The sequence below is a fragment of the Triticum urartu genome, chromosome 7A (genome assembly GCF_056163025.1).
Source record: "Triticum urartu cultivar PI428250 chromosome 7A, HENAU_Tu73, whole genome shotgun sequence".
Classification (NCBI taxonomy): domain Eukaryota; kingdom Viridiplantae; phylum Streptophyta; class Magnoliopsida; order Poales; family Poaceae; genus Triticum; species Triticum urartu.
The window spans coordinates 588429656-588501744 of NC_141879.1; the positions used below are offsets into that span (position 1 = coordinate 588429656).

General features: G+C 44.6%; 1 protein-coding gene and 2 pseudogenes across 1 annotated transcript; 1 reads left to right on the plus strand and 2 right to left on the minus strand.

Moving 5' to 3' along the window:
• Positions 1–12110: 12110 nt before the first annotated feature.
• Positions 12111–53765, minus strand: LOC147960574 (putative F-box protein At2g33190; annotated as a pseudogene).
• A 427-nt stretch (positions 53766–54192) lies between these two features.
• LOC125523272 (uncharacterized) lies at positions 54193–58257 on the plus strand. The gene is made up of 3 exons (XM_087536603.1): positions 54193–55991; positions 56134–56374; positions 57899–58257. The coding sequence occupies exons 1-3, from the start codon at positions 54969–54971 to the stop codon at positions 58177–58179; spliced, it is 1545 nt and encodes a 514-aa protein (XP_087392729.1). The 5' UTR covers positions 54193–54968; the 3' UTR covers positions 58180–58257.
• Positions 58258–60948: 2691 nt separating this feature from the next.
• Positions 60949–62580, minus strand: LOC147960575 (protein FAR1-RELATED SEQUENCE 5-like; annotated as a pseudogene).
• Between the last annotated feature and the right edge of the window lie 9509 nt (positions 62581–72089).

Below are 72089 nucleotides of genomic sequence, written 5' to 3' on the forward strand. Positions count from 1 at the left end.
TAACGAATCTTGCTATGTTTACATGGTTGCCATTGTATTTTATGATCCCATTAGGCTTATGGTCAGTAAGGGACTTTTGTTATATGCTTTGAGTAGATTCATTCCATGCCTTGTATTTCTAATCTGATCCTTAGCATGTTGTTATCTTGCTCTAAACATTGCTTCCTGATGTTAAATCCTGTCATGTTGTTATCTTCACTAAGTCTGTGAACCTGATATCTTTTGCACTTTTGCCATGCTTGTTTGAACCTGCTATTGTGTGATTTAGCCGTAGCTCAGTGTTCATCTTTTGTCAAGCATCTTGAGTATATCACTGCCATGTGCTTTGTTGCTATGTTGGAGTGCAGTAGCTTAGTTTCTTGTTGCATTCTAGATGGCATCGTGTTGTTAATCGCGGTTTTGTGCCATTATTGTTTTGCTTGCCATTTGCAAACCGTGCATCCAATTACGGTGATCCTTATATCGATTTCGACCGAAATCAACTCATCTTTCCAGCGGCACTCTTGGTTTGCCAAGTTGAGTCATGGTTCAATCTTTTTCTTCCGGAGCATGCATATGCATTGCATATCACATCCCGCATATCATGCCATGTTTTGCATCATGTTGCTTGCGCATTGCACCGTGGTTGATTGTGGTTTCCTTTGCTTGTGTTCTTGTCTTGGGTAGAGCCGGGAGACGAGTTCGTGTTCGAGGTACCCATTGAGTACGCTTACGAGGATCAAGCTTTCGTCTTCTCGGAGAACTTTGTAGGCAGGATGACCATACCCTCAAAATCACTTCTATCTTTGCATGCTAGTTTCTCGCTCTTTTGCTATGCCTATGTTGCTATACCTACCACTTGATTTATCATGCCTCCCATATTGCCATGTCAAGCCTCTAACCCACCTTGTCCTAGCAAACCATTGTTTGGCTATGTTACCGTTTTGCTCAGCCCCTCTTATAGCGTTGTTAGTTGCAGGTGAAGATTGGAGTTTGTTCCATGTTGGAACATGATTATTGTTGGGATATCACAATATCTCTTATTTAATTTAATGCATCTATATACTTAGTAAAGGGTGGAAGGCTCGGCCTTATGCCTGGTGTTTTGTTCCACTCTTGCCGCCCTAGTTTCCGTCATACCGGTGTTATGTTCCTTGATTTTGTGTTCCTTACGCGGTTGGGTTATAATGGGAACCCCTTGACAGTTCGCCTTGAATAAAACTCCTCCAGCAAGGCCCAACCTTGGTTTTACCATTTGCACTAACAACCTATCACCTTCCCATGGGTTCTGCAGACTCAAGGGTCATCTTTATTTTAACACCCCCCCCCCCGGGCTAGTGCTCCTCTGAGTGTTGGTCCAAACCGAGCTGCCTGCGGGGCCACCTCGGGGAAACTTGAGGGTTGGTTTTACTCGTAGCTAGTCTCATCCGGTGTTGCCCTGAGAAAGAGATATGTGCAGCTCCTATCAGGATGTCGGCGCATTGGGCGGCTTTGCTAGTCTTGTTTGACCATTGTCAAAATGTCTTGTAACCGGGATTCCGAGTCTGATCGGGTCTTCCTGGGAGAAGGGATATCCTTCGTTGACCGTGAGAGCTTGTGATGGGATAAGTTGGGACACCCCTGCAGGGTTTTGAACTTTCAAAAGTCGTGCCCGCGGTTATGGGCAGATGGGAATTTGTTAATGTCCGGTTGTAGAGAACTTCACACTTAACTTAATTAAAATGCATCAACCGTGTGTGTAACCATGATGGTCTCTTCTCGGCGGGGTCCGGGAAGTGAACATGGTGTTGGAGTTATGCTTTAACGTAAGTAGTTTCAGGATCACTTCTTGATCACTTCTAGTTCATGACCGTGCCTTGCCTTTCTCTTCTCGCTCTCATTTGCGTATATTAGCCACCATATATGCTAGTGCTTGCTGCAGCTCGACCTCACATACCTTTTCCTACCCATAAGCTTAAATAGTCTTGATCGCGAGGGTGTGAGATTGCTGAGTCCTCGTGACTCACCGATTACTTCCAAAACCAGTTGCAGGTGACGCAACCGAGCTCAAGGAGGAGCTCGATGAAGATCTCGATCTCTGTGTTGTTTCATCTCAGTTGATCAGTAGTGGAGCCCAGTCGGGGCGATCGGGGATCTGTTGCATTAGGGGTGGTCTTCTTTTATTTTTGTTTCGTAGTCGGACATTGTTTGTATCTGGATGATGTAATGCTATATTCATGTATTGTGTGAAGTGGCAATTGTAAGCCAACTCTGTACCTCTTTCTTATTCAGTACATGGGATGTGTAAAGATTACCCCTCTTGCGACATGCCTACAATGTGGTTATGCCTCTAAGTCGTGCTCCAACACGTGGGAGATATAGCCGCATCGTGGGTGTTACAAGTTGGTAATCAGAGCCTTCCCCGACTTAGGAGCCCCCTGCTTGATCGAATCGTTGGTGTTGTTGAGTCTAGAAAAATGTTTTGAGTCTTTTAGGATTATATATATATATATATATATATATCGGAGAGTAGGATTCTTTTTACTACTCAGTCCCTTTGTCGCTCTGGTGAGGCATCCTGACGTAGAGTTTTGACTCTCTCTTCTCAAATTTAACTAAAAAATTTAGGATCAAGCGGGTATCTTGGAATCGTTCCGATGGTTTTGTGACAAGAACATTGTTCTTGGTGCCTCCTGACATTTAGGGGTTGTGGCAGTGTCCCAGGGAGTTGAGCTCTGAGGTGTTGTCGTCGCAATTTTATCGTTGCACTTCTGGAATACCTGAGTTTCGTCGGCATCGAAAATCTCTTTTATGCAGCTGTTGGTGAGATAACCTCGACGCCACCCAGTACTGGGGCGGGAGTTCGGGAGTATTACCATAACTCGTATAACGGATGCTTTTCGAAGGTTGAGGTAAATGATTTCCGAAGGTTTCTTGGTTATGTGTTGAAGGATGGATACAGCTGGATGTAGGATTTGTTAGTTTTGGGTGAGATTTTATGCTTCCCCTGTATCCCCAACACCTGATTGCATAACCAGAAAGTTTTGGGAGTTTATAAGTGGGAATTCAAGTAGCTCCTAGGATAACTTTCCGACAGATGTATGATATGAAATTGGGGTTCGACGTCTAGTGGTCCGCCTATCCACGGTTGGTTTTATAGTGGTCTTGTTGTGCCTTAAAGAGTCCTTGGCTATGCTGACTCGGGGACGCTTCGAATGTCATGTGCACTGCCTTGTACATGATGGTGTTGTACGATCGAGCCCGTGTGGGCCCCACCACGAAAACTTGGACGAAATCTGTATCATATGTTTGTTCCGGCTTATTCTGCAAGCCAATCCTTGTTTTTGTTTTGAGTTGTGGTATTCGAGTTGCTTCAGTCAAATGTTGATTTCATACCTTTCCTAAGCGGTGTTCTCGTGTTCCTATGTGAATACTAATCCTTCTCGATCACCCAGTTTGTCATGTCAATTCTTGTCAACCGATGTGCTTCTCTTCTAGTGGATCCGATCATTCCTATATTCGTGAGATCAATTCTCAGTTCTTTGCAACGGTGTTTGATTCATCCATCCCAAGTTGCCTTTGTCTTTTCCCGCCCTCCCACCCTTTTTCCCCAAGGACTCAGATCTCTTAATCTAGTAACCATCTTATTGATGCAAAGTCTCTCCATTCTTTTCCGTCAATGTTCTTATCCGGTGATTCTCATGAAGATGTTATACAAGTTATCATTCTTCGTTCTCTTTTCTTATCCGGTGGATCCAAATTCAAGCGTTATTGATCATATCCTTTTCCTCGTTTGAAATACCTTATCATGCCGGTGCCCCTCATATTCATTCATTTCTCGCAATTCAATTATTCTGGAGTGCTCAAGATATCTCGAAGATTCGTGTTTCCACTCGGCATTCATTCAATATCTTTCGAGGATGTTCTCTCATTCAAGCCATTTAATTTAACCGGTGCAAGCTCTCTTTTCAAGCAATCGTTCAACGGTGTTTCTTTGAGTGGTCCCTAACCCACAGGTCTTTTTCCAGGATCTTACCTGACTCTTCTAATTTTACCGGAGTTATTTCTCAAATCTTTCAAAGTTTGACGTAAGAATGAATTATCATCAGTCTTATGTATTTTCTCCATGATCTGTCAAATTCTTTTCACCGTTGGCTCAACCTTTCTATTCGTCATCCCGGAGTATCTCAACAATTTGGTGGTGTTTCTCGTCGTCATTCTCTGCTTTTGAAGACCAAAGAAGTGTTTCCTCTAAATCTTGGTCCATTCTCTTGAAGATTCATGGCTCTAGCTTTGTGTTATCCTCTCATAATTGTTTTCGATTGTGAGAATTCTTTTCACCTTTCCGAAGCAATTCATGAGTCTTTTCAGTTCAATTGCCCGATGGCCATCATTTTGGGTTATTCATTCTCAGCCTTCAGCTCTCGTTCTCCAAATCTGACCGGTGCTTCGCTAAAGTATTCTCCTATCAGTTCTTGATCTCTTCGTTCTCTTGTATCTAAACTCTCTCATGCATTTTCGTGCATTTGCTAATTCTTACCGGTGATTCATCCCTTTACTTCATTCATTTATAATTCTTATGGTGGTTCGTTCAAGAGTTATTCTCCTTCGTTGTCATACAGATTCATTCGTTCTTCATCCAACCGGTGGATCATCGAAGACCGTCTCAAGTTGCGCTATATCTATCTTAATCCTTTCTACGAGAATAAGTAGTATGCAAAATCCGTTGGTTGTCATCAATCTAAATTGGTGAAGGATGAGCATAACATAATTCTTATTCTTGATTCACCCAAAGGATTAATTCTTTATTCCGGAGGCTCATCAAATTCTTGATTTTCTTTTGTTCATCTTTTCTTTCTCGGAGTTCCAAGCTCTAATTATCATGGAGATCCATCTAAATCATTACAAGGTTTCACCCTGTGTTTTCAACTTCACTTTCCTTTCATTTGATCATTCTTTGTTACCGGAGTTCTTCATGGAGACACTACATGTTGTTTCATAAAGGATTTAATTCCTTCTCGAAGTGTTCATCAAGATTCTTTTCAGAGGAGCTCAAGCATTCTTCATCTTGCAATCCGGAGTGCAATTCTTTCTACCGTATCATTGGAGGTGGTATTATGTCATTCTTGATAATTTGAGTTCATATTTCATGATTCACATGTTGTTAAGAATGAGGTATTTTAAATCCATCAACCTCTTCGTTGGAGTTATCTTGTGTCATGTTTCACCTAAAGCTTTCCCTAAGGATTTTTGCTATTTATGGTGCTCATAAATGACCCAAGTTCTTCATCTATCCCCTCAGTGAAATAAGTTTCTCGTCTTCTTGCTCATATCAATCCAATCTATTGTTTCCATTAGTGGCAGAATTTCACCTCACAATTTCGAAATGTTCTCCATAAGCCCACTACAACCTTGTTCTTTTCGTTGTTGGTTTTCCAACAACTCCGCTCGAACTTTCCCCTAAAGATGATTTTCAAGATCATTTGAGGTTGAAGATATTGTTTTCTCCTTCGTCCATTTCATTCCATTCTTTCATTTGTTCCGGAGGCTTTGTGATATTGCTCTTTTCAATCATCATCTCGAATTATGAGGATCATGTTCTTTCCTTGCTTATCCTTTTATCCGGAGTGTTGTGCCCTCTGCTCAAGTTCTTTTCGCCTTTTCAAGTCTTGCTTCTCTTTTCAGTCGGAGTGCTTCCCAAATTATATCATTCTTATTCCTTCTCTATCTTGTTTTAACCGGAGTGGTTCCAATATCTATCTTGGCTTTTAACCTCAAAGTTTCTCGTAATGTCCCTTGTTCCTCTTTTCTAACGGAGTCTTTTCAACTTCATTCATCTTCGTTGTATTCCTTTCTCGAGATGGTTTAACCTTTCAAGGTTCTTTGGTTTCACTCATTTGTCAAAGAAGCAACTTAGTTTTACCTCTCATCTTCCTCTTCCTTTTCCCTCTGGTGCCATTCTAGATCTCGAGACGAGATTCTCTCGTAGTGGTGGAGTGTTGTAACGCCCTGAGACCGTTGCGCCAGGTGTCTTCCAGTTATTCGCTGTTGTTGCCTTGTCATTTTTTTGCGTGTCATGCTTTTCATATCATGTCATCATGTGCATCGCATTTGCATACATGCTCGTCTCATGCATCCGAGCATTTTTCCCAGTTGTCCGTTTTGCATTCCAGCGCTCCTACGTCCTCCGGCGTTCCCTTTTGCCTCTTTTCGTGTGCGGGTGTTAAACGTTCTTAGATTGGACTGAGATTTGCCAAGCGGCCTTGGTATACTACCGGTAGACCGCCTATCAAGTTTCCTGCCATTTAGACTTCGTTTGATACTCTAACGGTTAACCGAGGAACCGTATAGGCCTTGTGTGTGTTGCAGGCCAACACCCTTCCAAAGTGGCCCAAAACCCACCTAAACCCCCTCCATCCTCTCGGTCGTTCGATCACGATCGCGTGGCCAAAAACCGCACCTCATTTGGACTCTCCTAGCTCCCTCTACCTATAAATATGTGTCTCCCTCCGAAATTCTCGCGCAGATAAACCCTAACCTTCGTCCACCTCGCGCCGCCAGACAAATTTGTCCACGCCAGACATGTCCGCCCTCCACATTACTCCGGCCAATCCCGTCGTGCCACCTCAGCAGGACCGCCGGTCCTGGCCAATGGCATCGCGCCACCTGTCCCCGTCGCCCTTCTCTCTCCTCCCCACCGCGCCACGGCCCACAGAGCCCACGGCCGGCCCGCGTCAGGCCGCGCCGGGCCCGCTTGCACCCCGCCGTCCGACCGTGCAGTGCGCACTCGCGCACCGCGTGCCGACCGGCTCCCTGTCGCGGCTCGCCGCCGTTTCCCGTCGCCAGCCACCGTCGTTGGCTGCGCGCCGCCGCCGCACGCGCCAACCACCGACGTTGACTGCTCGCCCACCGAGCGCCGCGCCGCCACCCGCCATCTTCCCGCCGGCCATCGCCGCCACTCACCACGGGCTCGCCGGAGATGGCCCGCCTCTCCGGAGTCCACCTAGCCACCAGAGCCGCTGGATCCTCGCCGGAGTTCGAGTCCGGCCAGATCTGGACCGGGTTGGATCAGATCCACCACCTCACCGATCCAAACGGCCTCCCTCGTCTCGGATCTCCTCATCCCGCTCTGTCTCATCCCGCGTTGACTTTTTGGAGGTCTATTTTTCTCTAGGTCTCCAGATCTGCATATTTTCGAGCCCTGTTCATTGCATCATAACTCTGCCATCGTAGCTCCATTTCATGCGTGTGGCATATCAAATTGTTCGTCTCGATGTCCTCTTCATTTCATTCCATTGCACCATGCCTGTTTCAGTCCATATTGATGCCCTAAATGCTGTTGCAAGAGTGCTATAAAATGTTAGGTTCTGATTCTTATCAGATCCTGGACATTTGTCATTTTTGCCATTATTAATGTGTGCATCCTATGAACTTGAGCCCTACATGTGTTTTGATGTATGCCATGCCATCTTTATAGGGGTGTATGCCATGTATTTTTGTGATCAATGTGGTGACTAGCACAAGCATGCAAAGTAGCTCTCGTGATGTTGCTGATTTCAGGGACTTTGTCGATGTCAAAACTGGCGGATCTCGGGTAGGGGGTCCCGAACTGGGCGTCTAAGGAGGATGGTAATAGGAGGCAGGGGACACAATGTTTTACCCAGGTTCGGGCCCTCTTGATGGAGGTAAAACCCCACGTCCTGCTTGATTATTCTTGGTAATATGAGTAGTACAAGAGTTGACCTACCACGAGATTGGAGAGGCTAAACCCTAAAAGCTAGCCTATGGTATGATTGTCTGTTGTCCTACGGACTAAAACCCTCCGGTTTATATAGACACCAGAGGGGGCTAGGGTTACACAAGGTCGGTTACAAAGGAGGAGATATACATATTCGTATTGCCTAGCTTGCCTTCCACACCAAGTAGAGTCCCATCCGGACACGGGACGAAGTCTTCAATCTTGTATCTTCATAGTCCAACAGTCCGGCCAAAGGATATAGTCCGGCTGTCCGGAGACCCCCTAATCTAGGACTCCCTCAGTAGCCCCTGAACCAGGCTTCAATGACGATGAGTCTGGCGCGCGGTGTTGTCTTTGGCATTGCAAGGTGGGTTCCTCCTCCGAATACACCACAAAAGAGTTTGAATACAAGGATAGTGTCCGACCCTACAAAATAAGTTCCACATACCACCATAGAGAGAGTAATATTTCCACAAATCCAATCTGCTGACACGTTTTGGCAGCATGACATCATGCCATGGCCCGGTAATTATTCGAACCGTTTTTCCTTAACCAGCCCCGCACATAACGTGAGGCAGTTTCTTGACACGTCTTGTCAAAGCAGACACTGTGTTCCCCTTATTACGGGATTCTCATCAATACGGACGTGGGTAACCCAACCGCGCCATCAATTACGGCGCTTGGGGGATAAGCGAGTTTTACCAGGCAAGTGGGGGCGTATAGTTTAGCCCGCCCTTATAAAGGGATAAGACCTCACCTTTTTCTACCCACGCTTTCTTCCTCCTTGCTCATCCATTCTCGCGCACTCGAGCTCCAGCGCCCAAGTCCGCATCCTCCTCCTCAACTCTCTCCAAAACATGTCCAGAGCGGGAGGCAAGTGGATGGACGGAGGAGCACATCAAAAAGTTGCGCGGAGCCGGATACTTAGCCGCGGACATCGCGCACCGGCTGCCAGCCGCGGGGCAGGTCATCCCTACCCCAGAACCTCACGAGAGGGTGGTCTTCCTCCCCCACTTTGTCCGTGGACTAGGGTTTCCCCTCCATCCATTTTTCCGCGGCCTCGTGTTCTATTATGGGCTGGACTTTCATGATCTGGCCCCGAACTTCATCCTCAACATCTCGGCGTTCATCGTCGTGTGCAAGGCCTTCCTCCGCATCCGGTGTCAGGACCCCAATTCCAAGTCACATCGATCTAGCCGGTAACACCTCATATCACTTTGCGGCCTCACGCACGGTATTCCCACGGGTGTCGCCTTACCATGGCTCGGGACCGTTTGCGCCTTTTGGCTCACGTATATGACAGTGTCGCTAGCATCCATATGACAGAGAACCCGGGCCGACATAACTAGTCATGAAACCAAAGTGGCACTAACTTACGGGGACGGGCATACATGAATCAACATCGAGCATGTCGGTCAGCGGCGTGCGAATCCGGGCTGTAGCACTGGGCTAACAGGACTCCGGTGAACCGGGCTATAGCAGGCTAGGCAGGACTCCGGATGTCACCGCGTGACATTTCCCCGAAGGGACAGACATAGGAACAAAGTGAATCACATGCCGGACAGTCAAGTATTCCGGAGCAGTAGTGTTGGGCTAGCAGGACTCCGGTGAACCGAGCTGTAGCGGACTACTATGGCTCATGGAAGCACAAGACTACATTTCCCCATAAGAGAGGCTACTAAGGATAAACAACTAGGTTGTCGGATCCCACACATACCAAGCATTTCAATCATACACACAATATGCTCAATATGTGCAATACAACATGGCATCACAACAAGACTCTATGACTCGGAGTATTTATTCATTAGGCTCCGAGGAGCCAAGAATTACAAACATGGGTCTCATGACCCAACATTCAGAGCATACAAGCAACAAGCACATGCGGAAGCTTAACTTGTCTGAGTACAGACAACTACAAATGAAGAAGGCTCAGAAGCCTGACTATCTACAAGACCCTCCCAAGGGTACAAGATCGTAGCTGAGGTATCAAGCTAAACGTCGAAGTCCACACGGAACTACTAGCGAGACTGACGTCTCTGCAAAACATAAAATAGGCAAACGTGAGTACAAATGTACCCAGCAAGACTTACATCAGAACTATCTACATATGCATCAATATCAACAAAGGGGTGGTGGAGTTTAACTGCAGCAAGCCAGCTTTGACTTAGTGGCTAACCTGAACTACGACTGCAAGTAACTCTTTTGAGGTGGCGCACACGAGTCCACATATTCACCATATCAATACTCCACTATGGATCCGCTCCCATCTCCCTACGAGAAGGCCATCCATAGCACTCACGCTTATCTTTCGCATTTTAGAGTATCCACTTTCACTTGTCTATGAACTATGCAAGGGGTCCAAGTTTCCATATCTGAGGAATCCGACTATTCGAATAGATAATGATAACCCTGCAGGGGTGTACTTCTTCACACACGCTCTCGCCACTTACCACCATGTACACAACGTGTATCTCGGCAACCTTCAAGCGGAAGCCTGGCGAGGGAGTCGGCCATGACCTGACTAACCAACAAGTCTCTAGTACAGGTTTATCGCCTATTCGGGTTCCATCCGCAAGGAGATCCGGCCGGGGTGTCGCTCACAGCCCCAAACGATGTGTGCAGGGTTCCCAAGCCCACCATCCGGGTGCCACTTGGTACACCGTGCCACTGTGCCTAGTCTGTCCCAAGCCCACCTGTACCGGGTGCCACTTGATAGACTACTAACACTACCTACAAACACCAGAAACTAGTTGCAACTCCTCGACAGAGATCGAGTTGATTAATAAGTCAAGAGGTGCACTTAAGCATTCCAATGCGTGGTAGTAGCTGTTCATGGATCACAAACACAGAACTCGGTTCCTAAGGACGGCTACAACGAGACAACCCACCATGTACTCCTACATGGCCTCTCATCGCTACCTTTACCAAATCGTGTTCACACACTTAGCTCACACGCAGTAGGACATGTTCAACACCATTCCAATTCATCCCCGATGAATCGGACCTGACTCAACTCTAAGCAGTAGCAGGCATGGAAAACAAGAATGAATGAGTAGGCACATCAGGGCTCAAACAACTCCTACCCATGCTAGTGGGTTTCATCTAATTACTATGGCAATGACAGGTCATGCAGAGGAGAGGGGGTTCAGCTACCGCAGCATGTAACAGTTGAAACGTTGTTGTCCTAATGCAGTAAAAGAGAGCAGGAGCGAGAGAGTGGTATTATATCAGGATGAACAAGGGGGTTTTGCTTGCCTGACACTTCTGAAGAGGAACACACTTCATCGGTGTCATCGTTCTCGTCGCCGGAACATACGTCTACCGAGGGGGAACAAACACCGGCAAACAAGAGGGAACACAATCAATGCGATGCAACAATATGATGCATGATCATGACATGGCAATATGCTGTGATTTGGGCTAATGCAACATAAAGTCATCTTAATTGAAGTGGAATTCAAACTATATCAAATTCCAACTCCAAATCTATTATGAAAATTTGCCCTAATCATGTTTCATCCTAAACAGTGAGGTTAACTTGCTCAAACATGCATGAAAATGGTACAGATGGATTCCTTGAATTTTTCTGATAATTTTTCATATATAAATTATTTCATTTGGAGTTATAGATAATTTTCTATGATTTTTAGAAGTTTTGGGCATTTTCTGGAATTTCCTGAATAAACTTAAATCCAGAAAATGATTTATAGCGTCAGCATGATGACTGCACGACGTCAGCAGGTCAACAACACCAATCCAGGTCAAACCTGACGGCTGGGACCCACACGTCAGTGTCTCAGGGCTGCTTTGGGTGGATGACAGGTGGGCCCGGTCAGCGCTGACTAGGCCATGGTCAGCGCTGACACGTGGGGTCCACGGCATTAGCACTAATCTAACAGAAAAATTAGACTAACCTAATTAGGCTCAGGGGCCCACATGGCAGTGGCTCAAGGGGGTTTTTAGAGTGGTCATTAGCAGCTAATGAGACTGCCACGGCAGCATCGCCGGAGCTCAACGCCGACGACCTGGGAACGTGGCGGTGATGATCGGAACGGCGGCTCTGGCGACCAAATCGATGGCCGAGCCCATCTACGAGGAGGTGGGGCTCGTGCGCATCCAACGGTGGCAGGGGGAGGGCGTGAGGTAGCCGGAGTTGACGACGGCGAGCACTTGGGCGGTGGCCGGAGATCGAGCGTCGGCGGAAACGACGCTACAGCGAACGGCAGGAGCAGTGGGTGGGAGTTTTGGGCTTTTGGCATCGCGCTGAGCATGGTGGTATGCTTAGACGCGACGTGTGTGAGCTCTAGCCATGGCGGCGACATGGCCGGCGGCGACGGGTTCTCGGGATCGACAGAGGCGACGGCTACGCGGCGAGATCGAGCTCGGGGAGAGAGAGGGGAGGCGTAGGAGCTCACAGTGGAGAGGAAGAGGTGGTCAGCGAGCTCGGAGGCGACCGGAGTTCAACAAATCGGGCGACGGCGACCGGCGGGTCCGAGGTAGAAGACGAGCTCGAAGGCGTCTCTTCAAGGTGTCCGGGCTCGTGGGACTGGGCGTAGAGGTGCGCCGCGGCGAGGCGGTGCTCGTGGGCTAGCTGGCTTGGCGTGGGCAGGTCGGTGGCCACAACGAACGGCGACGGTGGCGACGGCTCCGTTCGGTGGTGCTGCGGGAGAGAGCAGAGGAGGGGAGGGGCGACCAGAGGGGAGGGGAGTGGACGAGGGGGGTCGGGGGGTGCCTGGCAATGCCAGGGCGATGGGGAGACAGGCAGGGAGGCAGGAAGTGGCCGGCGCGTGCCGGCGCGCGGCGAGCACACGCCCTCCTGCCTACTGGCAGGAGGTTGAAGACGGTGGGGGCGCCTGCTGGGCTGGGCCGCAGCTGGGCCGCCAGGTAGGTTAGGTAGGTGGCCTAGTGGCCTTTCGTTTTTCTTTTGTTTCTGTTTTTCTAATTTTGCAATTTGTTTTTGATTTAGCAAAAACACCAAATCATTTCTATAAATCCTGAAATTAATTATGGGCAATAACTGAACTTTCTCAGAGGCCCTTAGCTATTTCCAGAATTTCTGGAGCATTTAATAATATTTATAGCAATTAAATGCCCCAATTCAAATACTTTATGAATTAGTTCAATTATCGAGAATGGCCTAAAAATATTTGCATCATTTTTGGCAGAGGTTTTCACCTTTAACAAAAATAATGAACATTTTCAAAGGCATTTTGGAATCATTGAAGATTATTTTAGGTTGAACCTATTTGACTTGATCTGGTGCTAGGGTTTCAACAATCACCCATTTCAACTTTCGGAATATAGACATGATGCACACATGAAGCTAGCCTAGAGCATTACCAGAAGCTAGGGATGTGACAGCTCACCCCTACTAAACAAGAATCTTGTCCCGAGATTCAAGCGTAGGGTAAGATGATGGGGGAACGCAACTAACGCAATCCTCACGATCCAGGTTGCACTTCAAATGAATGTTGATTCAATCACCATCTTTGTCTCAATGTCTTGCCCCGAGAACTCCAACTAACATGACAATGAGAGGAGAAGGAAAACTCGAGAGGGATCGATCTTATCGAAGGTCGAACAACTCAGGATCAACTCACGGAGTGAGACATTGAAACATCTCTCGAGCTGAGACACAAAACATACATTAGGAGGGATGGAGTGGAACAGAGAACGAGGATTCAAGTTGATAAGCACAATTCCATGCTGAATAAGATGGTGCATGGCTTCAAAGTAGCAAGGAGTTAATTTCCATGACTCCATAACGGGGAACCTTAGGGAAGGTGGCTCGTAGAATTATTCCCTTAAGTGGCAAAGAATTACTTTTGACACATAGATCATTGAAACTCTTTATAGCAGCCTAAGGCAATCACAATCGATCATTTGAAGAAGTTCGAAAGGATGGCATACTCAGACTAGAATGGATGATGTGGACTACCTTGTTGAAGACAACGCAATGGATGATTTTGCTCATCATCGAAAAATGGATGGAACCCATGGTAGGACAACTTCTGAAGATGATCCTGAATAAGAATTACTAAGAAGGCAGCCCATAGTAAAATGGCACAAAGACGGGTGCAAGCTGGGAACAAAATGCAAATGCTGGGAATGTTCCAACCATCATATCTGCCTGAGATTCAGATCTGGTTGGCAACGGGATATTTCAGACGTCATTTCTAGAAAAGAAAGTTTGCAACACAAACCGACGAGATGACGTTGCGAGATTCTCGGGAAATGAACTATGATGGCAAGCTCCAAAACATGAGCTGGTTCTTCTACAACATGTGAACACGTTGTCCCAGACAAGTATGACCACATAGTAGTCTTATAATAAAACACTACCGAGTCCTGGTGGGGAACCATCATTGAGGATATCGAAATCTTGTGCATGACCTAGGATAGCACAACAACTCCTTTTCCTGGAACAGGTCAATCAGTGGCTTAGTGTGCTATGGAATTCATATGGAATGGAGATGATCAGTCTATTCAGACCATGGAATACTTCGCACGTGCATGACTGACTTGGGATGATTCCAGAGGAAGCAAAACTAACTTTCTCAAACTCACGGCGGCAACTTGCACCAAATGCACGTGAATCAGAGGAAGTCACTTCTTTCATCCAACATATGCTTCATGAGCTAGCATGAAGAGATGCTTTCAAAAGTTTCCAACACTCGCTTAATGTTCGACAAAATCATGGAGAGGACATGGATGTTGTTGATGGGCTCTACAACAATTCACCTAGGTTTCCATATAAATGGAATTCCATAATTAAGTGAACACGGTGATAGCATTGGTCAGACTCAAAGAATATAATTATGTATGCTCGAGGAATCAACCACGAGTAAGACAACATTACGAATATCGTTGGTTCTGATTTGATTTGACGATAGCCCACACTCAAATCAAAGTTTGGGTAAGACAATAGCACCAACAATTGATCACGAGAATCAATTGATGAAGATATCATCTTTCTTCAACACACACGCACACCAAATATATCCCTTAGAGATGAACTAAGTCAGACAAAGCTTTATCTTCCAACTCTCCAAGTTGTTGTTTAGCTTATCCAACTAGCTCAGGGGGTATCCAACACAGATTCTTGGAGAAGGGGTGGTTTGCAAGAAACCAACTTAATCACGAGCTCAACATAACAGTCAGGGGACAACCTGGTGATACTTCTGAGAAGATAATCAGAAAATCATGAACCACCGATATGTTATTAAACTCGAGAACAATCTTGCTTTTCAGGGCAAGACAATATGATCAAATAAGCGAGGGGTTGGCACAACCCCAACTCATTGATCGAAGTGTGCACCAGAAGTATTGACTAGGTAGCACGATCAATCTTAGGATAATGATTCAATAACCAACACGCTAAGAATGAGAATACTGTCCATTTACTGCAAAGCAACGAGTTGCTCGGAGTATTTATTTCACACATCACAATTCACTTGTCGGCATTCCGGTTACAACAACATGGGGACCAAGGAATGAATAATGATGGCAAGAAGTATCACTGTATCAAGAGTTCATAGGATGGTGTGCAATTTCCATGACATTCTTGATATAAAGATGGTAATACTCCAAGGTAGAATAGAATCAAAGGCTAGATTGGCATTTGATTTGCGGATTACAACCGCTTTGACCCAATCCTGGATATGGAAGAGGTACTGGAGTTTGTTTCTCCTGGTCATTCTGGAATAGAATGGCTTGACGAACCACAAGAGTAATAGGCATCGATAACACGAGTGCACGACTACTCCTAACTATCAATTGATAGATGAAGGTCGGAATATAACTGAAGGGGGACAACTCAAAGGAACATATAACTTTCTGAGTTGTGGATGCATAGAGTAGTATGTCGAACGAGTTCAACATATTTCTTCCGGATAACCCATGCAGAAAGGTAGAACTAGCAGAATCACAATTATGAATGGAGAACTCCACAGGAGTACTCTAATGGTGATCTTTTGGTTCAAAGAACTTCTGCCTTAATGGTTCATGGTATTTGGAAGAAGGAAATACCATGGACCTCGAGGACTAATGCAAAGGTTACTAATATCCTAAAGGAACTAGCAACACTATCGACATGAGGTAAGTAGGGTGAATCTCGGGTTCAAAACCCAAGAGTAGAATGCCTACTACTAAATGGCATCAAGGGATGCTTTCGAGAATGGTGGCCAGAATCATCACACCTGGACACAAAACATGGCTATATTACTAGGTGACTCCCTAAAACACCTAGGGTCACAATAATAGCTCCAATATATATACCAAGGCAATGGATTACCTCAACTTACCGACTAGTGTGGTTAATCTGGCTCAAAGGAACACCGGGAACAGGAAGGAAGGATTTGCAAATGCATCAGACTATTTAGAGACCTGGGATGACTCGGACAGCATAACGGCTGTAATTGCTCAAAAAGATTTGAGACAACCTGCAAAAATGGTGGCATAACCACTCAACATCACAATATCAAGGTTCTGAGGCCAGCTATGAACATATGGAAGTAGTAGGAACTGAACTGATGCTTAAAATCAACAATCCTAGGCAACTACGGTTTAGTAACACATCATCCTGAGAGATAGAAGAGAAGCCTAGTTCTTAACCCCGTAGAAAAGATAAGATGACTCAGATCAGAAGGTCATGAGGATAAGGAGTAAAAAGAGCCTTACGTTCCCTTCCACAATCAATTCCCTTACATAACTAAAGCATTTCTAGACTCAACTTCGACCGGTTGTCTTGGTAATCCTACAGGCAGTCAGCCTCTGATACCAAAGCTGTCAGGACCCCTGAGTCCAAGTCACATTGATCTAGCTAGTAACACCTCATATCACTTTGCGGCCTCACGCACGGTATTCCCACGGGTGTCGCCTTACCATGGCCCGGGACCATTTGCGCCTTTTGTCTCACGTATATGACAGAGTCGCTAGCATCCATATGACAGAGAACCCGGGCCGACATAACTAGTCGTGAAACCAAAGTGGCACTAACTTACGGGGACAGGCATACATGAATCAACATCGAGCATGTCGGTCAGCAGCGTGCGAATCCGGGCTGTAGCACTGGGCTAACAGGACTCCGGTGAACCGGGCTGTAGCAGGCTAGGCAGGACTCCGGATGTCACCGCGTGACATTTCCCCAAAGGGACAGACACAGGAACGAAGTGAATCACATGCCGGCCAGTCAAGTGTTCAGGAGCAGTAGTGTTGGGCTAGCAGGACTCCGGTGAACCGGGCTATAGCGGACTACTATGGATCATGGAAGCACAAGACTACATTTCCCCATAAGAGAGGCTACTAAGGATAAACAACTAGGTTGTCGGATCCCACACATACCAAGCATTTCAATCATACACACAATATGCTCAATATGTGCAATACAACATGGCATCACAACAAGACTCTACGACTCGTATTTATTCATTAGGCTCCGAGGAGCCAAGAATTACAAACATGGGTCTCATGACCCAACATTCAGAGCATACAAGCAACAAGCACATGCAGAAGCTTAACTTGTCTGAGTACAGACAACTACAAATGAAGAAGGCTCAGAAGCCTGACTATCTACATGACCCTCCCAAGGGTACAAGATCGTAGCTGAGGTATCAAGCTAAACGTCGAAGTCCACACGGAACTACTAGCGAGACTGACGTCTCTGCAAAACATAAAATAGGCAAACGTGAGTACAAATGTACCCAGCAAGACTTACATAAGAACTATCTACATATGCATCGATATCAACAAAGGGGTGGTGGAGTTTAACTGCAGCAAGCCAGCTTTGACTTAGTGGCTAACTTGAACTACGACTGCAAGTAACTCTTTTGAGGTGGCGCACACGAGTCCACATATTCACCATATTAATACTCCACTAAGGATCCGCTCCCGTCTCCATATGAGAAGGCCATCCATAGCACTCACGCTTATCTTGCGCATTTTAGAGTATCCACTTTCACTTGTCTATGAACTATGCAAGGGGTCCAAGTTTCCATATCCGAGGAATCCGGCTATTCGAATAGATAATGATAACCCTGCAGGGGTGTACTTCTTCACACACGCTCTCGCCACTTACCACCATGTACACAACGTGTATCTCCGCAACCTTCAAGCGAAAGCCTGGCGAGGGAGTCGGCCACGACCTGACTAACCAACAAGTCTCTAGTCCAGGTTTATCGCCTATTCGGGTTCCATCCGCAAGGAGATCCGGCCGGGGTGTCACTCACGGCCCCAAATGATGTGTGCAGGGTTCCCAAGCCCACCATCCGGGTGCCACTTGGTACACCGTGCCACTGTGCCTAGTCTGTCCCAAGCCCACCTGTACCGGGTGCCACTTGGTAGACTACTAACACTACCTACAAACACCAGAACCTAGTTGCAACTCCTGGACAGAGATCAAGTTGATTAATAAGTCGAGAGGGGCACTTAAGCATTCCAATGTGTGGTAGTAGCTGTTCATGGATCACAAACACAGAACTTAGTTCCTAAGGACGGCTACAACGAGACAACCCACCATGTACTCCTACATGGCCTCTCACCGCTACCTTTACCAAATCGTGTTCACACACTTAGCTCACACACAGTAGGACATGTTCAACACCATTCCAATTCATCCCCGATGAATCAGACCTGACTCAACTCTAAGCAGTAGCAGGCATGACAAACAAGCATGAATGAGTAGGCACATCAGGGCTCAAACAACTCCTACTCATGCTAGTGGGTTTCATCTAATTACTGTGGCAATGACAGGTCATGCAGAGGAGAGGGGGTTCAGCTACCGCAGCATGTAACAGTTGAAATGTTGTTCTCCTAATGCAGTAAAAGAGAGCAGGAGCGAGAGAGTGGGATTATGTCGGGATGAACAAGGGGGTTTTGCTTGCCTGACACTTCTGAAGAGGAACACACTTCATCGGTGTCATCGTTCTCGTCGCCGGAACATACGTCTACCGAGGGGGAACAAACACCGGCAAACAAGAGGGAACACAATCAATGCGATGCAACAATATGATGCATGATCATGACATGGCAATATGCTGTGATTTGGGCTAATGCAACATAAAGTCATCTTAATTGAAGTGGAATTCAAACTATATCAAATTCCAACTCCAAATCTATTATGAAAATTTGCCCTAATCATGTTTCATCCTAAACAGTGAGGTTAACTTGCTCAAACATGCATGAAAATGGTACAGATGGATTCCTTGAATTTTTCTGATAATTTTTCATATATAAATTATTTCATTTGGAGTTATAGATAATTTTCTATGATTTTTAGAAGTTTTGGGCATTTTCTGGAATTTCCTGAATAAACTTAAATCCAGAAAATGATTTATAGCGTCAGCATGATGACTGCACGACGTCAGTAGGTCAACAACGCCAGTCCAGGTCAAACCTGACGGCTGGGACCCACACGTCAGTGTCTCAGGGCTGCTTTGGGTGGATGACGGGTGGGCCTGGTCAACGCTGACTAGGCCATGGTCAGAGCTGACACGTGGGGTCCATGGCATTAGCACTAATCTAACAGAAAAATTAGACTAACCTAATTAGGCTCAGGGGCCCACATGGCAGTGGCTCAAGGGGGTGTTTAGAGTGGTCATTAGCAGCTAATGAGACTGCTGCGGCCGCATCGCCGGAGCTCAACGCCGATGACCTGGGAACGCGGCGGTGATGATTGGAACGGCGGCTCCAGCGACCAAATCGATGGCCGAGCCCATCTATGAGGAGGTGGGGCTCATGCGCATCCAACGGTGGCAGGGGGAGGGTGCGAGGTAGCCGGAGTTGATGACGGCGAGCACTTGGGCGGTGGCCGGAGATCGGGCGTCGGCGGAAATGACGCTACAGCGAACGGCAGGAGCAGTGGGTGCGGGTTTTGGGCTTTTGGCATCGCGTTGAGCATGGTGGTATGCACAGACGTGACGTGCGTGAGCTCTAGCCACGGCGGCGATACGGCCGGCGGCGACGGGTTCTCGGGATCGACAGAGGCGACGGCTACGCGGCGAGATCGAGCTCGGGGGGAGAGAGAGGGGAGGCGTAGGAGCCCACAGTGGAGAGGAAGAGGTGGTCAGCGAGCTCGGAGGCGACCGGAGTTCAACGAATCGGGCGACGGCGACCGGCGGGTCCGAGGTAGAAGACGAGCTCGAAGGCGTCTCTTCAAGGCGTCCGGGCTCGTGGGACTGGGCGTAGAGGTGCGCCGCAGCGAGGCGGTGCTCGTGGGCTAGCTGGCTTGGCGTGGGGAGGTCGGTGGCCACGACGAACAGCGACGGTGGCGACGGCTCCGTTCGGTGGTGCTGCGGGAGAGAGCAGAGGAGGGCGAGGGGCGACCAGAGGGGAGGGGAGTGGACGAGGGGAGTCGGGGGGTGCCTGGCAACGCCAGGGCGATGGGGAGACAGGCAGGGAGGCAGGAGGTGGCCGGCGCGTGCCGGCGCGCGGCGAGCACACGCCCTCCTGCCTACTGGCAGGAGGTTGAAGACGGTGGGGGCGCCTGCTGGGCTGGGCCAACAGTGCTGGGCCGCAGCTGGGCCGCCAGGTAGGTTAGGTAGGTGGCCTAGTGGCCTTTCGTTTTTCTTTTGTTTCTGTTTTTCTAATTTTGCAATTTGTTTTTGATTTAGCAAAAACACCAAATCATTTCTATAAATCCTGAAATTAATTATGGGCAATAACTGAACTTTCTCAGAGGCCCTTAGCTATTTCCAGAATTTCTGGAGCATTTAATAATATTTATAGCAATTAAATGCCCCAATTCAAATACTTTATGAATTAGTTCAATTATTGAGAATGGCCTAAAAATATTTGCATCATTTTTGGCAGAGGTTTTCACCTTTAACAAAAATAATGAACATTTTCAAAGGGATTTTGGAATCATTGAAGATTATTTTAGGTTGAACCTATTTGCATTGATCTTGTGCTAGGGTTTCAACAATCCCCCATTTCAACTTTCGGAATATAGACATGATGCACACATGAAGCTAGCCTAGAGCATTACCAGAAGCTAGGGATGTGACATCTGGCCCCACTTCGGCCTGTGGCTAAAGACCTTCAATATCAAGCCGAAGGTGGTGGGCAGCCAACAAGCGGAATGCGGCGGAGCCATTGTGGGCAAAATGCCCAACGTTGCATGGCTCGAGGGCTCCTTCGTGGAGACCGTAAAGGGGTGGCAATCGGGGTGGTTCTACATCACCGAGCCGCGCGACACCAACTGGGTGGCGGCCCCCGACTTTCGATCCGGAATCCCAACGCATCTCACTTCCTGGAAGGAGAAGGGCCTGTCCTGGGGTTCATCGGTGGAGCTGGACGGACACCAGAAGTGTATTCGGAACATGACAAGCAAGAAACTTAAGCTTGTCAACATAGTCCAGGTCATGCTCTTTCGCCGGATCCTCCCGTGTCAACAACGGGATTTCAACTTATGCGAGTTCGACCCGGCCCGGCACCAGACTCTAAGTGAGCTCTTCGACACGATGCACAAAGACGTCTGGAGGGTGTTGTTCAAGGGCGCTGAGGTCCCTCCCTTCCTCGCCGAGGACCGCGGGCTAAGCGCGAAGCGCCCTGCAAATCCGGTAAGTTCTGTACATCTGGTAGGATATTTATTTCCCATAGCTTAACCACATGCGGGGTCTGAGCTCCCATGCCTTTGATAGGACTGGGTGGAGGCATCGGAGCAGATTGACTGTCCGGCCCCTCTGCCCGAAGACACTGTGAACGCTCTCCTGACGGAGATGCTGACTCCGGCTCCTTATAAGGTGCCGGAGAAGACCAAGAAGAAGGCCAAGGGAACCCGAAAGAGTTCCCGGCGCCGGGTGGTATCGGACTCATCGTCCGATAACTCCGCGACGCACTCCTCCATGAAGACGAGGAGGAAGATGAAGATGCTCCCCCTCCAGCCGGGGGAGACAAGAAAAGGAAGGTCTCCCCAACCGGGGAGGCCGAAGGGTCCAAGAAAGGAAGGACTCTCCTTCCGGACTGCTCAACCACCGTCGCCGAAGGCGAAGACGAGTGGCTACTCAGGGCCAAGCCCCTAGCAAAGTCTTAAGTATTCAGATTCTAGAGTAACTCATAGCATACCTTTGTCGCACCGCTTCTCCTGACGCCGAATATGATTATGCAGACCGCCCCAAGCCCGTATCGACGTATCCTCATCGGACGGCTCCTTGGATTTATCGGATATGGATAGCGATCCACTTCCGACCGCCTCCTCCCCTTGCCCTACGGACAATGCCGAGCTATTGTCTCAAGGGGCACCGAGCCGGGGGGAGACAGTCCCGGAGGCGCCTCAAGGCGACCTTCCGGACTCCAGGAGCAAAGGGAGCAAGGCTCCCGGGGGCTCCAAGTTCGGCTCTCAGCCGAACATCGCGCCGGAACCTCCAATGGTTCCGGACTCGGGTAGGCGGCTCCCTTCCGACAGGGGTAAGACGCCCGTGCCGGTGACCTCTGTCCATCCAGAGGCACCGGACAACCTGCTAGGAGCGCTTCACGACGCTTCCATCGACGAATAGCACCGCACTATTATGAGTGCGGTGATCAAGAAGGTTCAGTCCGCCAAGAGCGGACTGACTGAAGCCTATGCTAGCCTTTTAACAGGTTTTGAGGTAAGTATTTAAAATATAGGAAAAATATTACCGCATAGACAGTAGCCCCTGATGCTCTGTTTGGTGTTCTCAAAGAAAAGCCGAATAGAGGATCAAATAATATCCGCAGGAGTCTAATATAAGTATGTCTATATGCGTATGCAGGCTTCACTGCTAACCTCTGCCGCACTGACTGCGGAGGTCGCCGCACTGAAGCAGGACCTTGTGGGGTCCGAGAAAGAGCTCGGCCTTGCAAAGAGGCAACTCGAGGAGAACAGAGGTAAGTAATACCTTGTCTATAGATATATATATACAAAAAAAATATGCGATTGCAAAATGACAGGATCATCATGAATTTGCCAGGGGCCACGACCGAAGTGGCGACCCTAAAGCAAGCGTTGTCCGAGGCCGAAGACAAAGCGGCCAAGGAGCGCACCGAGCGGGAAAAGCACGAGGCACGGGTGGGCGAGGTGCAGCAAGAGCTCCAAGCTCTCGTGATGAAGACGAGGCATTGGAACTTGACTCGAAGACACGAGAGTCTGAGCTTGTCACGGCCCTTGAGAGCGCAAAGAATGCCAAGGCTTAAGCCCAAAAGGCCCTCCAGGAGATTGAGGTGATGAGGAAGATAGCGGCAGGTAAGGCATTCAATATGCAAAGCAAGCATGTGAAAGTAAATTACTTGTTACTTACCCGAATCCGGAGCTCTCCAGGAGCATTCGCAGATTTGCCCCACAGCGTCTCGGATGCCGCAAAGTTTTACCAGGCCGAGGAGGGAAGCTCGACGGAGAAGCTTTTCTGGTCTTAGTATACTGGGACCAAACACCCGATGCCTATGAGAGACCAGCTGAAGCAACTGGTTGAGCTGCACAAGGCGGACGAACAGGCCATGAGGGGCCTTATAGTCCGGATGTGGCCTAGCGACGCCCTTCCCAACAGCTACTTCGGCCTAGTGAGGCGGCTTGTGGATGCCTGCCCATGGCTGGAAGTCATCAAGCGGTCCGTCTGCATCGAAGGTGCACGCCGGGCTTTTGCCCGTGCGAAGGTGCACTGGGCCAAGATGGACGCCAAGAAGCTGGTGAAGGAGGGGCCGCCACAGGGCAAGGAGCATCGCCACCCCAAGATGTATTATGAGGATGTCCTGAAGGGTGCCCGTCTTGTAGCGGACGAGTGTGTGAAAGATGTAATATTTGAATGAACTTGCTCGTGTGATCCTGTGTTATGAAAACTTGTTCATATGCGCTATGCAACACTTGTTTGAATTTAAAATATTACCTTCTGTTCGGCTATTTATCAAATCTGAGAGATGGCTAGTCGTCGGCTTCTGCCCCCATGCCATGAGTGCTGGGGTGTTTGGGGTAAACCTGAGCACTCTTGTTCCCATTTTTGGGTCCTTCGAGGGAGGTGCTCAGCACAACGAACAAGGCAATCAGACTATAATGCTTTATCACTCTCACTTAGCCATAGAATTCTATAATTTTAAATTTTGGTGAAGCCCCTAGTATTCGGAAGGCCGAATTCGGGGCACTATACACACCTTAAGCTGGACAAAGCCGACTCCTCGCTCTAAGCGGCATAAGTCTTTAGGGACTCGAAACCTCTCGAACAGCAACCAGTCTCTTGCCTTATCATGACAGTCAGTTTTAGCTTTCTCTACTGAGGTGCTTAGCCCAGCAGAACCGGGGCACAATCGTAGTAGTTCTCCCAATGCTACCTTAGCCGATATAGCGGAACGTAAGGTACCAAAACATGGGAGCCAGGCAAACCCAACTATTGACCCAAAACATTATGGGGTATGCTTAAGCCCCTAGAGTACTGGTCATACCAGAGTGTACGGGTGCTGGATGTTATGAACATATACATATATATAAAAAGAAGAATAGAGAATGCAATAATAGTCTAGTGCTATGCATTGTTTATTCAAAAAGGTGCGTTAAAGCAGAATGATACAGGTAGCGTGATAAGCAAAAGGTAGGACTATTTGACATGTCCCCTCCAAGGGCAAGCGGAGGAATGGTATTAAAGCAAGTATTTCACTCGTAATCATAATCCACCTGGGAGTTCTGTGGTGCGACGTAGCTTTCTGCCTCCTTGGTTGCTGCATCATGTGTTCGGCCATCATACTGCCGGACAGGGTTTCCAGAGATTAAAGTCCTAAAAGAGAGAAAAATAATAAAGCGGGAAGCCCCTAGTGCGGTTAAGCCGCGTCTTGGGGCGTCCCGTAGTCGTGCCCCCCTCCCCACCTATGCCCATGGTATTTTCAATGCGTAATTATGTACGCATGGCACGGATTTCGCTGTTTGGCTGGTACTGGAGTGGGGGCGATTGCTATGCGAGCTCGGAATGTGCCACGCAGTCTTGTTGCCGATTACTCCGGGCGCGCTTGAAGGTGTCCGGGTCTTGAATCGTCGAACTGGTGGAGTGCCTTAAGAGGCTGCTTTGCGCTTCTGCTGTGAGGGCCACAGTGTGCTCCTCCGTACGGAGAGAGCGCTCTGTGTTTCCATTAACTGCGATGACCCCCCGAGGTCCTGGCATCTTGAGCTTAAGGTATGCATAATACGGTACCGCATTGAATCTCGCAAATGCGGTTCGCCTGAGCAGTGCATGATAGCCACTACGGAACGGGACTATATCACAGATTAACTCCTCGCTTCGGAAGTTATCCGGGGATCCGAAGACCACTTCCAGTGTGACTGAGCCTGTGCAATGGGCCTCTACACCTGGTATGACGCCTTTTAAGGTCATTTTTGTGGGTTTGATCCTTGAGGGGTCTATACCCATTTTGCGCACTGTGTCCTGATAAAGCAGGTTCAGGCTACTGCCGCCATCCATAAGGACTCAAGTGAGGTGAAAGCCGTCAATGATTGGGTCTAGGACCAGTGCGGTGAATCCGCCATGACGGATACTAGTGGGGTGGTCCCTGCGATCGAAGGTGATCGGACAAGAGGACCATGGGTTGAACTTTGGGGCGACTAGCTCCAATGCATATACGTCCCTTAGCGCACGCTTCCGCTCCCTCTTAGAGATGTGGGTTGCGTATATCATGTTCACCGTCCGCACTTGTGGGGGGAACCTCTTCTGTCCTCCGGTGTTCGGCTGCCGGGGCTCCTCCTCGTCATCGCTATGTGACCCCTTATCTTTGTTTTCGGCATTTAACTTGCCGGCCTGCTTGAACACCCAACAATCCCTGTTGGTGTGGTTGGCTGGCTTGTCGGGCGTGCTGTGTATTTGACACGAGCGGTTGAGTATACGGTCCAAACTGGACGGGTCCGGAGTGCTTCTTTTGAATGGCTTTTTCCGCTAACCGTGTTTAGAGCCTTTGAATCCGGCATTGACTGTCGTATCCTCGGTATTGTCGCTGTTAATGAGGCGCTTGTATTTGTTACGACGTGACCTGCCATTGCCATCCTTGGTATCCGAAGTATCATGGTTCTTTGATATGTTATTGCTACGAGCCAGCCAGCTATCTTCTGCCGCACAAAAGCGGGTCATGAGTGTTGTGAGGGCTGCCATAGATTTCGGCTTTTCCTGGCCAAGGTGCCGGGTGAGCCACTCATCGCAGATATTGTGCTTAAAAGCTACTAGGGCCTCTACATCTGAACAGTCGACGATTTGATTTTTCTTTGTTAGGAATCATGTCCAGAATTTCCTGGCCGATTCCTCTGGCTGCTGAATTATGTGGCTCAAGTCATCGGCGTCTTGTGGTCGCACATAAGTGCCCTGGAAGTTGTCGAGGAATGCGGCTTCCAGATCTTCCCAACAGCCAATGGACTCTGCTGGCAAGCTGTTGAGCCAATGCCGAGCTAGTCCTTTGAGCTTGAGTGGGAGGTATTTGATGGCGTGTAGATCATCACCGCGGGCCATGTGGATGTGCAGGAGGAAATCCTCGATCCATACCGCAGGATTTGTCGTGCCGTCGTATGATTCTATATTTACGGGTTTGAAACCCTCTGGGATTTGATGATCCATTACTTCGTCTGTGAAGCATAGGGGCTGTGCGGCGCCTCTGTACTGGGCTATATCGCGACGCAGCTCAAATGAGTCTTGCCCGCTGTGTTCGGCCCGGCCGGACTTACTTTTACTGTATCCGGCGTGACGATTATCGTCTCGCATAGTGGCGCGCCCTCATGATCCGTAGATTGATCTTTCATGTTTTGCTTTGTCCTCCAATATGTCTTGCAGGTCTGGCGTATTTCCCCATGCCTTGACATTTTTATTTGAGTGGCGTCGGAGTGTGGGCTGAGCTTTTGGCTGAAATGCCTCTCTGTCGCGGCCACGAGGTGGCCGGTCAGCCGCATCATATGCCGAAGATGTAGGTTTGAGTGCTTCCTCCTCCAGTCTGGGTAGCAACCTACGCTTTGGGTAACTCTTGGAGGGGCATTCGAGTTTATATTCCTCGGCCGCAAGGACTTTAGTCCATCTATCAGCTAGCAAATATTGATCAGCTTGAAGCTGCTGTTGCTTTTTCTTAAGGCTATTTGCCGTGGCTATAAGTCGGTGCTTGAAGCGCTCTTGTTCGACGGGATCCTCAGGCACGACGAATTCATCATCATTGAGGCTTGCCTCGTCTTGGAAGGGAGGCATGTAATTATCATCCTCCGCCTCTCCATCTGCCGCTCTATCGGGAGGGCTGGCTTCTCCATCCTCCTGCCCTAAATCTTGCTGGAGGGGATTTTTGTCGTATTCGGCACTGTCCGGAGTGGTATTATCTCCTGTGCCGGTGTCACCGCTTTTGCTTTGGCGAGACTTAGAGCGGCGCCGCTGACGTCGGCGCTTGGGTTGCTTCTTGGAGGGGTCATCCTCCGCTGTCTCGTCACCATTGCCTTCTTTGGGTGTGTCCACCATGAATATATCATATGATGAGGTGGCAGTCTAGTGCCCTATGGGCAGTGGTTCCTCTTCATCTCCCGCATCGTCGTCCATACCGTCGATGTCCTAGGAGTCGAAATCGAGCATGTCGATTAAGTCGTCGACAGTGGCAACTAAGTGGGTGGTGGGTGGGCAGCGAATTTCTTCGTCATCCGCATCCCAATCCTGCCGGACATAGTTCGGCCAGGACTCTCCTGACAAGGAGAGATACCTTAATGAGTTCAGTATGTCGCCGAAGGGCGAGTGCTGAAAGATATCCGCGGAGGTAAAATCCATGATCGGCGCCCAGTCGGATTCGATAGGCACAGGCGCAAGCGGTTCGGAGTCCGTGGCCGGGGAAGGATCCGGCAGTGTGGCATCACGGCTCTCATGAAGGGTAAGGTCGATATCCGGCTCGATCGCCGCTGAGGATGTGGCCTCCGTGGCGGGGTCTATCCACCCGTCCATGGATGGCGCAACTGGTTTCGAATTGAGGGTCGGAGCGGTTGCCGGTGCGATCTCCTGGACACTGTCTGATGGCAGAGCTAAATCATGCTCATCGTGACCGCGTGGCGCACTAAGCAGGGGCTCGAATCCGTCGAAGATCAAGTCTCCGCGGATATAGGCCGTGTAGTTTAAGCTTCCAAACCTGACCTGATGGCCAGGGGCGTAACTCTCGATCTGCTCCAGATGGCCAAGCGAGTTGGCCCGCAGTGCGAAGCCGCCGAATACAAAGATATGTCCGGGGAGAAAAGTCTCACCCTGGACTGCATCACTATCGATGATCGAAGGAGCCATCAAGCCTAATGGTGACGACACAGAGGAACTCTCAATGAAAGCACCAATGTCAGTGTCAAAACCGGTGGATCTCAGGTAGGGGGTCCCGAACTGTGTGTCTAAGGCGGATGGTAATAGGAGGCAGGGGACACGATGTTTTACCCAGGTTCGGGCCCTCTTGATGGAGGTAAAAACCTATGTCCTGCTTGATTATTCTTGGTAATATGAGTAGTACAAGAGTTGATCTACCACGAGATCGGAGAGGCTAAACCCTAAAAGCTAGCCTATGGTATGATTGTCTGTTGTCCTACGGACTAAAACCCTCCGGTTTATATAGACACCGGAGGGGGCTAGGGTTACACAAGGTCGGTTACAAAGGAGGAGATATACATATTCGTATTGCCTAGCTTGCCTTCCACGCCAAGTAGAGTCCCATCCGGACACGGGACGAAGTCTTCAATCTTGTATCTTCATAGTCCAACGGTCCGGCCAAAGGATATAGTCCGGCTGTCCGGAGACCCCCTAATCCAGGACTCCCTCGGACTTAGAATTTCACTAAGTCTTTTTCCTGTTGTTACTTTATGCCATGTATTCATGTTGCTACAGAGTGATCCATGCCTCTTTTGAGCATGTTCAGTAAGGATGATTTTGAGATATTGTTATGCTCTATCCATACATGTCTTTGTTTGCAATTATGGAGTACCCTAGCATGACTCAATCTTCCTCTACTTTTGCTATAAAATGTTCCTGGCAGATTGTTTACATGTTATTCAATTTTGGCGAGGTTGTTGTAGATGATCCATGCATGCTATGAGAGTGTTCTTGCCATGTTTAGCTTATTGATCATGTCTTCTTGCTGGGTGTATGCTTAGTTTGTCATGCCATGCCTTGTGGTGAGTGCATCGAGCTCACAAACATGCCTACGTAACTCTGTTTTTGCCATGTCCAGTTTTCTGCTAAGTCTGAATCTGTTAACGAATCTTGCTATGTTTACATGGTTGCCATTGTATTTTCTGATCCCTTTTGGCTTATGGTCAGTAAGGGACTTTTGTTATATGCTTTGAGTAGATTCATGCCATGCCTTGTATTGCTATGATCTGATCCTGTAGCATGTTGTTATCTTGCTCTAAACATTGCTTCCTGATGTTAAATCATGTCATGTTGTTATTTTCACTAAGTCTGTTAACCTGATATCTTTTGCACTTTTGTCATGCTTGTTTGAACCTGCTATTGTGTGATTTAGCTGTAGCTCAGTGTTCATCTTTTGTCAAGCATCTTGATTATATCACTACCATGTGATTTGTTGCTATGTTGGAGTGCAGTAGCTTAGTTTATTGTTGCATTCTAGATGGCATCATGTTAATCGTAGTTTTGTGCCATTATTGTTTTGCTTGCCATTTGCAAACCGTGCATCCGATTCCGGTGATCCTTATATCGATTTCGACCGAAATCAACTCATCTTTCCAGCGACACTCTTGGTTTGCCAAGTTGAGGCCTGGTTCAATCTTTTCCTTCCGGAGCACGCATATGCATTGCATATCACATCTCGCATATCATGCCATGTTTTGCATCATGTTTCTTGCGCATTGCACCGTGGTTGATTGTGGTTTCCTTTGCTTGTGTTCTTGTCTTGGGTAGAGCCGGGAGACGAGTTCGTGTTCGAGGTACCCGTTGAGTACGCTTACGAGGATCAAGCTTTCGTCTTCTCGGAGAACTTTGCAGGCAAGATGACCATACCCTCGAAATCACTTCTATCTTTGCTTGCTAGTTTCTCGCTCTTTTGCTATGCCTATGATGCGATACCTACCACTTGCTTTATCATGCCTCCCATATTGCCATGTCAAGCCTCTAACCCACCTTGTCCTAGCAAACCATTGTTTGGCTATGTTACCACTTTGCTCAGCCCCTCTTATAGCGTTGTTAGTTGCAGGTGAAGATTGGAGTTTGTTCCATGTTGGAACATGATTATTGTTGGGATATCACAATATCTCTTATTTAATTTAATGCATCTATATACTTGGTAAAGGGTGGAAGGCTCGGCCTTATGCCTGGTGTTTTGTTCCACTCTTGCCGCCCTAGTTTCCGTCATACCGGTGTCATGTTCCTTGATTTTGCGTTCCTTACGCGGTTGGGTTATAATGGGAACCCCTTGATAGTTTGCCTTGAGTAAAACTCCTCCAGCAAGGCCCAACCTTGGTTTTACCATTTGCACTAACAACCTATCACCTTCCCTTGGGTTCTGCAGACTGAAGGGTCATCTTTATTTTAACCCCCCCCCCCCGGGCCAGTGCTCCTCTGAGTGTTGGTCCGAACCAAGCTGCCTGCGGGGCCACCTCGGGGAAACTTGAGGGTTGGTTTTACTCGTAGCTAGTCTCATCCGGTGTTGCCCTGAGAAAGAGATATGTGCAGCTCCTATCGGGATGTCGGCGCATCGCGCGGCTTTGCTGGTCTTGTTTTACCATTGTCTAAATGTCCGAAGATTATGAAAATTTTCACGAAATTCCTCCCTTCAAAGTCAAGGCTAACCCAAGCATCCTGATAAACAATGAATATTATCCATGGTTACGGTGCAATAAGCAAAGCACACAAGCGAAGAAAAAGTGAAGACTTTCTGTCCACAACTATTATGATGATACCATGCCAACTTTCAACCTTTTCCTAGTTCATTTGAAATGCATGTTGTAACAGACGAGTTTCTGCCATTTTGTACACGAAGTGCATCTAGTTTTTGTCGTAACCCTCTCAACTTTTTAGCACATGCTATGTGGGTGAAATGATGATACCATGCCAAATTTCAACCTTTTCGGAGTTCATTTGTAGTGCTTTTCATTTTCAGGGTCATATAGCTCAAAAAAATCAGTAAATGCATGAAAAATAACGAATGAAGTCGGAAAGGGTTGAAAATTGATGATGTGGATTTTAATGGTGCATTTTGAACACACAAAAAGCCTGGAGTTCAAATAAGTTCAAAAAATGAAATCCCTTTGTAACAGACGAGTTTCCGTATGAAACCCTGATACTTAGAAAGAGATTGTCCGTTTTGTACACAAAGTGCATCCAATTTTTGTCGTAACCCTCTCAACTTTTTTGCACATACTATGTGGGTGAAATGATGATACCATGCCAACTTTCAACCTTTTCAGAGTTCATTTGTAGTGATTTTCATTTTCAGGGTCATATAGCTCAAAAAATCAATAAATGCATGAAAAATAACAAATGAAGTCAGAAAGGGTTGAAAATTGATGATGTGGCTTTGAATGGTGCATTTTCAATTTTTGGGTCATTTAGCTCAAATAATGAACGAATATAAAAAAGAATGATCTGGAAAACTGTTATGAAACTCTAATAGAAAAATAATAAGCAAAAAGAATTTTCATAAAACTTTTATAAACCTCTAGTATTATTGAAACTAAAATTATATAAAATTTATGCAACTAAAATTATCAAATTATTTTCTATTCAAAACATTATAAGCAAAAAGAATTTTCATAAAATAAATAAAAAATAAAATAAATAAGTAGAAACAAAATAAACTTTAACAAATAAGTAGAAACAAAATAAACTTTAACAAATAAGTAGAAACAAAATAAAACAAAATAAACTTTAATAAAATAAATAAAAATAGAACAAAAAGAATCATGGAAAAAAGGAAAAATAAAACAAAATTATCAAAGTATTTTCTGTTCAAAATCATTAAAAGCAAAAAGAATTTTCATAAAGAACTTTTTTTGTTAGAAACTTTAATAGCAAAATTACATAATAAGTAAGTAATTAGAAACAAAATAAAATAAATAAAGCAAAAAAGAAAAGAAATAAACTGGGGGAAAAGCAACCTACTGGGCCACCACGGCCTGAATACGACTAGAAACCTACCCATGGGCCAGGATTCAGGCCCGTAGAAGGCCCAATATATATAGTGTGTTTAGGCCCGAAAGCCTGCATTTGAGAGAAGCTCGAGAGGGCAGCTGGAGTGGGTCTTATAAACCACTCTCGCGCTCCCTCAGCTAGCGAGGTCGAACTAAACTTTCGTGCCGCGATGCGAGCAGCACAAGGCCTTTAGTCCCGGTTGGTGCCGCCAACCGGGACTAAAGGTGTCCATTGGTACCGGTTCATGGTACCAATCGGAACCAATGCCCATCCTTTAGTCCCGGTTGGTGCCACCAGCCGGGACCAAAGGCCTCTGGGCGGGAAGCAGAGGCCTTTGGTCCCGGCTGGTGGCACCAACCGGGACTAAAGGGGGCATTGGTCCCGGTTGGTGGCACGAACTGGGACCAATGCTCTGTCTATATAATCAACACTTGTGAAAAATTCCGTTCGGTTCTTTGATCCCGCCCCTCTGCCTCGTCGTCGCCGTCGTCGCCGCGCGCCATCCCGCGCCCCTCCGACATCGTCCCGCGTCGCGCCGACATCGTCGCCGCCCCGTGCCACCCCTGCCCCAACGTGGCCGCCCTCTGCCCCGACCTCGGCGTCGCCGCCCTCTGCCGTGCCTCATCGTTGCCGCCCAGTGAGCCCCCTCCCTTTCCCTGCACCGCCGCCCCTACCTGCTCTGCTTTGCCGCGCGCCGCCGCCGCCGCCCCGGCCTGCTCTCGATCTGGTTTTTGTAGATGTATATATATGGATGTATATATGGATGTATGGATGTATGTATATATGGATGTTGTATGTATATGTATATATGTGCAGATGTATGTATGGTCCATGGATGTGTATGCATTGATGTATGATTTTTTTGTTCATAGATTTTTTTGTCGATTTATGTATATATATGTTCACATATATATGTGCATATTTAGAAAAAAAATTGTGTTGCAAAAGTTACATTTAAGGTTAGTTGATTTAGTGCATTTTTGGTTATTAGTTCTACTGTTAGTGCATTTTAGGATAGTAGATTCTAGGTTAGTGGATCGGAGAGGAAAAAGTAAAATAATGAAAAGGAAGAAAAGAGGAAGAAAGAAGAAGGAAGAAGAAGAAAAGGAAGGAGAGGAAAAAGGAAAATAAGAAGAGGAAGAAGGAGAAGAAGAAGGAGAATAAGAGAGAGGAAGAAGTGGAGAAATAAATAAGAAGAGGAAAAAAGAAGAAAAAAATGAGGAGAAGAAGAAAGGAATAGAGGACAAGACTCTATTCCTTTCTTCTTCTCCTCTTTTTTTTCTTCGATCTTCTCCTCTATTCCTTTCTTCTTCTCCTCTTTTTTTTCTTCTTCTTCCTCTTCTTATTTTTTATCGGGTATGTCGTTGTCGATATACCTCCTCCCTGATAACTTCGACATGAGAGGGGGGGTCGATAAATAATATAACTAGCTAGTTAAACTAGTTTATTTTTAGTAAGTACTACTTTATTTTATTTATAGTAAGTGCTTAGTAGTTGAACTAGTTGATTTAATAAAACTACTTTATTTACTATAGAAGTAGTTTATTTTTAGTAAGTACTACTTTATTTTATTTATAGTAAGTGTTTATTAGTTGAACTAGTTGATTTAATAAAACTACTTTATTTTACTATATATAGAAGTAGTTTATTTTTAGTAAGTACTACTTTATTTTATTTATAGTAAGTGCTTAATTAGTAGTTGAACTAGTTGATTTAATAAAACTACTTTATTTTACTATCGAAGTAGTTTATTTTTAGCAAGAAAATTAAAAGAACTAGTTTATTTTTTTAGTTCAAGCAATTATTCCCGCATCGACGTCGGCGGTGCCTATCCCGCATCCTCGTCATCGACTCGGTGGAGGAGGCCGGCTTGATCAGAGGGGCCATGTCCGGGACTGGGCTCCGCCGAGCTGGTATTGGGAGGTGCTACCTTCCGGGGGGAACCAGATCCTCTAACATTAAGAAGGAAAGTTACAGAAGCTACAATCCTCTAACTTTCCTTCTTGCAATCCATATGATTAAGGGTAAAATGATTTAAATTAATATGCAAATTACAGATTTAATATTTACATTCATAATCATTACATACAGACAATTTGATGGTGAAATAAAATCAATTATAGATTATTTATATCTACAGTAAATATCAATAGTAAATAATCCGTTAAACATATCTAACATTCCTTCTTCATTTTACACTATGATTACACTGTAGCACCGTGACTTTACTTCTCTAAGTTAGAGGATCCGCCTCCCGTCCGGGGGGCGTAGGTTGGTCAGGAGCCAGCCCGTCGTTGACTCGATCCTCGTTTGGTGGCGGTCGCGTGGGCCAGTGACGGTGCCTAGGCTTTCGGACACCGCGGAGGTGGTATGTCACTGTTGGGGAACTTAGTAATTTCAAAAAATTTCCTACGCACACGCAAGATCATGGTGATGCATAGCAACGAGAGGGGAGAGTGTGATCTACGTACCCTTGTAAACCGACAGCGGAAGTGTTAGCACAACGTGGTTGATGTAGTCGTACGTCTTCACGGCCCGACCGATCAAGCACCGAAACTACGGCACCTCCGAGTTTTAGCACACGTTCAGCTCGATGACGATCCCCGGACTCCGATCCAGCAAAGCATCGGGGAAGAGTTCCATCAGCACGACGGCGTGGTGACGATCTTGATGTTCTACCGTCGCAGGGCTTCGCCTAAGCACCGCTACAATATTATCGAGGATTATGGTGGAAGGGGGCACCGCACACGGCTAAGAAAACGATCACGTGGATCAACTTGTGTGTCTAGGGGTGCCCCCTACCCCCGTATATAAAGGAGCAAGGGGAGGAGGCCGGCCGTCCCTATAGGCGCGCCAAGGAGGAGTCCTCCTAGTAGGAGTAGGACTCCTACTAGGAGGGGGGAGGAAGTGGGGAGGGAGAAGGAAAGGGGGGCGCCCCCCCCTCTCCTAGTCCAATTCGGACCAGGGGGAGGAGGCGCACGGCCCACCCTCGCTGCCCCTCTCTCTTTCCACTAAGGCCCATATGGCCCATTACTTCTTCCGGTAGGGTTCCAGTAACCCTCCGGCTCTCCGGTTTTCTCCGAAATCACCCGGAACACTTCCGGTGTCCGAATATAGCCGCCCAATATATCAATCTTTATGTCTCGACCATTTCAAGACTCCTCGTTATGTCCGTGATCACATCCGGGACTCCGAACTGACTTCGGTACATCAAAACTCATAAACTCATAATATAACTGTCATCGAAACCTTAAGCGTGCGGACCCTACAGGTTTGAGAACAATGTAGACATGACCGAGACTCGTCTCCGGTCAATAACCAATAGCGGAACCTGGATGCTCATATTTGCTCCTACATATTCTACGAAGATCTTTATCGATCAGACCGCATAACAACATATGTTGTTCCCTTTGTCATCGGTATGTTACTTGCCCGAGATTCGATCGTCGGTATCTCAATACCTAGTTCAATCTCGTTACCGGCAAGTCTCTTTACTCGTTTCGTAATACATCATCTCGCAACTAACTCATTAGTTGCAATGCTTGCAAGGCTTATGTGATGTGCATTACTGAGAGGGCCCAGAGATACCTCTCCGACAATCAGAGTGACAAATCCTAATCTTGAAATACGCCAACCCAACATGTACCTTTGGAGACACCTGTAGAGCTCCTTTATAATCACCCTGTTACGTTGTGACGTTTGGTAGCACACAAAGTGTTCCTCCGGCAAACGGGAGTTGCATAATCTCATAGTCATAGGAACATGTATAAGTCATGAAGAAAGCAATAGCAACACACTAAACGATCGGGTGCTAAGCTAATGGCATGGGTCATGTCAATCACATCATTCTCCTAATAATGTGATCTCGTTAATCAAATGACAACACATGTCTATGGTTAGGAAACATAACCATCTTTGATTAACGAGCTAGTCAAGTAGAGGCATACTAGTGACGTTTAGTTTGTCTATGTATTCACACAAGTATTATGTTTTCGGATAATACAATTCTAGCAAGAATAATAAACATTTATCATGATATAAGGAAATAAAATAATAACATTATTATTGCCTCTAGGGCATATTTCCTTCAGTCTCCCACTTGCACTAGAGTCAATAATCTAGATTACACAGTAATGATTCTAACACCCATGGAGCTTTGGTGCTGATCATGTTTTGCTCGTGGAAGAGGCGGGTATGCAACATTCAGATCCGTATGTATCTTGCAAATCTCTATGTCTCCCACCTGGACTAGATCCCGGATGGAATTGAAGCGTCTCTTGATGTGCTTGGTTCTCTTGTGAAATCTGGATTCCTTTGCCAAGGCAATTGCACCAGTATTGTCACAAAAGATTTTCATTGGACCCGATGCACTAGGTATGACACCTAGATCGGATATGAACTCCTTCATCCAGACTCCTTCGTTTGCTGCTTCCGAAGCAGCTATGTACTCCGCTTCACATGTAGATCCCGCCACAAGAGTTTGTTTAGAACTGCACCAACTGACAGCTCCACCATTTAATGTAAAGACGTATCCGGTTTGCGATTTAGAATCGTCCGGATCAGTGTCAAAGCTTTCATCAACGTAACCATTTACGATGAGCTCTTTGTCACCTCCATATATGAGAAACATATCCTTAGTCCTTTTCAGGTATTTCAGGATGTTCTTGACCGCTGTCCAGTGATCCATTCCTGGATTACTTTGGTACCTCCCTGCTAGACTTATAGCAAGACACACATCAGGTCTGGTACACAGCATTGCATACATGATAGAGCCTATGGCTGAAGCATAGGGAACATTTTTCATTTTCTCTCTATCTTCTGCATTAGTCGGGCATTGAGTCTTACTCAATTTCACACCTTGTAACACAGGCAAGAATCCTTTCTTTGCTTGATCCATTTTGAACTTTTTCAAAACTTTGTCAAGGTATGTGCTTTGTGAAAGTCCAATTAAGCGTCTTGATCTGTCTCTATAGATCTTAATGCCCAATATGTAAGCAGCTTCACCGAGGTATTTCATTGAAAAACTCTTATTCAAGTATCCCTTTATGCTATCCAGAAATTCGATATCATTTCCGATTAGTAATATGTCATCTACATATAATATCAGAAATGCTACAGAGCTCCCACTCACTTTCTTGTAAATACAGGCTTCTCCAAAAGTCTGTACAAAACCAAATGCTTTGATCACACTATCAAAGCGTTTATTCCAACTCCGAGAGGCTTGCACCAGTCCATAAATGGATCGCTGGAGCTTGCACACTTTGTTAGCTCCTTTTGGATCGACAAAACCTTCCGGCTGCATCATATACAACTCTTCTTCTAGAAATCCACTCAGGAATGCAGTTTTGACATCCATCTGCCAAATTTCATAATCATAAAATGCGGCAATTGCTAACATGATTCGGACAGACTTAAGCATCGCTACGGGTGAGAAGGTCTCATCGTAGTCAATCCCTTGAACTTGTCGAAAACCTTTTGCGACAAGTCGAGCTTTGTAGACAGTAACATTACCGTCAGCGTCAGTCTTCTTCTTAAAGATCCATTTATTCTCAATTGCTTGCCGATCATTGGGCAAGTCAACCAAAGTCCATACTTTGTTCTCATACATGGATCCCATCTCAGATTTCATGGCTTCAAGCCATTTTGCGGAATTTGGGCTCACCATCGCTTCTCCATAGTTCATAGGTTCATCATGATCTAGTAGCATGACTTCCAGAACAGGATTACCATACCACTCTGGTGCGGATCTTACTCTGGTTGATCTACGAGGTTCAGTAGTATCTTGTTCTGAAGTTTCATGATCATCATCATTAGCTTCCTCACTAATTGGTGTAGGTGTCACAGAAACTGGTTTCTGTGATGTACTACTTTCCAATAAGGGAGCAGGTACAGTTACCTCATCAAGTTCTACTTTCCTCCCATTCACTTCTTTCGAGAGAAACTCCTTCTCTAGAAAGTTTCTGAATTTAGCAACAAAAGTTTTGCCTTCGGATCTGTGATAGAAGGTGTATCCAATAGTTTCCTTTGGATATCCTATGAAGACACATTTCTCCGATTTGGGTTCGAGCTTATCAGGTTGAAGCTTTTTCACATAAGCATCGCAACCCCAAACTTTCAGAAACGACAACTTTGGTTTCTTGCCAAACCACAGTTCATAAGGCGTCATCTCAACGGATTTTGATGGTGCCCTATTTAACGTGAATGCGGCTGTCTCTAGAGCATAACCCCAAAATGACAGTGGTAAATCAGTAAGAGACATCATAGATCGCACCATATCAAGTAAAGTACGATTACGACGTTCGGACACACCATTACGTTGTGGTGTTCCGGGTGGCGTGATTTGCGAAACTATTCCGCATTGTTTCAAATGTACACCAAACTCGTAACTCAAATATTCTCCTCCACGATCAGATCGTAGGAATTTTATTTTCTTGTTACGATGATTTTCAACTTCACTATGAAATTCTTTGAACTTTTCAAATGTTTCAGACTTATGTTTCATTAAGTAGATATACACGTATCTGCTTAAGTCATCTGTGAAGGTGAGAAAATAACGATATCCGCCACGAGCCTCAACATTCATCGGACCACATACATCTGTATGTATGATTTCCAACAAATCTGTTGCTCTCTCCATAGTACCGGAGAACGGTGTTTTTGTCATCTTACCCATAAGGCATGGTTCGCAAGTACCAAGCGATTCATAATCAAGTGGTTCCAAAAGTCCATCAGTATGGAGTTTCTTCATGCTCTTTACACCGATATGACCCAAACGGCAGTGCCACAAATAAGTTGCACTATCATTATCAACTCTGCATCTTTTGGCTTCAACATTATGAATATGTGTGTCACTACTATCGAGATTTAATAAGAGTAGACCACTCTTTAAGGGTGCATGACCATAAAAGATATTACTCATATAAATAGAACAACCATTATTCTCTGATTTAAATGAATAACCGTCTCGCATCAAACAAGATCCAGATATAATGTTCATGCTTAACGTTGGCACCAAATAACAATTATTTAGGTCTAATACTAATCCCGAAGGTAGATGTAGAGGTAGCGTGCCGACCGCGATCACATCGACTTTGGAACCATTTCCCACGCGCATCGTCACCTCATCCTTAGCCAATCTTCGCTTAATCCGTAGTCCCTGTTTCGAGTTGCAAATGTTAGCAACAGAACCAGTATCAAATACCCAGGTGCTACTGCGAGCATTAGTAAGGTACACATCAATAACATGTATATCACATATACCTTTGTTCACCTTGCCATCCTTCTTATCCACCAAATACTTGGGGCAGTTCTGCTTCCAGTGACCAGTCTGCTTGCAGTAGAAGCACTCAGTTTCAGGCTTAGGTCCAGGTTTGGGTTTCTTCTCTTGAGTAGCAACTTGCTTGCTATTCTTTTTGAAGTTCCCCTTCTTCTTCCCTTTGCCCTTTTTCTTGAAACTAGTGGTCTTGTTGACCATCAACACTTGATGCTCCTTCTTGATTTCTACCTCCGCAGCTTTCAGCATTGCGAAGAGCTCGGGAATAGTCTTATTCATCCCTTGCATATTATAGTTCATCACGAAGCTCTTGTAGCTTGGTGGTAGTGATTGGAGAATTCTGTCAATGAATCAATCATCTGGAAGATTAACTCCCAATTGAATCAAGTGATTATTATACCCAGACATTTTGAGTATATGCTCACTGACAGAACTGTTCTCCTCCATCTTGCAGCTATAGAACTTATTGGAGACTTCATATCTCTCAATCCGGGCATTTGCTTGAAATATTAACTTCAACTCCTGGAACATCTCATATGCTCCATGACGTTCAAAACGTTGTTGAAGTCCCGATTCTAAGCCGTAAAGCATGGCACACTGAACTATCGAGTAGTCATCAACTTTGCTCTGCTAGACGTTCATAACATCTGGTGTTGCTCCAGCAGCAGGCCTGGCACCCAGCGGTGCTTCCAGGACGTAATTCTTCTGTGCAGCAATGAGGATAATCCTCAAGTTACGGACCCAGTCCGTGTAATTGCTACCATCATCTTTCAACTTTGCTTTCTCAAGGAACGCATTAAAATTCAACGGAACAACATCATGGGCCATCTATCTACAATCAAACATAAACAAGCAAGATACTATCAGGTACTAAGTTCATGATAAATTTAGGTTTGATTAATCATATTACTAAAGAACTCCCACTTAGATAGACATCCCTCTAATCCTCTAAGTGATTACGTGATCCAAATCAACTAAACCATGTCCGATCATCACGTGAGATGGAGTAGTTTCATTGGTGAACATCACTATGTTGATCATATCTACTATATGATTCACGCTCGACCTTTCGGTCTCCGTGTTCCGAGGCCATATCTGTATATGCTTGGCTCGTCAAGTATAACCTGAGTATTCCGCATGTGCAACTGTTTTGCACCCGTTGTATTTGAACGTAGAGCCTATCACACCCGATCATCACGTGGTGTCTCAGCACGAAGAACTTTCGCAACGGTGCATACTCAGGGAGAACACTTCTTGATAATTAGTGAGAGATCATCTTAAAATGCTACCGTCAATCAAAGCAAGATAAGATGCATAAAAGATAAACATCACATGCAATCAATATAAGTGATATGATATAGCCATTATCATCTTGTGCTTGTGATCTCCATCTTTGAAGCACCGTCGTGATCACCATCGTCACCGGCGCGACACCTTGATCACCATCGTAGCATCGTTGTCGTCTTGCCAATCTTATGCTTCCACGACTATCGCTACCGCTTAGTGATAAAGTAAAGCATTACAGCGCAATTGCATTGCATACAATAAAGCGACAACCATATGGCTCCTGCCAGTTGCCGATAACTTGGTTACAAAACATGATCATCTCATACAATAAAATTTTAGCATCATGTCTTGACCATATCACATCACAACATGCCCTGCAAAAACAAGTTAGACGTCCTCTACTTTGTTGTTGCAAGTTTACGTGGCTGCTACGGGCTTAAGCAAGAACCAATCTTACCTATGCATCAAAACCACAACGATAGTTTGTCAAGTTGGTGCTGTTTTAACCTTCGCAAGGACCGGGCGTAGCCACACTCGGTTCAACTAAAGTTGGAGAAACTGTCACCCGCTAGCCACCTTTGTGCAAAGCACGTCGGGAGAACCAGTCTCGCGTAAGCGTACACGTAATGTCGGTCCGGGCCGCTTCGTCCAACAATACCGCCGAACCAAAGTATGACATGTTGGTAAGCAGTATGACTTATATCGCCCACAACTCACTTGTGTTCTACTCGTGCATATAACATCAACACATAAAACCTAGGCTCGGATGCCACTGTTGGGGAACGTAGTAATTTCAAAAAAATTCCTACGCACACGCAAGATCATGGTGATGCATAGCAACGAGAGGGGAGAGTGTGATCTACGTACCCTTGTAGACCGACAGCGGAAGTGTTAGCACAACGCGGTTGATGTAGTCGTACGTCTTCACGGCCCGACCGATCAAGCACTGAAACTACGGCACCTCCGAGTTTTAGCACACGTTCAGCTCGATGACGATCCCCGGACTCCGATCCAGCAAAGCGTCGGGGAAGAGTTCCGTCAGCATGACGGCATGGTGATGATCTTGATGTTCTACCTTCGCAGGGCTTCGCCTAAGCACCGCTACAATATTATCGAGGATTATGGTGGAAGGGGGCACCGCACACGGCTAAGAAAACGATCACGTGGATCAACTTGTGTGTCTAGGGGTGCCCCCTACCCCCGTATATAAAGGAGCAAGGGGAGGAGGCCGGCCAGCCCTATAGGCGCGCCAAGGAGGAGTCCTCCTCCTAGTAGGAGTAGGACTCCTACTAGGAGGGGGAAGGAAGTGGGGAGGGAGAAGGAAAGGGGGGCGCCGCCCCCCTCTCATCGTCCAATTCGGACCAGGGGGAGGAGGCGCGCGGCCCACCCTGGCTGCCCCTCTCTCTTTCCATTAAGGCTCATATGGCCCATTACTTCTTCCGGTAGGGTTCCGGTAACCCTCCGGCTCTCCGGTTTTCTTCGAAATCACCCGGAACACTTCCGGTGTCCGAATATAGCCGCCCAATATATCAATCTTTATGTCTCGACCATTTCGAGACTCCTCGTTATGTCCGTGATCACATCCGGGACTCCGAACTAACTTCGGTACATCAAAACTCATAAACTCATAATATATTGTCATCGAAACCTTAAGCGTGCGGACCCTACGGGTTCGAGAACAATGTAGACATGACCGAGACTCGTCTCCGGTCAATAACCAATAGCGGACCTGGATGCTCATATTGGCTCCTACATATTCTATGAAGATCTTTATCGGTCAGACCGCATAACAACATACGTTGTTCCCTTTTTCATCGGTATGTTACTTCCCCGAGATTCGATCGTTGGTATCTCAATACCTAGTTCAATCTCGTTGCCGGCAAGTCTCTTTACTCGTTTCGTAATACATCATCTCGCAACTAACTCATTAGTTACAATGCTTGCAAGGCTTATGTGATGTGCATTACCGAGAGGGCCCAGAGATACCTCTCCGACAATCGGAGTGACAAATCCTAATCTCGAAATACGCCAACCCAACATGTACCTCTGGAGACACCTGTAGAGCTCCTTTATAATCACCCAGTTATGTTGTGACGTTTGGTAGCACACAAAGTGTTCCTCCGGCAAATGGGAGTTGCATAATCTCATAGTCATAGGAACATTTATAAGTCATGAAGAAAGCAATAGCAACACACTAAACGATCGGGTGCTAAGCTAATGGAATGGGTCATGTCAATCACATCATTCTCCTAATAATGTGATCCCGTTAATCAAATGGCAACACATGTCTATGGTTAGGAAACATAACCATCTTTGATTAACGAGCTAGTCAAGTAGAGGCATACTAGTGACGTTTAGTTTGTCTATGTATTCACACAAGTATTATGTTTCCGGATAATACAATTCTAGCATGAATAATAAACATTTATCGTGATATAAGGAAATAAAATAATAACATTATTATTGCCTCTAGGGCATATTTCCTTCAGTCACCGTGTCAGCGAGGAGGACGAGCACGTCCGTCGCTACATGGTTGCGTTGGAGGGCAGGTTCGACAATACCTGGCAGGTTCTGATACGTCTCCAATGTATCTATAATTTTTGATTGCTCCATGCTATATTATCTACTGTTTTGGACATTATTGGGCTTTATTATCCACTTTTATATTATTTTTGGGACTAACCTATTAACCGAAGGCCCAGCCCAGAATTGATGTTTTTGCCTGTTTTAGGGTTTCAAAGAAAAGGAATATCAAACGGAGTCCAAACGGAATGAAATATTTGGGAACGTGATTTTCTCAACGAACAAGACCCGGGAGACTTGGACCCTACGTCAAGAAAGGAAACAGGAGGCCACGAGGTAGGGGGCGCGCCTGCCTACCCCAGGCGCGCCCTCCACCCTCGTGGGCCCCCTGTTGCTCCACCGACGTACTCCTTCCTCCTATATATACCTACGTACCCCCAAACGATCAGATACGGAGCCAAAACCCCAATTCCACCGCCGTAACTTTTTGTATCCACGAGATCCCATCTTGGGGCCTGTTCCGGAGCTCCGCCAGAGGGGGCATCGATCACGGAGGGCTTCTACATCAACACCATAGCCTCTCTGATGAAGTGTGAGTAGTTTACCTCAGACCTACGGGTCCATAGTTAGTAGCTTGATGGCTTCTTCTCTCTTTTTGGATCTCAATACAAAGTTCTCCCCCTCTCTTGTGGGGAACTATTCGATGTAATCTTCTTATTGCGGTGTGCTTGTTGAGACCGATGAATTGTGGGTTTATGATCAAGTCTATCTATGAACAATATTTGAATCTTCTCTGAATTCTTTTATGTATGATTGGTTATCTTTGCAAGTCTCTTCGAATTATCAGTTTGGTTTGGCCTACTAGATTGATCTTTCTTGCAATGGGAGAAGTGCTTAGCTTTGGGTTCAATCTTGCGGTGTCCTTTCCCAGTGACAGTAGGGGCAGCAAGGCACGTATTGTATTGTTGCCATCGAGGATAACAAGATGGGGTTTTATTCATATTGCATGAGTCTATCCCTCTACATCATGTCATCTTGCTTAAGGCTTTACTCTGTTTTTAACTTAATACTCTAGATGCATGCTGGATAGCGGTCGATGAGTGGAGTAATAGTAGTAGATGCAGGCAGGAGTCGGTCTACTTGTCTCGGACGTGATGCCTATATACATGATCATACCTAGATATTCTCATAACTATGCTCAATTCTGTCAATTGCTCAACGGTTATTTGTTCACCCACCGTAGAATACTTATGCTCTTGAGAGAAGCCACTAGTGAAACCTGTGGCCCCGGGGTCTATCTTTATCATACTGATCTCCTACTACTTAGTTATTTCCTTTGCTATTTACTTTGCCTTTATTTTACTTTGCATCTTTATCACAAAAATACCAAAAATATTATCTTATCATATCTATCAGATCTCACTCTCGTAAGTGGCCTTATAGGGATTGACAACCCCTATTTGCGTTGGTTGCGAGGATTTATTTGTTTTGTGCAGGTACGAGGGACTCGCGCGTAGCCTCCTACTGGATTGATACCTTGGTTCTCAAAAACTGAGGGAAATACTTACGCTACTTTGCTGCATCATCCCTTCCTCTTCGGGGAAAACCAATGCAGTGCTCAAGAGGTAGCAAGAAGGATTTCTGGCACCATTGTCGGGGAGGTCTACGCAAAAGTCAACATACCATGTACCCATCACATACCCTTATCTCCCGCATTACATTATTTGCCATTTGCCTCTCGTTTTCCTCTCCCCCCACTTCACCCTTGCCGTTTTATTCGCCCTCTCTCTCTCTATCCTCCCTCTCTTTCTCTATTTGCCTCTTTTTGCCCGCTTGCTTTTTGTTTGCTTGTGTGTTAGTTTGTTTGCTTGTCGTTATGGCTAGTCCTTTACCTTCTGCCTCTATGTCTGAAATTGGGGAAACTATTGTCGATAATAATTCTGATGCTCCTACTAAAGAACCCACTATCTCACATACAAAAAGATTCCATGTTGGTAGTGGTAATATTATTGGAAAAGGAGTTATTCAAGATTTCTTTACTTGTGTCGGTGCTTTACCTTCTATGGGAAGTACTATCCTTCATAGAACTAGTAGTCTTGCGGACGCTATTGCCATGCTTGTAGTTGAACTTGAAAGAAAATTCATGCACATGCATCCTTCCATACAAAGGATTTTTCTGGAATTTTCTAATATTGAGCATTCTTCTGTTAAGCGTGCCGCTACTATCTTTTTGGCTCATGAGTTTAGATTAATAATAAAAGAGGTCAAAGAAATCTTTGCACATTATAGGGTAGACGCTTGCCGTCCTCCCATAGAGGCTATTCTCTTTGATCAAGAAGAAATAATGTGTTTTCAATCTCTAGACTATGTTGCTTTCAATGAAAATCTTAGAAAAAGGGTTCCTACCAATGTTTTAGTTGACAGAATCTCTGAACTTAATGATGATTTGTCTACTCGAAATAATGAACTAGTATATTCTATTGAATATAGGCTCACAAAGTTCTGTCAAAAGAATGCTTATAATGATGAATTGGTTGTGCAATATGAAGGACCAAAGGAGGAACCTATACCTCCCAAGGTTGATCTTGGGGACTTTTGTCTCATTAAATTTAGCCATTTTGATTACTTTTGCTTGCCTCCAAGAAAACTTGCCACCGAATGTAGAGAATATGAGATGAGATTTAATAATCTATCTTACTATTATGGCAATACCTAGATCTATTCTTCCTTGTTATGCCTAGCTAGGGGCGTTAAACGATAGCGCTTGTTGGGAGGCAACCCAATTTTATTTTTATTCCTTGCTTTTTGCTCCTGTTTAGTAATAAATAATTTATCTAGCCTCTGTTTTGGTTGTGTTTTTTGTGTTTAATTAGTGTTTGTGCCAAGTAGAACCGTTGGGAAGACTTGGGGAAAGTCTTGTTGAACTTGCTGTAAAAAACAGAAACTTTAGCGCTCACGAGAACTGCTGTCATCTTTATTTGGAAAGTGCTATTTAGTTAATTCTTTTTTCAGATGATTAATAGATAAATACCTCACGTCCATCAATTTATTTTAGAATTTTTGGGGTTCCGTATCTTACGCTAGCTACAGATTACTACAGACTGTTCTATTTTTGACAGATTCTGTTTTTCGTGTGTTGTTTGCTTATTTTGATGAATCTATGGCTAGTAAAATAGTTTATAAACCATAGAGAAGTTGGAATACATTAGGTATAATACCATTATAAATAAATAATGAGTTCATTACAGTACCTTGAAGTGGTCTTTTATTTTCTTTCGCTAACGGAGCTCACGAGATTTTCTACTTTAAGTTTTGTGTTGTGAAGTTTTCAAGTTTTGGGTAAAGATTTGATGGATTATGGAATAAGGAGTGGCAAGAGCCTAAGCTTGGGGATGCCCATGGCACCCCCAATATAATCTAAGGACACCTAAAAGCCAAAGCTTGGGGATGCCCCGGAAGGCATCCCCTCTTTCGTCTACTTCTATCGGTAACTTTACTTGGAGCTATATTTTTATTTGCCACATGATATGTGTTTTGCTTGGAGCGTCTTGTATGATTTGAGTCTTTATTTCTAAGTTTACCACAATCATCCTTGCTGTACACACCTTTTCAGAGTGCCATACATGAATTGGAATTTGTTAGAATACTCTATGTGCTTCGCTTATATCTTTTGAGTTATATAATTTTGCTCTAGTACTTCACTTATATATTTTAGAGCACGGTGGTGGATTTGTTTTATAGAAACTATTGATATCTCATGCTTCACTTAGATTATTTTGAGTCTTAATAGCATGGCAATTTGCTTTAAATCCTAATATGCTAGGTATTCAATAATAATAAAATTCTCTTATGAAGTGTGTTGAATACTATGATAAGTTTGATACTTGATAATTGTTTTGAGATATAAAGATGGTGATATTAAAGTCATGCTAGTTGAGTAGTTGTAAATTTGAGAAATACTTGTGTTGAAGCTTGTGATTCCCATAGCATGCACGTATGGTGAACCGTTATGTGATGAGGTCGGAGCATGATTTATTTTTTTGATTGCCTTCCTTATGAGTGGCGGTCGGGGACGAGCGATGGTCTTTTCCTACCAATCTATCCTCCTAGGAGCATGTGCGTAATATTTTGCTTTGATAACTTGTAGATTTTTGCAATAAGTATATGAGTTATTTATAACTAATGTTGAGTCCATGGATTATACGCATTCTCACCCTTCCACCTTTGCTAGCCTCACTAATACCGCGCACCTTTCGCCGGTATCATACACCCATCATATACCTTCCTCAAAACAGCCACCATACCTACCTATTATGGCATTTCCATAGCCATTCCGAGATATATTGCCATGCAACTTTCCACCGTTCCGTTTATTATGACACACTCCATCATTGTCATATTGCTTAGCATGATCATGTAGTTGACAACGTATTTGTGGCAAAGCCACCATTCATAATTCTTCCATCGTGTCACTCTTGATTCATTGCATATCCCGGTACATCGTCGGAGGCATTCATATAAAGTCATATTTTGTTCTAAGTATCGAGTTGTAATTGTTGAGTTGTAAGAAAAATAAAAGTGTGATGATCATCATTATTAGAGCATTGTCCCAGTGAGGAAAGGATGATGGAGACTATGATTCCCCCACAAGTCGGGATGAGACTCCGGACAAAAAAAAGAAAGAAAAGAGGCCATAAAAAAGTGAAAAGGCCCAAATAAAAAAAAGAAAAGAAAGAAAAAATGAGAGAAAAAGAGAGAAGGGACAATGTTACTATCCTTTTACCACACTTGTGCTTCAAAGTAGCACCATGATGTTCATAGTAGAGAGTCTCTCATGTTATCACTTTCATATACTAGTGGGAATCTTTCATTATAGAACTTGTCTTGTATATTCCAATGATGGGCGTCCTCAAAATGCCCTAGGTCTTCATGAGCAAGCAAGTTGGATGCACACCCACTTAGTTTTTTTTTGAGATTTCATATACTTATAGCTCTAGTGCATCCATTACATGGCAATCCCTACTCACTCACATTGATATCTATTGATGGGCATCTCCATAGCCCATTGGCATGCCTAGTTGATGTGAGACTATCTTCTTCCTTTTTGTCTTCTCCACAACCACCACTCTATTCCACCTATAGTGCTATATCCATGGCTCACGCTCATGTATTGCGTGAAGATTGAAAAAGTTTTGAGAATGTCAAAAGTATGAAACAATTGTTTGGCTTGTCATCGGGGTTGTGCATGATTTAAATATTTTGTGTGGTGAAGATAGAGCATAGCCAGACTATATGATTTTGTAGGGATAACTTTCTTTAGCCATGTTATTTTGAGAAGACATAATTGCTTTGTTAGTATGCTTGAAGTATTATTATTTTTATGTCAATATGAACTTTTGTCTTGAATCTTTCGGATCTGAATACTCATACCACAATTAAGAAGAATTACATTAAAATTATGCCAAGTAGCACTCCGCATCAAAAATTCTGTTTTTATCATTTACCTACTCGAGGACGAGCAGGAATTAAGCTTGGGGATGCTTGATACGCCTCCAACGTATCTATAATTTTTTATTGCTCCATGCTATATTATCTACTGTTTTGGACATTATTGGGCTTTATTATCCACTTTTATATTATTTTTGGGACTAACCTATTAACCGAAGGCCCAGCCCAGAATTGCTGTTTTTTGCCTGTTTTAGGGTTTCGAAGAAAAGGAATATCAAACGGAGTCCAAACGGAATGAAATATTTGGGAACATGATTTTCTCAACGAACAAGACCCGGGAGACTTGGACCCTACGTCAAGAAAGGAAACAGGAGGCCACGAGGTAGGGGGCGCGCCTGCCTACCCCAGGCGCGCCCTCCACCCTTGTGGGCCCCCTGTTGCTCCACCGACGTACTCCTTCCTCCTATATATACCTACATACCCCTAAACGATCAGATACGGAGCCAAAACCCCAATTCCACCGCCGTAACTTTCTGTATCCACGAGATCCCATCTTGGGGCCTGTTCTGGAGCTCCGCCGGAGGGGGCATCGATCACGGAGGGCTTCTACATCAACACCATAGCCTCTCTGATGAAGTGTGAGTAGTTTACCTCAGACCTACGGGTCCATAGTTAGTAGCTTGATGGCTTCTTCTCTCTTTTTTGATCTCAATACAATGTTCTCTCCCTCTCTTGTGGAGAACTATTCGATGTAATCTTCTTTTTGCGGTGTGTTTGTTGAGACCGATGAATTGTGGGTTTATGATCAAGTCTATCTATGAACAATATTTGAATCTTCTCTGAATTCTTTTATGTATGATTGGTTAGCTTTGCAAGTCTCTTCGAATTATCAGTTTGGTTTGGCCTACTAGATTGATCTTTCTTGCAATGGGAGAAGTGCTTAGCTTTGGGTTCAATCTTGCGGTGTCCTTTCCCAGTGACAGTAGGGGCAACAAGGCACATATTGTATTGTTGCCATCGAGGATAACAAGATGGGGTTTTCTTCATGTTGCATGAGTCTATCACTCTACATCATGTCATCTTGCTTAAGGCGTTACTCTATTTTTAACTTAATACTCTAGATGCATGCTGGATAGTGGTCGGTGAGTGGAGTAATAGTACTAGATGCAGGCAGGAGTCGGTCTACTTGTCTCGGACGTGATGCCTATATACATGATCATACCTAGATATTCTCATAACTATGCTCAGTTCTGTCAATTGCTCAACAGTAATTTGTTCACCCACCGTAGAATACTTATGCTCTCGAGAGAAGCCACTAGTGAAACTATGGCCCCCGGGTCTATCTTTATCATATTGATCTCCTACTAGTTAGTTATTTCCTTTTCTATTTACTTTGCCTTTATTTTACTTTGCATCTTTATCACAAAAATACCAAAAATATTGTCTTATCATATCTATCAGATCTCACTCTCGTAAGTGGCCTTATAGGGATTGACAACCCCTATTTGCGTTGGTTGCGAGGATTTATTTGTTTCGTGCAGGTACGAGGGACTCGTGCGTAGCCTCCTACTGGATTGATACCTTGGTTCTCAAAAACTGAGGGAAATACTTACGCTACTTTGCTGCATCATCCCTTCCTCTTCGGGGAAAACCAACGCAGTGCTCAAGAGGTAGCAGGTTCTTCAGGGATCTCACTGGAGCGATCCTGTGATGGTTCCTTCTCTTTGGGTGTCCACCGCCCGTGCCGATACCCGTCGGGCGCTATGGTTCTAGCTGTACTAGCGATGTTATATGTATGATAGTATTCGAGGTGTATTAGTGATAATATTCGACGATGTACGGACGCAAGAGATGATGTAGTTTTGCTTATAATTGAATGCATCCTAATTTGAATACTACTTTATTTTGCGATTTGATTTTGCTGATTGAATGCTCAAATTGGAAAACTACTCCTACTTTGAATGCTAAAATTGGAGAGCACTATGCAAGGCGTATGCATATGATTAGTTGATAGCTTATAGGGTTTTTGTTTTCGCAGAAATCTAGGAGCCCCCCTCCATCATCCCCGCCGTCGTTCCCGTCACCGACCCCCTCCGACCTCGAGGTGAGACCAGCCAAATCCTTTTTTAGAAAGATAATTAAACGATATTTCGGGTTGACTTTAAGTCTGTCGAGTCTCCACCATATATGAGAGGACGAAGAAGCCCGACTGTTATCGTGGGGGTCATTTCTCCTTCTTCTCTGGGTGCTAGACCTTTGTTATGCACTAGGGGAAGAAGGAGTAACGACCATCACCGACAGTCGCAAATGTCAGAGAGGAATCAGTGAGGGAGAGTTCCACCATATATATATATATATATATATATATATATATATATATATATATGAGAGGACGAAGAATCCCGACTGTTGTCGTGGGGGTCGCTTCTCCTTCGTTCCCGTGTGCTAGACATTTTGGTGTAATGCACTCGGGGACAAAGTGATGAGCGACCATCACCGAGAGTCGAATAGATACACCACGTGAGCTGAGAGTTTTCAAGAAAAGACTCGACAGACCGATAGTCAACCCGTGATGAATAATAATGATCTAATTTAGTTTTTGTAGTACATATATTTAATTGTACAAGTTTAATCTTTGAATTGTGAACGTAGAAAATGTCGTCATCAGACGACGAAAGTCTCCCGGGGGAGTGCAGCTGGTGCCACGACGATCGAGGTCTGTGCGACATGCCTCACCTGGACGATGATCGGTGCTTCAGCATTAAGCTCGAGGAGACCTTCGATGTTGAAACGGTACGCAACGACGACAAGTGTTTTTCATAATTAAGCATGACTACAACTATTTCAACGTGTAATTTTCATCTTTTACAATTCAAGTAGCTTATCCCATGCCATGCAAGGCGCTATGTTTTAGAGAGGATGGGTTTTGAAGACCATGAAAGTTTCAAAACAAAGAAAATTCACCTAAGGACTCATCATGATGTGGATTTTGAAGTAAAGATGTACAATTATGAGAGCGTAAATCATTTTGGTTGTAAAAAATGGGAAGCACTTTGCAAGATGTATGGTTTTGGTGAGGGTATGCTTGTCACCATGGATCTTGGTGATCCTAAAATCGAGCAAGACAATATGAACATTTGGGTCCTTGTTGATATGCCTCCAATTCTACCGCTATGTGAGTTTCTCAAACATAGTTATTAGCTAATTTATATTGTTTATTTCAAAATAGTTGACAGCTTATTTCCATTGACAGCTTATTTTCATTGTTCAAAGAATGTGCGGGAGATGGTAGACAAAACCCACTACACCGATGGCTCCGAATTAACTTACAAGGAGAAAAATCATCTGGTCGGATTTTGTACTGACATTGAGAATTACAATATCTACAATCAAACTCCTCAACATTATGGTCAATACGTGCCACTAGTGCATGTGTTCAACTACGGTAACTACCGTGGAGATATCCTGGTAAGATTTTTTACTATTACGACATCCGTGCATCTTTTGCATACTTCTAAAACTAGTACATCATTGCTAACTATGAAGTTATTACTATGTTTTTCAACAGATAATCCTAGAGAATTGTGTGCCTCATTTGATGTATCAGAAAGGTAGCCTTAATGTTTTGAACATACAGCCAGGTCATCCTACGAATCTCAACTGTCCATGCCAGATTTCTAAAAGAAGTGGAGACATGCAAATCAAAGGATGGAAAAAATGTATGGACAGTCGTAAGGAGGTTCTTAGAAGTAAAAGGAAGCGAAGCGCAAGAATTGGAGACAGGATGATCTCCATTCTCCATAATGGAGAGTCAGGGTCTATTTTGTTTTATGTTATTTTACCTTAAAGAGGGTATTTAGGTCCTACCTAATACTGATGAACATGTGCTAAGAACAATTAAGTAGGGTTGGTTCGATGACTATGAGGATGATGATCGCATGACTTGTTATTAATAACGAGTAGAAGTTGTATGATGATGATTAGTAGGACTTGTTATTATGATGATGCATGATGCGAGCATGAAGAGTTATTATATATCTGTGGGTGAAATGAACATGGATTGGATTGAAGTAAAGGCAACATGCATGTGGTGCATGTCAAAAGTAGTACAATCCAAACTTTATCAAGTTAGGATTAGAATTACTTTCAACATGCACCATATGTTGCCTCATTTCAATATAAGTCATGTTTAGGCATAGCAGTAGCAGTAGCACGGAGATAAGAGAGGACACATCTCTCTATTAGCTACCTATACGAACTTAAATTAACCCCAAAAACCCCTAAACCACCTCCTTTAAAAAAACCAGCCGCTGAAATGTTGACGCGTAGAAGCTTATTGGTCCCGATTGGTGGACCAAAGGCCCTCCTGTCTGGGCTCGCCGGAGCGGCCACGTGGAGGCCCATCTGTCCCGGGTGGTATAAAAACCGGGACAGATGGGCCTTATGAACCGGGACAAATGGGCCTTTTTCTACTAGTGACGCATAGTCCCCTATCCCGGTGATGTCGACATCAAAATCAACACTGTACACTTCAATTTCAGTGATCCACTTCCGACTGCCCGGTTGTTCACGATCAGGATAAGAATCTGCCTCCTAATGATTTGGAGGACATCTCCCCATTGTGCCTGAACAACGTGACATTTCGAAACCCTCTGGATTATTTTGGGCAAGAACTTTTTGTGGATGACAGACGGTTCATGTAAATTGTACGCATCGATCGCGCCATCTTCAGTAACTGCATAGAACCACCCGTCGTGGTATACACAATCTGTGTAGTAGCTACATACGATGAGCCAATTCCAGCGATCATCTCCTAGCTTGGCAAACGAGAGCTGGCCGTACGGCTGATGGATGAGCATGACGATGCATCCACCTACCGATGGATCACACGATAAGGTCGCCTTTGGATAGACCATGTGACCAGACTCCTCCAAAGAAAATATATTGGTGTTCTTCTCCACGACCCTCGGAAGCTCTCCATCATAGTAAAACACCTCATACTTTTCAAGAACTTCGTCGCCGTTTAGGACAGGTTTAACATGTTCCATGGTTGTCACCGGAGGGAGTACAATTGTGTTGCTGGTGATCGGGTTGAGCAGCATCAGCTCAGACTTGTCATCCATAGTGACTAGCCATCCGTGCGATGAGCCGATCCAGTTCTTGATCGGAAGTTCAGGGAGCGGCATGGTGTAGGCCTTCCGCTCGGAGAGGCTGTACATGCCGAGAGCTCTGAGCCCGCCGGCGGCATCATTGCAATAGAGTAGACATGGTGTTTGGTGTCCAGGACAAGCATTGATGCAGCGTTGCGTGGAGTAGGCCTTGTACCAGATTGAGCAGACGGCGGCGGATCGGAGGAGGTCTGGGCACTCGAGTAACTTGAGCACGTCGCACAATATGCCGATTGGTAGCTCGGACCAATCTCGATCTGGAGCTTCCATGGTGGATGGGTGGATGAACAAACTTAGAGCAGGTGGACTAGAACGAAAAGGGTTGCAACTCTGACTAGTTATAGATCCTTCCCACCCCGTGCCAATTCGATCCGGAAAGAACTGGAGTTGGATGTACCAGATCGAGCCGGATCTGGAGAAAAAAAAAACAAGAAACCCCTAATTAATCCAGTTTGATATGATGGAATCAGAACACTGCTTATTTACTGAATCGGAGTCCAGCCATGGTCCAGATCCATGGAGCCGCCATGACCGCGTTTTTGCAGCTCAAACTGAATTATAGCGCGAATGGAACGGAGTGCCCTCCCCGGTCGCAGCACGGCATGGAACGCTGCTCCGAGCTGATGTCGCCGGCAAATCCTATTTGGCCGGCCCATGCTTAGCATTTGCAGATCAGTACCGTAAAAGTATTATAAGGAAAACCTAAAACATGTCCTGCGGTACCTTGCGAGCTGCGGCGAAACAAATCCCGTAAAAATTTAGGCGACTGCTAGGTCGTCTTCCCCCCAACATTACCGGCCGCCGTCCTCCTTCCCCAATCCCCACCCACGCCCACAAGAAACCGCACGAACAAGGCACTTCCGCCGGCGAGGAAAGCAAGTCGACATGCATGGCAAGCGTGACCGCCTCATCGGCGACCGTTGTCTTTCCGTCTTAACCGATGAGAAGCAGGATATAAGCGATCTGCTTGGTTACATCCATGGTTTCTACAGGGAGGCGCTCGATCTGCTCCCGATGGCGGCGATTCCCTCGCTGGCCCCGCGCCTCCTCAAGGCCGGCATGCCCATCGGCTTCCTCGACCCAGTCTCCAACATCATCGCCAACACCATCGCCTACACCCCTCCGCCGACGCTTCAATCCGACGAGGGGGTGGAGGCGCCGTCGTCGGAGTGGATCCTCTCCAAGATCATCACCGACATGAACGACAAGTCTGTCTTCAGAGTGCCGCTTTCCCGGCAAAATGCCCATGGTATGACCCTCGCGCGGCGGTCGCTGGACGGTCTTGTCAGCTTCCTCACCTCCCACTACCGCTACCTCATCAGCAGGGAAGCCATAAACTACCTGCTCCTGGCCAGGGCCGACCTTCTCACCGCTGTGCGCCTCATCGAGCGAGATCGTAACAAGGGGCACAGTGTGTTCAGTATTACCTCCTCTACCAACAAGGTCGCTCTGGAATGTGCTGCTGTGTCTGCAAGGCATCCTGAACCAGATGTCCTGGTGAAAGCGTCGCTGAGACTATGGCCTCTCGCGACGTCTCCATGCTTTTGACTGGACAAGACCCTCTCTCGCCTGCAACCCTCGAGAGGATCGCCGAGCTGCTCAGGCAAGGCCCTACGGGCATGGATCTCATCAACATATCACTGGATTATCTTCGTGTTAATGAGAAGGACAACAATAAAAAGAGAAAGAGAAGCCGACAGACATCAGAATCCACAGAGGGGAGTAGGGCACATAAGAAGAGGCTCGGTCCTCAGTTGACATTCAGATACACGCTGGCTCTGAAGCTTTTGCTCCTTGGCAAGATCCATGGGCACTACCTAGAGGCACTTGCCAAGCTGCCTCGGGACGGCCTGCGCAGGCATCACCACTGCAGCCTCCTGAGGGGTGGATACTGCTATGGCCCCAGGGATCCTGTCTCCAACATCATCCTCAACACCATCTGGTACGGCTCTATGTTCCCCACGCCCCAGAAGTTTGAGCTGCAATTTAAGGTGGACATGATATGCACACGCATGCTTGCACGCATCGAGTGCTGCTCCCTTTATGGCCTTGTTACGTTCCTTCGCACCTGTGCCCCTGAACTCATAGAGCACGACGCCATCTGGTATTTGTTCAGGAGCGGTGCGGATGTACACAAGGCCATCCGTGAGGTAAAGAAGCATGGTCATCATGTGCCTGGCAATTTCCAGGACGCCTATATGCAAGCGGCGGTTGTTTCATGGCACGATGACCCTGATGAGCTGGTCAAATTTGCTACGTCTTCATTGAACATGGAGTCTGCCAAGTTGTTAGCACTATTGCAGGGCACACTTACCAACGATGGAGTTGAATGCCTCACCATGGCTCTGCCACATAAATCTCCACCTACCCAGTCCGAGGAGCAGGCTCAGCAACCGAACCAGGTGACCTCAAGCTCACAGGTCTTGAGCAAGAACCAGAAAAATTTCATTTCAGAGTTCCGGAAAAAGTTTAGGCGCGACCAAAACTTCTTTGTCAGAAAGGTCAAGGCGGTATTGAGCGACTACTCTCAGCAAAAAGGGGTTGGTGCATTGGTTTCTGTTTTTTGTTTTCTTGCTTTTGAATTCTAATTCTAATAATGTGCACCAGTTTACTTCCATCTGCTCAAGTCCTTTTTTCACTTATCGCCTTATCGGATGCCCTCTTCTGCTGTCTTACATATAGGTGCACTATAAACTTCATATCATTTGCGGTGTGAATCCTAGGGTGCCAGACGGACCAAGTGTTGCTCTCGTTAAGAAGAAATTCCAATTTGAATACTTCCATATCAACTTTTTGGCAACAGCGCCAAATTCTGCTGTCGCATCTCCAGAACTGTTCTTTGCTCAATGTAGCAATAGTATCAAAGAGAGGCAGGAGAGACCATCCTGGTGCACCCCTGTATCGGATTCTTCTATAGATAATGGTATGCTCTCAGCTCTCTCTTATCATGTACACACTGGTATTTGGTGGCTTGTGCAATGAATTAAATTTTGTTTTTCTGAAAACTCAAACGGAAAACTTATCACAGTCGATTAGCCAATATACGTGGGCAATTTTTCTTTTTTTTTTGCGAAACAAGAGCTATCATTAAACAGTAGCATTACAATCATTCTTCAGGCATTCAACTAGAAACCTAGGAACAAAATTGATCCATAAACATCTCCTTCTAATCGAAGAAGCCTGCTTAGCACAAAGATGTGCCCCTTCATTAGCTCCACGCCCAATGAAGTTCAGTTGGAAAAATTCCAAGTTGCTACTGAGCTCTTCAATCTCTTGGAGAATCGGTGCAATTTCTGATCTTCCCTGCTCTCGACTCCTCCAGAGGTTGACTACCTCTCTCGCATCAGTTTCTATTGTGATGTTGCCGAGGCCTAGATCGCAAGCCAGTTTAGTTCCATCCCTAACAGCAAAAGCTTCCATAATCAAAGCATTTTCAGCTTGCCCATACCATAAAGCTTGGCCTCTGATCAAGGATCCAGAATGGTCACGTAGGACTAGACCCGTAGCTCCCTCATTCGAGTTCACCTGGAAGCTAGCATCCACATTCATCTTCAGACTCAATTTTTCTAAACATTCTTGTTAATGCATTTATATGGAGCCACGTTATGAGAGAAAATAATAGAAATACCTGGCAGTGCAACCATGTCGTCAGTGGACTCTCACTTGCAGCGATGGACGGATGCAGCCATGATTAGTTAAGCGCCCCTTGTGCATGATGAGAGTGTAAAACTTAGCAGATGAGCATCTCCCATGTGAGTTGCCAGCAGATGGACGCACTTGCCATGCATGTGCACCAGCGTCAGCGCTGACCATCTCGTAGTTCAGACCTTGAACACTATTTTGTTCTCCGGTTCTTAGTTCCCAGGGAAAGAAATTGGTATGTGAGAGAACACTGATGACGGTTTGAAGAAAAGGCAGTTGCCTATGTATCATCGGCGTTGACATATTCTTGTTCGTTTAACTTCCATATGTTTACAGAAGATGTCTCTTATATAACCCAAGGCTTTGTATTTATAATTAACTCAATCTGATGACTGTTTATTATTTCAAAGATGACATGGTTTAACATGGATGCTGCATTATTAATAAAGAGATAATAGAGCTTTAGAAAACCTGGCCAAATAGAACTACATTTTCTTTTCTGTTTCTCTCTACAAATATTATTGTCATGATCTGGACATCAGAGATGTATACTGCTTTTTGTAGTTATATGATAAGAATGTTTCTTAAGACGTACTCCCTCCGTTACGAAATATAAGACGTTTAAGCAGTTCAGTTTAATGTCATATACTGTATTTCGTAAGGGAAGGAGTATATGATATGATGATAGTAATTAACTTCCAGATTATAAAAACACTGATAATGTACAGTGATGTTCTAACATGGTTGTAAGAGAGATCATAAAAGTACTTAATAATCTAATTGTTTTTGTTTATTTTGATGCAAGCTCGATGTTTCTCTTGTGAGTTTAATGGGGCGAAGATTGTGCATCCATATGATGAAATATACTATGGGCGCTACGAGGATTTCAAACTTATGGCTCATGGTAAACATGGCACTCAGAATGAACTTCTTACCAGTTCCTGTCATTCTCATTCTGATGTAATGGCCACAATGGCACAAGATTTCATCTATTTTTATCCCAATATGGATTCAAAGTTTGCAGAAATGAACCCTATCTCCAATGTGGCTAGGAAGTTGAAAGAATGGAAGGGTAGAATCTTCTGATATGTTTCTTTTTTGTATGATGGAACATAATGTATTAGGTTTTTTTAGGGGAACATAATGTATTAGTTTAATATGATATATGTGAGGTCTGAGGTAGTGTATCATCTATTCGAACATGTCGTTGAAAATGAATACTCCATCTGTCCGGAAATACTTGTCCTAGAAATTGATAAAAGGGACTTATCTATAACTAAAATAAATCTAGATACAACCATTTCTAAGACAAGTATTTTTCGACGGAGAGAGTATTTGTTATAGTTGTATATTTGAACGTGGAAGTATCATTTATCAACACAAGCATAATAGAACGGTAGAATCTGTACGCCTTTTTAGCTGATGTGCATTGGTTTCATTGATGGTATTCAGTTCCAATTTTATATCCAGGATGTTTGGGCATCTCAAACATGATAGCGCTTTTTTGAACAGTAGTGATGCGTGGTTGGCTGTATCTGTAAACTTTGAACTTTATAGGCGTGAACAAGGGCCCGGCCTTTTGACAAAGCTTGCATGCTCTGCTTCATGACCGAAAGAACTTCGCGCCCTTTGACATGCACGTCGTCCATGAACAAAATGTGAAGGCGCTTACACATCGGTAGTCATCATTTGCAACTCTGCCATGCAGTTTTGCGGCGCGGTTGAACGAGTGGAGGAGATTGCATTCATGGTGTAGAATACACCCATACACCGTTGATGGGATACATAACTCACAAAGAGATCCATTCACCCAGTAAGCACGATTTGGCGGAATACTACTGCAACCATGCGCCCACCAAGGTTCGGCTCCTCTGCAGTAAAGCTATTACTGTACACGTGCTGTAGCGTCTAGCATCTGCCGTTTATTTTAATCGGATGGCTCCAACAAAGAATCGCTGGGCTCATATAAAAAAGTAAAGGAAACTAGAAGAGACCCAGACGGCCACACCATTCCCCCCTCTCTCTCTCTTATCTCTTTCGTCTAGAGAAGCTCGGCCACTGTTTTCCCCAATCCACAACACTGCTCCGGCCGAGCGAAATCCAGGTACACTCCGCTGCTCCGGCCAAATTCGCTCGCCCCGAACTGCTCTGGCGATTCCCTCCCTCTATATCCCTGCCTCTCTGCGCGCTGCTTCTTATCCATCCCCGTGCGGCCGTGCCCCATGGCTTCTACCGGCAGCTGCAAGGGATGGCCGGAGAGCGCACTGCTGCGGGAGCCGACCGAATACGCCGCTGCTGCACCGCCACATGCCTCTGGCTGCTAGTAGCAGGGAGACGACGAACTACACAAGCAGCAGAGCAACGACGAAATCGACGAGCCTGACGACAACGGCAAGCTGGAGTCTCCCCCGACGAGCTCGACGAGGAATAGGACGACGGTGATGTCCCGGAGCAGCACGGTCGACCTCGGCGCCCTCCTGCCCGGCGTAGCCCCACTAGCAAAACCCAAGGTGAATTACTTAGAACTAATTTATTCATTTTTTTCATCATTAGTTCGAGAACATGTGCTTGTTTGACTATCTATTAATCTTTCATGGCAATATGGTTAGTCAATAGCCAGTAGAGAGTACATGCATGTGTGCTGAGTTTAATTACAGTTATGTTGTGACAGTGGTCACTTGCGTCTCTGTCCAATTATTCAGATCACTACCTGAAGAATTAGTGCTTGTGCTGATGATCAAATAGTGCCACTAGCAGTCCATGTTGTATATGATTGTACACCGTACATGGAGAGATAAAAACCTATTATGGTACATAGTTGTAACCATCTCACTAGAATATTTAAAAGTGATAAGTAATCAACAGATCATTGTTGTAGTAAACCGAAATTAAACTGATTGTTCTGTCTTCGGAAACTAGGAATGAACTGAGACTAAACCGATTGCAGTGAAATAATGAACACTCAACAGATTGGCTCCCATGTGTGCTGATTCAGATATTCCTTCTGCATAATCTGTCGATCTAGCAAGACAAAATAACACATATTCATCAACCTATCCCATGATAGTTTTGTAAGTTCCAAAGATCATCGGCTTCACTCTGCAAATTAAGGGATATATAACTGATTATATGAAGTATCATATTGCTTAACAATGAATTTTATGAATTTTAGACATGGTAGGTGGAAATACCGTCAGTAAATGAGCATAGTACCCATATTCTTGCAAACCATTTGCATTTGTTCCAGCCATTTGCTCTATAGGTGCTTGGTATTGTGCTACTGAAATGTCATTCTTTCCTCCCTATGCAAAAATAAAAACAAAACAAAACCAATGTTAGTTGAGTTGTTACTATATTACTCTATTTAATAAGTAGTCCGGTTAGACATGTGCAAGAGATTTACAGAATGATTTTGATTTTTGGGTACCGCTTTAGTTGTCTCCTTCTTCTTTTTATTTGGGTGCTGATTGTCAAGCCATGATTTCTTTCTTCTTGAATTTTTCTTTGGAATTTCCTTTTTCTTTAGGCAAGCATCCTTTAAACAATCGTCTGGTTCTTTAGATATATCTTCAGTTCTGCACGTAGTAGTACGAGCTTTCTCTTCAACTTGCTTCCTAAGATTCTTCAAAGCATCATCTACTAGTTTGATACACTCTTCTGATGTAACTGCCTGTGAAGCTATGCCAAGGAACTCGTGCATGAAAAACTTCAACTGTTGTCTATCTTCTGATCTAGGATCTTCCAAAACAATGTTTCCATGGCTGTTTTGTATAGTGCCGCTTCGCGCTTCTCGAGTCCATCGCTTCAAAATATAGTGTCCTGGAAGGTACTTAATATTCATGACATCAAGTGCTTTCAAAGCATGACTACACAATATACCAACTCTTTCAAATTGCCCACAATCGCAGAAAACTTTTTGCTCTTCATAATCAACTACAACTTTGCACTCTTCTTCATATGTGAATTCTGGGTCAAGACTTGCAATTGCAACAATATATGCATTGTGTTCCATCGATGGCTTGATGTATGCTGAGATGGATCTTTCATATTCATTCTGAAAATCTTCAAATATGCGTGGTGTGTAAACCTTGCTCGCTTGTATTACCATAGGAGTCCTCATTCTGACTCTAGGTAATTTTTTCCTAGACTCATATTCCTCATTTACCTCGTTATCTCTTTTCTCTTGCACAGCCCTCTCTACGTGCTTGAAAAACCGAAGGATGTCAAGATCAGACTTTAGATGGTCTTTCAAGTCACTGTTCAAGCTCTCACTTAATTGTGTGCTTCTCATGCCTATAGTGTAAGCATTCCTCATGTAACATCTTGCCCATTTCTCTTTTACTTTGTAGATGCTGTCCAACCAAGTTTGTGTATCCACATTGCTTCTGATGGCATTGAAAGCTTCTACAAAGGCTTCCTCTTCCTCATACTTGTACATGCAAGCACTAAATCAGCAAGTACATTTGGTCCCTCCTCGTCTTTTTTCTTATGAGGTAAGTGCCTGATGACATTTTGCATTATGTGAAAAGTGCATAATCCATGCCATGCTTCAGTAAATACCGCCTGAACTGCATTACCCATTGCTACATCTTGATCAGTAAAGATTGTTCTAGGTTGCTTCTTGTTATGCAATGATAGGAACGTGTTGAACAACCATTTGAATGACTCAAATGTCTCATCATATAAAAGTGCAGCACCAAAAATGACCATTTCTCTAAAATGGTTGAATCCAACAAACACACCGAAGGGTCTGTACTCTTTGTTTGTCCCAAATGTTGTATCGAAAGTAACAACATCACCGAAATGAGCATAGTCAATGATCATCTTTGCATCAGCCCAAAAGATATTCGCTATTTGTTCATCGCAATCTAGTTGCATATCATATTCAAATGCAGGATTCTCATTCTTTTTATCTCTGAAGTACTTAAGCATACTTCCAGCTTCACCATACATCAAGTCCCTTTGACGCCTGGTTCGCAAGTGGTTCTTGCGATCACGACATGTGTAGCCAAGGTTCAGTGGACCACCAACTTGTCGACTTGCTAACTCATGGGCTCTTTTAGGTACAATTCCTGAATCATCTGCTGTTTCAATTTCAAATGCTTGCAATGCCGAAATCTTCCGTTGTGACGGCATCAAGTGGCTTGTCCCAGGTAATTGCAAGACATGGTTGTGTTCAACAACTAACTCGTGCACCTCATAATTTTCTGCTTCTCGGACTATAGTGATTCCCATTCGAACATTGCAGCCGGTCCTTGTTTCTGCACGAGGACGCTTTGTATTATTATCCCTTTTGTCCTTTCTTCTGTAGCCTTCATTAGAACAAACATATCTTGCAGAAGTGATTACTCCGTCAAGTTTGCTCTTGTTTTCATAATTTACCCTTACATCAAAACCAGTATGACCTCCATAACATGTCCAAAAGTTCCAAGCCTCTTTTGTGGAATTAAACTTCATACCAATCTGAGGCATCCAACTAGGAACCACATTTGTCCTGCACAAATTAAGCATAACTTATTTGTTTCTCTGCTTACACTACAATCATAAGATGACATGGCCTAATAAGAATTGAATAAAATTATTGGTACCTGTTAGAACCTTCGTTGGTGGAGTTAATCATATTCTCCATTACACTTTGTGTTTTTTCTTTTATAATCTATGATAGCAAACTCAGTCCATGAGATCTTTGTTGCTGCCAACATGAATACAATTGAAACATATGTCATATACTTTGAGATTGACGTCTTTATTTTTGTTGCTACCATGTACTCCCTCCGTTCCAAATTACTCCCGCGACAAGTAATTTGGAACGGAGGGAGTACATCACAGGCACCTGTATATCATCTACAACTCAATATATCTTGTTCTTGTCCTAGCTACAAGGAGGACGATCAGGACAAAAGTAAGATAGAAGGGAAATCATCTACAACAGGCACACACCAACGTACCTTGGTCTTGTTCTCGCTAGAGAGGACGAGTGGGAGGAACAAGGGAGACGAGCAGGAGGAGGCGCCGAGGAAATTGTCAACACGTTCTGATTGGCCACAACGTTAGTTCAGCAGAAGCGAGATCTCTACAACACGTTCAGATCAGCATACCTTGGTCTCATTTTTTCTCCGAGGAGGACCATCAGGAGGAAGAGGACGAGTGGGAGGATTTTGGCACCAAGAAACTATCAGCTCGCTCTGTTTGGCGCCAGCGTTTATGTGTTTGGCGGCAATTGTACAACCGTGGGAGATTTTCCTCCGGACTAATAGGGATTTTTGTTCTAATTATTCATAGAATTAAGGGGGGAGAAAGGAGAGCCATCCGATTAAAATAGACGGCAGATGCTAGACGCTACAGCACGTGTACAGAGGAGCTGAACCCCCCACGAAGCGGCGCTTCATGTACTACTAGTGCAACCCTGAGGACGCTAGTTGATATAATATTTCATGGACCATTAACTTGAATTCTCGGTGTCTCCTTCTCCCACATCGGCATCTATATACACATGGCATTTGCTAATCTCATCAATTTGTGTTTTCATCAATCTCATCTCTCTGAAGGAAAAGAGATTTTGGTCGTGTGCCTACTTTGCTACTTCAGCAGTGTCACACATGTAAGCTATTGTTATGTGGGACAGCCTTGCACGCATTACAAACAACAATGAAGGTTGTGAAGCTCTAGTAAGGCCATTTAAATAGGATATACAGGCTATGCAAATCGGGGACATCATTCTAACAGGAGAGGATGGCACATGGATATTTTAATTCATGGAGATCTTGATGTCAACTTTGGTCTAATAAAGTACACACTTTCTTCCTAAATGTAAGATGTAATTTTGAACTGCCAAATCGTCTTACATTTAGGAACAGATGGTGTATTTGATAGCACTCTATAAATTAGCATATAACTCATGAACATCTAGCCTGGTGTGATTAACAATTTTAGAAGTCATTGGGCAAATCTCCCGGGCAAACAGACTGCAAAACATACACAGCGAACACGTTTGCGTACCGCTTACTCAGTACACTAATCTTGAAGAGTGCATTTACAGTATAAACAGAAATGGGCCAAACTGATGAGCAAAAAAAATGTTTATTTCCACTAAAGAATCGAGTAACCGCTTTCATGGTTGTATATGTTGCAAAGGATATAAATATGAAACTACCAAACCCCCATTTGGATTCTTGCACCAACCACAACCAACACAAGGGGAAGCCAATCAAAATTAATAGACAAAATGGACAGTACATTATTCTTTTACATTGACAAACACTACATGGTTGAATCAGCTCAGTCGACGAGAAGTCAGCGTGGACGATGCGGTCAGACAGACAGGACTGGACTATGGAAAGGGACCGGGCAAAGGATGCACAATCTTCACAGGTGCGCCTAAGTACTTACGGATGAAGATCGTATATGCTTATTCGCCTTGCAAACAGTAAAGTTGGCGCATATTTCCTGAAGCTGGACACAAGATTTAATACATCTAATTGTCGACTCCAACAGTTTATCTGAACAGCAAATGAAACAATTTTTGCAATGAAAGAAAGTCTGATGGGGGAAACTGAAAACATAAAGACCAGGTCGATCATATAGTTGAGTTTGCTACTTCGGTTACAAATACAAATTCATTCGGTTAAGTTTACCAATTTTTGAGTCAAATGAAAGAATGCACCAAGAACCACATTCTTATCACTGTATTAAATATTGTCCATATCACTTCAGAAATGACGAACAAAGCAATCAAGAACCATGGCAAGCATCAAGAACTGCACTATTATTAGTCTTGTCCAAGTCTCCCAAATTGCGAACTTTACTAATCCTGAATCCTAACAGGGATCCTGAACCATTTTTTTATCAGTGAGAGCATCAGTTGTTCTTTAGAAAGTGGTTAGTGTCAGTTGAATATTAATGGAAAAATAAATATGACTACATTATGTACGGTTCCAAACACATATATGAGAAATCAATAGTGATAACTCCAGAAAAGCCAGTGCCAGATCATTGCTTGGAGTCATAATTATCCACCATACTGCACAATGTAAGATCATATGACCACTAACTAACTAGAGCGGATATTGCATGAAAATCAAGTTCTCACATATTACCATGAGATAGCGAGTGACAATAGCATGGACTTTTAATTAACTTATGTTTTCGAACATGTAACCTAGTGTGATTAATTAGGAATTTTAGCTTATGTTAACATATAGTTTGCGAACATGTAATCTAGTGTGATTAACTAGGAATTTTAGCTTATATTAACATATAGTTTGCGAACGTGTAACCTAGTATGATTAACTGGGAATTTTAGCTTATATTAATAATTTTCAAAGTATTGTGCAAATCCTCGGATCAAATAGAGTGCTCAGATACGCAGCAAACACATGTGTGTACCGTTTACTCATATACCGATCTTCATAGTGCAATTTTATAGTATAAATAGAAATGAGCCAAGTTAAAGTGTGAAAGATGTTTATTCCCACTAAAGAATGGAGTAACCGCTATTCATGGTTGTATATGTTACAAAGGATGTAAATATGAAACTACCAAACTCCCGTTTGGATCCTTGCACCACCCGCAGCCAACAAAGGGTGAAGCCAAAATTAATAGGCAAAAATGGGCAGTACAATTATTTACTCCATCTGTTTCTAAATATAAGTATTTTTAGAGATTTCAATATAAACGACATACGGATGTATATAGACATACTTTAGAGTGTAGATTCACTCATTTTGCTCTGTATGTAATCTCTTATTGGAATCTCTAAAAAGACTTGCATTTAGGAACGGAGGGTGTATTTTACATTGACAAGCATGACACGTTGGAATATTGTTAGAAATCAGGTTCAGTCAACCCTCTATTCCTATTATGCAGTAGTGTTCAGCTCTCCTTTATGCTTGGGGTTGCGACCACCTTTTATTTCGTATGCATGAGACTAATACTCGGTCATATAACTCATGAACGTCATCAGTACCCTAATCATATAAATCTACAATAAAACTCTGATAGCTCTTCAACCTACCTTCACCCTAGGCCTGTATGGTTTGGCTGGGGTCGCGGACGCAATTTCCCGAGTTGCACCTAGTGTTAATGAGATAAAATCCATAACAAAATGCATATCAAAATTCTTAATAAATTGGGTTTGACTAGATATGCACAACATGGTAGTATAGGCAACCATATGTTGGTAACACATCTAATCTGTATATCCCTGGGCTGCAACCCTATCTTGTGAGATTGCATCCACGGTGTAGAATACACTCATACACCGTTGCTGGGATACATAACTCCCAAAGAGATTCATTCACCCAGCAAGCACGATTTGGCGGAATACTACTGCAACCATGCGCCCATCAAACGGCGCTTCATGGACTACTAGTGCAACCTTGAAGACGTCAGTTGATATAATATTTCATGGACCATTAACTTGAATTCTCGGTGTCTCCCTTTCCCACATCGGCATCTATATACACATGGCATTTGCTAATCTCATCAATTTGCCGTTTCCATCTCATCTCTTGGTCGTGTGCCTACTTTGCTACTTCGGCAGCGTCACACATGAAAGCTGTTGTTATGTGGGTCCGCTGGTGCACGCATTACAAACAATGATGAAGGTTGTGACGCTCTAGTGAGGCCATTTAAATAGGACATACAGGCTATGCAAATCAGGGACATCATTCTGACCGGAGAGGATGGCACATGGATATTTTAATTCATGAAGATCTTGATGTCAACTTTGGACATCATTCTGACTGTACACACTTTGTTCCTAAATGTAAGACATAATTTTGAACTGCCAAATCGTCTTACATTTAGGAACAGAGGGTGTATTTTATAGCGCTCTATAAATTAGCATGTAGAACATCTAGCCTGGTGTGATTAACAATTTTAAAAGTCTTGGGCAAATCTCCAGGGCAAACAGAGTGCAAAACATACACAGCGAACACGTTTGCATACCGCTTACTCAGTACACCAATCTTGAAGAGTGCATTTACAGTATAAATAGAAATGGGCCAAACTGATGAGCAAAAGAAATGTTTATTTCCACTAAAGAATCGAGTAACCGCTTTCATGGTCGTATATGTTACAAAGGATATAAATATGAAACTACCAAACCCCCATTTGGATCCTTGCACCAACCACAACCAACACAAGGGGAAGCCGATCAAAATTAATAGACAAAATGGGTAGTACATTATTTCTTTTACATTGACAAACACTACAAGGTTGAATCAGCTCAGTCGACGAGAAGTCAGTGTGGACGATGCAGTCGGATGGACGGGACTAGACTATGGAAGGGGACCGGGCGAAGGATGCACAATCTTCACAGGTGCGGCTAAGTACTTACGGATGAAGATTGTATATGCTAATTCGCCTTGTAAACAGTAAAGCCGGTGAATATTTCCTCAAACTGGACATGAGATTTAACACATCTACTAATTATCAACTCCAACAGTTTATTTGAAGAGCAAATGAAACAATTTTTGCAGTGAAAGAAAGTCTGATGGTGGAAATTGAAAACATAAGGACCAGGTCGATCATATAATTGAGTTTGCTAATTCAATAACAAATACAAATTCATTTGGTTAAGTTTACCAATTTTTGACTCAAATGAAAGAATGCACCAAGAACCACATTCTTATCACTGTATTAAATATTGTCAATATCACTTCAAGAATGGCGAACAAAGCAATCAAGAGCCATGGCGCAAGCATCAGGAACTGCAATATTATTAGTCCTGTCCAAGTCTCCCAAATTACGAACTTGACTAATCCTGAATTCTAACAGGCATCCTGAACCATTTTTTTTATCAGTGAGAGCATCAGCTGTTCTTTGAAAAGTGGTCAGGGTCAGTTGAATATCAATGGAAAAATAAAGATGACTACATTATGTACTGTTTCATACACATATATACGAAATCAATAGTGATAACTCTAGAAAAGACAGTGCCAGATCGTTGCTTGAAGTCATAATAAGCCACCATACTGCACCACCCGCAGCCAACAAAAGGTAAAGCCAAAATTAATAGGCAAAAATGGGCAGTATAATTATTTACTTTACATTGACAAGCATTGGGCTCAGTCTACCCTCTATTCCTCTGCCTTGTCGTCCATTAATACATACTAGTATACATTATGCAGTAGTGTTCAACTCTCCTTTATGCTTGGGTCACGACCACCTTTATTTTATATGCATGAGACTAATTGAAAGATCAAGAATGTCGCCTAGAGGAGGGGGGGGGGGGGGGGGGGGAGTGTGAATAGGCGCTTTAAAATAATTACGGTTTAGGCTTGAACAAATACGGAATAAACCTAACGGTTAATTTGTCAAGCACAAAACCTAAAACGACTAGGCTCATCTATGTGTACCAACAACTTATGCTAAGTAAGATAAACAACTATGTGATAGCAAGATATATGACAACAAATAATATGGCTATCACAAAGTAAAGTGCATAAGTAAAGAACTCGAATAAAAGATAACCGAGGCATGCGGAGACGACGATGTATCCTGAAGTTCACACCCTTGCAGATGCTAATCTCGTTTGGAGCGGTGTGGAGGCACAATGCTCCTCAAGAAGCCACTAGGGCCACTGTAATCTCCTCACGCCCTCGCACAATGCAAGATGTCGTGATTCCACTAAGGGACCCTTGAGGGCGGTCACCGAACCCGTATAAATGGTGACCCTTGGGGCGGTCACCGAACCCGTACACTTTGGCAACCCTTGGGGGCGGTCACCGGTACCCGTCAAATTGCTCGGGGCGATCTCCACAACCTAATTGGAGACCCCGACGCTTGTCCGGAGCTTTACACCACAATGATTGAGCTTCAAACACCACCAACCGTCTAGGGCGCCCAAACACCCAAGAGGAATAAGCTCATGGGTACCAAGCACCCAAGAGTAATAAGCTTCTCAACTTGTAACTTCCACGTATCACGTGGAGAACTCAAACTGATGCATCCAATGCAATGGCAAGGACACACGGAGTGCCCAAGTCCTTCTCTCTCAAATCCCACCGAAGCAACTAATGCTAGGGAGGAAAATAAGAGGAAGAACAAGAAGGAGAACACCAAGAACTCCAAGATCTAAATCCAAGGGGTTCCCATCACATAGAGGAGAAAGTGATTGGTGGAAAAGTGGATCTAGATATCCTCTCTCTTTTTCCTCAAAAACTAGCAAAAATCCATAGAGGGATTGAGAGTTGGCAAGCTCGAAGAAGGTCAACAATGAGGGAAGAATACGAGCTCAAAGGATATAGTTCATTGGGGAAGAAGACCCCCTTTTATAGGTGGGGAAAAACCAACCGTTATGCTCACATCCCGCACAGAGCGGTACTACCGCTCGTTCTCACGGTACTATCGCTAGGGGTCGCGGTACTACCTCAAAGGGTAGCGGTACTACTGCTTGCGAGCGGTACTAAAAAAATACATCCGTGCGTACCACCGCTGGACTTGTGATGAGTTTTTGGTCCAGAGCGGAAGTAGCCACGGAAGTAGTAAAAAATCACATCCCCTCCAAGCGGTAGTACCGCTGCAGCTTTTATAAGGACACCAAAACTGACACAACTTCTGCAAACGGACTCCGAATTCAACGAAACCAAGTTTGTTGGAAAGCTAGCGACAAGGGCTAACACAATCTTGATAAAAAACAATAAGAAGCAAATTAGAAAAGTCCCATAAGAAAATGGTGAGAACCCTTCCTCGAATAAGACTGGTAAAACCTCCAACACCGAAAACGCAATAGAAAAAGCATGTGAACTCCATTTTCGATGAACTCGAGCTTGTCAAGAAGATGACCATAAGCTCCCAATATCACAAGGAGAAAACCAAACAAGAACCAAGAAAGATGATGCAAGCATGCAATGGTTTGAGCTATCTACGAACGATACGATCAAGCTACTCACTTGTGATCCCCCCTTGATAGTACGACAAACGATCCTATAACTCGGTCTCCAAACTACCACCATGAGACCAGTAAAATGGAGAACCTATCAAGGCCAAACCTTTGCCTTGCACAAAGTCCACTTGAGCTAGATGTAGACGATCTTGACTTCCTCAAGTAGGACCACCTTTCTTGATTGCGTTGGCTCGGTGAAGACTAGTAGATTTCTTCCCCATACTCCATTATGGGTGAGCCACTTTTCAGCACATCTTCACAAGCCCATTATCACCACAATGGACGGCAATATTCAAGCACTTGATCTCTTCGTGATGCATCACTTGAACGTGCACACCGCAACCTAACCCCACAAAGAACTCTCACGAAGACTATGGGTTAGTACACAAAGCGTAATGGTCAATGCTTACCATACCATGGGATCACTTGATCCCTCTCGGTACATCTTCTACACTTTGTGATTTGATCAACTTGATTCACTCTTGACTTAGTCTTGATCAACCTTGAACCTTTCCAACTCTCTTCATTTGGATGATGCCTTGAAGGTAAGCATGAATGATCACACAATCTTCTTCTTCAAGACATGCTTGCAATAAGACCAACTCTCACATGACCAATCTTTGGATAATTCCTTAATATCACCTTGGTCAACACATAAACTCCTTGAAACCAACACATGGACTTCAAGAAGTGCCTATGGACAAATCCTTCAAATATAACTCAATGCAACCATTAGCCCATAGAGAATGTCATCAATTACCAAAACCACACATGGGAGCACCGCATGTCCTTTCAATCTCCCCCATTTTGGTAATTGATGACAATCACTTTCAAGAGAGTTTATATAAGGAATTATGCATCACCATGCAATGCAACAACCAATGATCCATGAGTATGAGATGCAGATGCTTAGGAACAAAACCAAAGCAATGCATGAGTATGAGATGCAAAAGCTTAGGAACAAAACCAAAGCAAGAACAAAACTCTGAAAACTTCTCCACAAAACTCTCTGAAACTTCTCCCCAATTAGCATCGATTGCGAAAATGGGAGGAAAGCTTAGAAGGCCAATAAATTGTGTTCCTCCATAAATTGTCTATTTCTCAACAAGAGAGTGGAATGCAATACACATATCCAACAGTAAATACTTGGAGGAAGACAAACTATATTGAGGCCCAAAGATTGCAAAAGAATGATATGCCACAAAAACATAACAAAGAGATAAACAAGCAATAAAGCAATCAAAAGATACCAATTGAAGCAAGCTATCAAAAGATACCAATTGAACCAACTAGACCAATGATCCTACGTGCCACATGAATAAAAGATATTATGGTATGAACAAAGGAGTGTTCTAGAGAAACTAGAGAAGCTCCCCATGATTTGTGCACAATTTAGTTTTGTAATTGGATACAACGAGCACAAAATAGGATCGTCACTCCCCCAAGATCAATAGAACCTCACGACAAGTGCAAGAGAGCAATGGAGTGTTCTAAAGACACTAGTGAAGCTCCCCATGATTTGTGCACTCCTTAGAATATTTGTATTAGGATACCAAGTGCACAAAATAGGATCATCACTCTCCGAAAATCAATAGAAACTCACAACAAGTGCAAGTGAGCATGTAGGAAACAAAGCCTAGCACTTGCAACAAACAAATGGTTGAGCAACATATAAAAGAGTCAACTTAAGAGTAGGCTCAACCAAAATGATGTGTGTGAGTCATGGGAAAGCACTTGAGAAGACTAATGTAAGGGTGAGCATTAAGCATCAACATAGTCTTGAATAGTGGAGATACAAGGTGCATGACATGTCCTTCCCACACACACCAAGCAAATAGATAGACAAGCTTACTAAAAAGTGAAATTACAACAAAGCTTGTGACAACCCATGGTGAAGATAGAAAGTGAAAGCCTCATCAAGACGAGGGATACCAAAGCCTCGTCAAGACAAGCATGAGGAAAAAGATCTTCACCACACAAGAGTGCATCAAGATGCAACGAGATATGACCCGCACTCAAGGCACACACTTTCACGGAGCCACCAAAGAAATAACAAGAGAAAGAAACTGTGGGCGTGAAACAAGGGGATATCAACTAGAAATGCAAC

What these genes read in the sequence shown, in the direction of transcription:
- LOC125523272 (XM_087536603.1), top strand. Translation starts at nt 54,969, where the DNA reads ATGGCCTCTCGCGACGTCTCCATGCTTTTGACTGGACAAGACCCTCTC. An exon ending in ACTACTCTCAGCAAAAAGGG is followed by an intron (nt 55,992 to 56,133) that starts GTTGGTGCATTG and finishes TCTTACATATAG; the next exon opens with GTGCACTATAAACTTCATAT. An exon ending in GGATTCTTCTATAGATAATG is followed by an intron (nt 56,375 to 57,898) that starts GTATGCTCTCAG and finishes TTTTGATGCAAG; the next exon opens with CTCGATGTTTCTCTTGTGAG.